General features: G+C 45.4%; 2 protein-coding genes across 4 annotated transcripts in view; both read left to right on the plus strand.

The window, feature by feature from the left end:
• Positions 1 to 4,082: 4,082 nt before the first annotated feature.
• LOC147022588 (choline/ethanolamine transporter flvcr2a-like) lies at positions 4,083 to 32,280 on the plus strand. 2 transcript variants are annotated; one of them, XM_085887305.1, is made up of 12 exons: positions 4,083 to 4,159; positions 14,401 to 14,586; positions 16,334 to 17,107; positions 19,453 to 19,594; positions 22,369 to 22,512; positions 22,849 to 22,916; positions 25,872 to 25,975; positions 26,187 to 26,297; positions 27,175 to 27,296; positions 30,880 to 30,991; positions 31,225 to 31,283; positions 32,189 to 32,280. In XM_085887305.1, the coding sequence occupies exons 3-11, from the start codon at positions 16,400 to 16,402 to the stop codon at positions 31,238 to 31,240; spliced, it is 1,527 nt and encodes a 508-aa protein (XP_085743431.1). In that variant the 5' UTR covers positions 4,083 to 4,159; positions 14,401 to 14,586; positions 16,334 to 16,399; the 3' UTR covers positions 31,241 to 31,283; positions 32,189 to 32,280. The 2 variants fall into 2 exon arrangements, 1 of the variants encoding a protein (XP_085743431.1); XR_015059799.1 differs by lacking the exons at positions 27,175 to 27,296; positions 32,189 to 32,280.
• Positions 32,281 to 54,517: 22,237 nt separating this feature from the next.
• The window catches only part of LOC147022589 (sorting nexin-15-like), a 59,770-nt gene continuing 42,198 nt past the window's right edge, over positions 54,518 to 72,089 (plus strand). The window contains exons 1-2 of one of the 2 annotated variants that reach the window (XM_085887307.1): positions 54,518 to 54,834; positions 71,395 to 71,430. In XM_085887307.1, the coding sequence (XP_085743433.1) occupies positions 54,736 to 54,834; positions 71,395 to 71,430 (135 nt within the window). In that variant the 5' untranslated portion in view covers positions 54,518 to 54,735. The remainder of the gene's footprint in view (positions 54,835 to 71,394; positions 71,431 to 72,089) is intronic. The other variant, XM_085887306.1, reaches the window with a different exon arrangement.

A 72,089-nucleotide genomic window follows, 5' to 3' on the forward strand; every position in this document is an offset into this window, starting at 1 on the left:
ACTCTGACCAAGGATCTGAGATGGAGACTTAATTCCTTTGGTACCAGGTCTCTTCGGAGAATCCTTGGCTATCGCTGGTCGGATTTTGTGTCCAACGAGCGGTTGCTGAGAGAGACTCGGATGAGATTTGTTACCTGCATAGTCCGTGAGCGTCAGTTGCGGCTGTATGGACATGTGGCTCGTTTTCCTGACTCTGATCCTGCTCACCAGATTCTCTCAGCGAGGGAGTCTCATGAGTGGAGGAGGCCAGTGGGTCGACCACGTGCCTCATGGTTGCAACAGGTTGACCATCATCTCAAGGAGATGGGGATGGGCCTGGCATCTGCCTGGGGGATGGCCAGACGGAGGCCCCTGGAGTACCGGCGGAAAGTGGACGCAGCGACGTGCTGTTCTGGCACATGCTCCCATACCTGACCTGACACGTATGCACGTATACAGGCAAAGCAATGGAAACACGTATGCACGTATGTACAGCCAAAGGAATCATGCACGGGACGGGGACAAAGACACGAGCAAGGTGAAAGCACTACGACCGTCTATCAGCAATTATCTAGTCACTTAACAGTTTTTACTTACAGGACACGGCGCCACCAACATTCATTCAAAAGAAAGGAAAAGGCCACCCTCAAAGACGAGGGCGCCAGACAGGGTCCGTAGACCTTTATGGCGTGGAGCCTGGTTGACCGAATGGACCCCACAAGACCGTTGCAGGTTACCTGCACCCTTGTGGTGCAATGGTGGGCGAGCTCTCTCCGGCGCTCTCCTCCCGGGTGCGCAGGCTGCGCGGCAGAGCTGCAAAGCGGCGCCTCCCCTCCTTCGCGCCTCGACCCGGACCACCGCACACAACACCCACGACTTGGCGCGCCCAAGGAGAAGGCACCACCTCGACGAAACCACCAATGCACACGAAGAAGACCACCAGTGAACCACCACGAAGACAACCACCAACCCGAAGACGACAACAAGCCCGAAGACAACAAAAAGCAAGCCCAGCCCCCAACTGGTGTCCTGCGCACCCTTATATCCCCCAGTTCCAACGCCTCGCTCCTCCCCGTTTATCGCTCCGCCCCCCTTCCAGCTCCTGTGGGAAGCTTCCAGAAAAGGGGCGTGCCCTCTCGCCCCCCTCCCCGCTCGCCTCGCGGGGGCCGAGAGAATCATTTCTTGGCACAGGTCCAGGGAGATTCATTCCCCCAAAATGAGGCCCCTCCTTCACATGACCTTTGACCCCTGGCTGGAATCGCACTTCCCCCACACCAAAGCGCGGGAAAACAGGCGGGAATAACAAAGCGGGAGAATCAGGCGGGAAAATCCGCGCACCATCGGAACTCCCCTGGTTTCCTTCGCTTCGTAGAGACGGTTTACATGAGCGGAGAGGGTTGTGGTTTGGTGTGTGGAGAAGGGGATCGGCAGTTGGTGTAGCAGGGAAGGTGGTTAGGTGATCGTGGATGTTGTGGTTTGAGGCGATTGTGGTTGTTGTGGTTTGAGGCGATCGTGGTTGGTGTTGATCGTGGTTGTTGTGGTTTAAGGCGATCGTGGTTGGTGTTGATCGTGGTTGTTGTGGTTGGTGGTTGAAGTGTGGTTGTGGTTTGAGGCAATCGTGGTTGTTGTGGTTTGAGGTGATTGTGGTTGTTGTGGTTTGAGGCGATCGTGGTAGGTGTTGATCATGGTTATTGTGGTTGGTGGTTGAAATGTGGTTGGTCCAAAATAACGATAGTAAAGAAAAACGGCTATCTCAAAGGATCACAGCCCTGTGACACGAATAATACCCATTAAACAACGGTGGGGAAATCTAACTGAACACGGACTTATCGGCACAACTAACGAAGGACCTTTATGGTGTTCTGCGAATTTCCACAGCCGTAACAATAAATATAAACAGATGTTTGGTATGACAGAACTTTAATATGGATACAAACAAACACGACATAGTAGTGACCGAAGCTTTTCTTGCTGCACTCCTCAGGGTAAAAACCGCAGCAAGTGAAGAAGGAAGTGAAGGCGTGTGCTTTATACGCAGGTCTCAATAAGGTCGACGCTGATTGGTTCAACCGTAATGACGTCATGGTTAATCCGAACGCCCATTGGTCGGCTCATCATCTTCACCTCGAGCTCCCATTGGCTGGAGCAGAGTTCGTCGATGATTGACGTTTGCAACCACATCCTGGAGAGAGGGGGGATGGGTTTCCCCTAAGGTCCATTCACCATTTGTTCCCGTACTTCTCTTGATCTTTCCATGCTGAAAGAGACACAGAGATCGAACAAATTTATTTTTGACAAATTCCTGATGATAACCATGTGGGTTGGAAGGTTTGACCTCGTGTCATCCGATGGTCCACAATAAGTAACCACGCGAATGTGGGATTTCATCTCTACTCATCCACCTCCACTGATTCACCATCACTCATTCATCAACACTCCTCCACCTCCACTCATTCATCTATACTCCTCCACCTCCACTCATTCACCATCACTCATTCATCAACATTCCTCCACCTCCACTCATTCACCATCACTCATTCATCAACATTCCTCCACCTCCACTCATTTACCCTCACTCATTCACCTTCACTCCTCCACCTTCCACTCATTTATCCTCACTCATCCACCTCCACTCATTTACCCTCACTCACCCACCTCCACTCATTTACACTCACTCACTCACCTCCACTCATTTATCCTCACTCATCCACCTCCACTCATTTACCCTCACTCACCCACCTCCACTCATTTACACTCACTCACCCACCTCCACTCATTTATCCTCACTCATCCACCTCCACTCATTTACCCTCACTCACCCACCTCCACTCATTTACCCTCACTCACCCACCTCCACTCATTTACCCTCACTCATCCACCTCCACTCATTTACCCTCATTCATCCACCTCCACTCATTTACCCTCACGCACCTTCACTCATTTACCCTCACTCACCCACCTCCACTCATTTACCCTCACTCACCCACCTCCACTCATTTACACTCACTCACCCACCTCCACTCATTTATCCTCACTCATCCACCTCCACTCATTTACCCTCACTCACCCACCTCCACTCATTTACACTCACTCACCCACCTCCACTCCTTTATCCTCAGTCATCCACCTCCACTCATTTACCCTCACTCACCCACCTCCACTCATTTACCCTCACTCACCCACCTCCACTCATTTACCCTCACTCATCCACCTCCACTCATTTACCCTCACTCACCCACCTTCACTCATTTACCCTCACTCACCCACCTCCACTCATTTACCCTCACTTATCCACCTCCACTCATTTATCCTCACTCATTTATTCTCACTCACCCACCTCCACTCATTTACCCTCACTCATCCACCTCCACTCATTTAACCTCATTAATCCACATCCATTCATTTAACCTCATTAATCCACATCCACTCATTTAACCTCATTAATCCACATCCACTCATCCACCGTCACTCGATCATCACTCCCTATGACGCTGCAAGGAGACGTTTGTTAAATAAACAACTTGTCGAAAATATCTAAAACAAATGGCTAACCTTGTTGAAGTCCGTTTAACCTCGATTGTGGGATGGATGTATGGATGGATGGATGTATATATGGATGGATGGATGGATGGATGGATGGATGGATGGATGTATGGATGGATGTATCGATGGATGGATGGATGGATGTATGGATTGATGTATGGATGGATGGATGTATGTATCGATGGATGGATGGATGGATGGATGTATGGATGGATGGATGGTTGGTTGGATGTATGTATGGATGGATGTATGGATGTATGTATGGATGTATGGATGGATGGATGGTTGGTTGGATGTATGGATGGATGTATGTATGGATGTATGTATGGATGTATGGATGAATGGATGGTTGAATGAATGGATGGTGTTACCCTCCTTAATAACGACAGGGGGCGAGCATGGTTCGGAATCGGCGCAGTGGACAAGGAAGGCCGCGATGTCGGCATCATGGTTCGTTCCTGGATCACATTATCTACACCATCTGTTTTAAGGAGGATCATGTCCACGAGGAATCGCTTTATTCAAGGCGAGAGAGGGAGAGGGAGGGAGGGAGAGGGAGGGAGAGAGGGAGAGCATGATCATGATTCACATGACCTCCAACGATGATCGGTCCGACTGCAGGTGCGGATCATGGAAGGTAAGTTCCACCTGTGCACAAATGGATGTGCTTCATGTATAATATTACCCAGCACAGTTTTAATGCCATACACAACGAGCTATAATCGTCAACAACGTTCCACATTATTATTATTATTATTATTATTATTGTACCCTAATTCGAATTATTAAAATAAAATGTAGTGTTTTCTTTCTTTATAAACCCACGTGACCCCTTTGGAGATCAGGTGACTATGTATCTATCACATGCAGGTGGTGTACTCACTCACATCCAGCCATGGTAGTCTACATGTTTTTCTGTTATTATTATGTTTTAACCCTTATGTAAATTAATTAAACACACAATAACATACACACATACACATAGACACTCACACTCACACTCACATACACACAACCTTTCCAGTATAATTTTATCTTCCATTATCAAAGAAAACTCAATTTTTCACTGAAAACCTTTTATTTCATTGAAAGAAATTCAAAATCATCAAAAAAGGAAACTTAGTGTTTTTAAGGACGTTATAATGTTACAGGGCCGGGTATCGGTGGTGAGCACGACCGCGAGAGGGAGCAGTAGAGTCGGCTCCACCGAACACACCGGAATTTAGGTCGTGACCCTCGGATAAGTCTGAAAGGCACTGGTCCCTTACAGGACCATGAATCGACAATAATTCGACCGCGTGGGGTATGGTTAATTGCCAAACTTCAATATACCTAATTACCCACACAGCAAAGCTACCGGGGAATTCACACCCTCAACGGACCTCTAGCGGAACGAGCCGTTACCGTACCCAAACCGTGTGTAAACCGAGCGGATGGTTACTGAGGCCCGTCGGTCCAAATGAACAATTTATTGCCTCGCTATTCCTCAACACGCACTGTGCTAAGCCAATAAAATAAATGACAGGGAACGAGCTGGGACATTCAACAATAGGGAAATTTATTTACAATAATCGGGGGACGAGGGGAGCACGTAAGGGCAGAGTTATCCGAATAAAGAAGGGAATCAAATGTAGAAGTAATTCCTTAAACAATTCTACTTAGAGACGGGGCCCACGGACACACACACGCACACACAAATACCCCAGAAGGAGATGGACCTCAAGGTCTTTATTGTCCCTTCAGCTCAGGAGGGAAGACGAGCTGAGGGAAGAGAACATGGCTGGCTACCTGGCTGCGTTTGCGCGGCTGGACGACTGCACCTTTCCGGAGCACCAGGCACCAAAGAACGGACCAGGGCAGCGAAACCCAGAGGAGGCGAGACGAGGTGATCTCCCATGATGAGATGGTCGACCGCTTGTTGTAATGCGCCAGACGAGACGCCTCGGATGCACGGGATGCAGTCAGCCACAGACCCAGACAGAAGAGTGCTCCAGCAGATGGGACGCAATCCTAAATCTTTTTCCGTCCTTTTTGGGGCGTGGTCCGTTCCCCTGTCCCTGTTCCCATTTGGTGGATGGCGTGTCGCGGGTCCGCCTTCTTGAAAATGACCGCCACAGCTTTGGTCCGCGCGTCACCCATTGGGCGGAAAATGACACATACCCTTATTTGGGGTGAAGCCAGAACAAAGCGCTCCGTGCCCATATTTGGGGCCAAGCCAGAGCGAAATGCTTCGTGACCATATTTGCTGCGAAATCCACACCGCCTGGGGCATGGAATTCCACCCACGCCCGCATGCCGGCGAGCGCATGAAGAGTGTGGACAATGCCGCGAGCAGAGGGTTGTTGTTGTTGGGGTAAAAATCCTATCTATAAAATAACTTCGCAGCGCACGTACACTTAATTTCCATTAGACATAGGGGGAAGGGAGCTATCTATCCACATTTATTTAACGAAATAACTGAGCTATGGGGACCTGAATGTTGACTGCTCATGGCTGCCAGATTCGTAACAATAACACCTGTAAGAGAAGGTGGTGTAACAGACTCCACAGCAATGGCGGTAAACTTCCGGGATTGGTTTTTTTTTCTGATGAGTCCACCCTCTGACATCCCTCACACTGACAAGCCGCAGCTTCTTCCCTCTCTGCAGATCTGGGTAAAATCACAAATTGGTCCAAAGTGTGGAACATGTCTTTCAATCCTGACAAATCTCACACTCTCACTATGTCTCTTCGAAAGGACCATCTGGACCCCCCCTCCCCCCATGTACTTTCTCAACAATCCTCTGAATTAAGTCGTTTCTTTCAAGCTTCTGGGTCTCACTATCTGCCAGGATCTTTCCTGTGAAAGCCACATTTCCAACCTGGCCTCCAAAGCCAGTCGCCGACCAGAAATCCTCCGACGTGCAAAGTTCTTACTTGGCACACCTGAGCTCCTAACCACATACAGCCTGATGGAGTACTGCTCTCGCCTCTGGGCTGGTGCTCCTGCCTCTCACCTTTCTCGGCTTCACGCTGTGGAAACCAAGGCATTTCGGATCGTTGGCATCTCCCGCGATGAGGCTGAGTCTTTGGGCCTCTCACTCAATCACCGCAGGCAGGTCGGTGGTCTTTCTGTCTTCTACTGACTCCTCTCCGGCCTCACCCCCCATGCTCTGTCTGTGATATGTCCCCTCCCTCACCCCCCCCATATTTCCGCAGGGCACTCAAAGTTTGCCAATAACCTCTTTTTCTGCTAAAACTACCAAAATCAAGAATCACTGCTCACCTTCACTCTTTCATTTCTCTTTTTTCCCGCCTTTGGAACAAACTCCCACACTCTCTTTAATCCCACTCTTCCATCTTGTTTACCCCGTGTACCCCACTCCGTCCCACTTTCTTCCACAGATCCCCTAATGTCTCTATTCCTCATTGTTTTGTGCTTCCCTCTCCCATCCCTCTTGTCTCCTGCTCCCCTTGTTGTACATTTTTGTTTTTTTTTGAGGTCAACTCCAACCTGACTGCTGCCATCTTTTCATCAGTGGAACTTAACACGGCAATGAAACAAATCAAACTCGGAATAGCCCCCGGTCTCGATGGTATTCCAATCAAAGTCTGGCGACTTCCGGAGTTCAGGAAAATTTTGTTGAAATTCTGCGACGAAACGCACCTTGGAAAGCGTCCTCCAGAATGGGGTAAAACAGGTACAGTATCATACCAATACCCAAGAAAGGAAATTTAACACTTCCTGAAAACTACCGTGGAATAAGTTTAACTCGAATGGCAGGAGAAATCTACAATCGTCTCCTTCACAGAATTTGCCCTGAATTCGAAAAGATCCTACACCCAAATCAAACTGGTTTCAGACCTTTTCGATCCACATCTTCTCAGATCCTTGCTCTCAGGCGCATCGTTGAGGAAGTCCACAATCACCGAAAACAGTCCGTTATCGTCTTCCTCGACTTCAGGAGAGACTTTGACTCCATTGACGGGAATAAACTTCCAAATTCTCCACCCAGATGGAATCTGGGGTGATTGTGAAGGCGAAACAAATTACATATCAAGATACCTCTGCAGTGGTGTGAACTCCTGAAGGAGAGACTGCACCTTTTTGAATCGACAACGGAGTTCTTCAAGGTAACCCGTTCGCTCCTTACCTGTTGACCATTGCCTTGGACGATGCCCTAAGAACTGTGATTGAAGACTGGGATGGTTCAACTCTCTCCCGGCATCGAAGTAGCAGACATCCTGCGCAGCATATTTCTGACCTCGACTTTGCTGATGACATAGCACTCCTCTCAAACACGTTAAGTGAAGCTGAACTCCTACTTCACAAAGTTGAAACTGCTGCTCGCTGTGCTTGGTCTATTGGGCTTGCACGTCAATCCTTCTGCTGAGTGTGCTCTACTTACTGTGGCCGGAAGTCCCAGAGAGAGAGAGAGAGAGAGAGAGAGAGAGAGAGAGAGAGAGAGAGAGAGAGAGAGAGAGAGAGAGAGAGAGAGAGAGAGAGAGAGAGAGAGAGAGAGAGAGAGAGAGAGAGAGAGAGAGAGAGAGAGAGAGAGAGAGAGAGAGAATGACTTTAAATACCTCGGCTCCTCTACTAGCATGCAGCGTGACCGATAATACAGAAAAGCTCAGGCTCGGGAAGCAGTTCACGTCCTCCAGAAAGTTTTGAGATCCCCAGTTCACAGACCGAGTAAGCTAACGGTCTTCAAAACTCCAGTTGAGTCGCTCTTTCTCTGCGGTTGCAAATGCGGGACCTAGTGTGACCACTCCTTGGCTTTTTTCACAAGATGTTGGCTATTCGTTGTTCACCTTGGCATCTTGATTTTCTATAGGTTTTCTATTATCATCGCTTTTCCGAAACCTTGTGAATTCTTGGCTTTTTTTCATTGGCTCACCTTGGCATTTATGAAAATGAGGAGTGGTCACGCTGGTCGGGACCTTGACACAAACATTGTAGAAATCCCTGGATGGTACCGACATCCGATTGCTTCGTAAAGTGCTGAACGTTTCTTGGCAAGACCATATCACTAACAGGGATCTCTGTGGTTCTTTGCCTCGCATCTCTGCGATTGTGAAGGAATGCTTCCTTCGCCTTGCTGGTCATGCGACGCGACATGAAGAACTTACAAAGAAAGTTTGGAGGCCTGAGGAACCCTGGAGAAGGGGGTGTCCACTCACAACCCTTTCAGACATCATCGAGAAGGACACCAGCTTGAGCTGTCTTCTTTTAGGCAATTCTCTGTCTCATTGAGAATCCTGGAGAAAAACTTCATCACGTGACAAGAATAAGTGGATGCCAAAAAAAACCAAGTATGTGTATGTGTCTTGCTGTATGTATGTATCATGTTTGTATATCATCCATATCTATATCTATATATATATATATATATATATATATATATATATATATATATATATATATATATATATACTTTATATATATCTTGTATCATAGATGTATCATGATATGTTTGTATGTATCATGTATTTATCATGTCTGTATATATATATATATATATATATATATATATATATATATATATATATATATATATATATATATATATATGTATGTTTGTGTGTATCATGTATGTCCGTAATTCGTTTCTATTCATAATACAAACCAGGCTTATTGGCAGAACAAAATATGGATTCTCCCTCAAGCCGCTCGAAAGGGTTATTGTTTATTTTTATTGCTTATTTTTCTCCTTTTTTTATTGTTTATTTTATTGTCTACCAAACAACCGATATTGTTTATTTTTGTTTGTGGTTGTGGCTTCTTGTGAGCCCAGGTGCTCATTACCCCGAACCATTCCAAAGTGTACTCAGTCGTACGAGTGAAGAATGAAGAGCTCGGCCTGCTCATGAAGGCTGGTGTCCATTTGCATCAGGAGCCAGGGATAACTATGGATGAAATTCACACGAAGTTAAGTGAGGTATGTTAACCACCATGGGAACCAAGGAGATGCTGACGTTTCGGGGGTTAATCCTTCGTTGAAGCAAAATAGAGAGAAGTGTTAACTCCCGAAACGTCAGATTCTCCTTTTTCCCCACGGCAGTTAACATACCTCACTCAAAGTCCTGTTGATTTCATCCAGTGGTCTACCTGTCCTCCGAATCAGATTGACACCAGTCTTCACCTGCAAGACTCTTCATTCTGTATAATGACCATTAATAAGTACCTTAAGTAATTGGTGGGAAAAGGGGCATCTGTTGGACACTGTGAGCGTGGGGAGGTGACCGTGTCACTACTGCTCCCCGACCCCCATCTTTCTTAAAATCATGCACTCACTTATGATCCACAATAATCGTCTACGTGCACCACAACAACAAAGGATGATGTTTTCCAGTCTCAGGAAGAAACAAAACAAGTCGTCCAGTGATTCTGGCACATCAATTGAAATGGAAACGTGTTGTCATACATTCGTGCTTCCACAATGACTACATGCGTATGTTTCCATTGTCTTTGTCTGTCCTGTATTGATGTACATAACACCACCCCAGCTTACTTCGGAGAGGGTGAACAGGTACATGCCACCTGGCTATAACCTCTGTAGGTATAGGGTGTCAGAAGGTACAATGGTCTTTTTGTCTTCTACCATCTCCTCTCCAGCATTGCCCCCCTCCCTGTTCTGTCCGTGACCTGTCCCCCCCCCCCCCATATTTCCACAGGGCACTCAAGGTCTTCCAAAAACCCCCTTCTGGTGATGCTGTCAAAATCAAGAATCACTGCTCACCTTCACTCTCTCATTCCTCTTTTTTTCCCCACCTTTGGAACAAACTCCCACACTCTCTTCAATCCCACTCTTCCCTCCAGGTCTTCAAAACAGCTGTTCACCACCATCTCATATCTTCCCCCATCCAAAATCTTGATCTTTTCTACCCCCGTTAACCCACCACAAACCCACCTCCTTCATATTTCCTGTTTTCCTTCCTGAAAGTCCCTGTAGTACCATCTCGTTTACCCCGTGTACCCCGCCCATCCCTCTCTCTTCCACAGATACCCTATTGTCTCTGTTCCCCACTATTTTATGCTTCCCTTTCCCACCCTCTTGTCTCCTGCCTTGCTATATGTTTCTGTGTATTAGCTCTTACACTCCCCTCGACTTGGTATCCAAAAAAAAATCAAATTACTAAATTAGTCACATCCAGGGTCCAATGTGTCCTTCATTGTTTCAATTTTTGCTTTGAGGGACACGTCCTGACACAATGAAGCAGAAGTAGAACACATACCTTGGAGCTGTCCAGCATGGGTTCAATACCCGACCATATAAGCTGTCGATTCGGTTTCACAGGCGGAACATTGCATCGCAAAGCACACCGTCCATCGAATGGACGTTAAGCCGGGTATCCTGTCTGCGAGCATTCATCGGTGGACATGACAGATCCCTCGGTATGCTTTATTGAAGGTTAGGCAATTATCGCTGAGCAGCATGAACAAATTCCAAATCCCTGCCAAATCAGCTTCAGTCGAACGTCAGGTCTGGTTAGCCGGTTCCTGAAAGACCACAATATGGAGGGAGTAATTGAGGCGGCGAAATATGGAGTACTTGTAGTCATTTTGAGGGACAAGCAATGTTTTTCCATAATGGGGTTTGAGAAGTTTCTTCACCAGGGACTTCAGTCCGACCGACGGCTCTGTTTTGAGATCATCACCGAATCACAGTTAAATGCTTCCAGTTGCAGTTCGTTTGTTATTGTATCCACCGGTACCTGTTTCAAATGACCTGTGAGGTTATTCCATTGAATCACTCCAGTCACTTGAGAAGGTTATTGATGTGAAGTCGATTGTGTTATTTTTTTTTTCCAAAATCTCCATTTCACTTTCGATTTCCTTGTATTTCATGGTGTTGGTTCTTTCTTCTCCATTTACATTTACATCAGAGTGAAGATAAGCAATTGTCGGGCTGATGAGACACAGACAGAGAGACACACACACGCACAATTTGAATTTTGAACCCCATTTATTTAAATCAAGGACACAGTATAATCCATATTTGCAAGGAATTTTGGAGTAGAGAGGAAAAAACAAACAAAAAAGAAGACATTTTCAAGAAGAAAGGAAAAGAAGAAAAAAAAATCACAGTTTTAAAGGGATTATAAAGTAATTATCAGTTTTTAATTATCTACAGAACACAAAACATGACAGACACACCACTTTCTCTCAAAAAGTTTAACATATTTCTTTATTCAAGAAAAAAAAAATCAAATTCTATCCTGAGTCGTGTTGAGACATATCCTTTGAAAATAGAAATAACATCAGAGCCATAACCGTTACCTCTTTTAATTTCTGAGTTTTATATACTCTCGGACTCTGCTATTCGCAGGGGATACGTTCCTGGAAAATGTCTCAAATGTTAAATCCGCGAATGTCGGGGCATTGTTTCAACGGGGAAAAAGGGGATAGGTTCCTGGCGCTTCGTTATTCAATAAGGGAAAATAAAAAAATACAGTGAAAAACTGCGAAAACGCGAAAAAAAAAAAACGCGAAAACGCAAAAAACCTGCGAAGGTGCGAAGTACAGGTCCACAAATGTAGAAGAAGGTTGCAATTTATCAACCGCGATATGCGGGGTTCACAAATAGCCAATCCGCGAATAGCGGGGTCCGACAGCATTGCATATTTTGCAACAGCAACCAGAAGATTGGGAACACCACCCACATCTCTAAATATTTGTCGAGAAGACACCAAATATAAACATGTGTAAATTAAAGGAAAAAGACAATTGGTGAAAAAGATGTTCAAATGGAAGAGAAAGAGAAGTTGGTCAACTACACTGTGTACGTAAGCATGAAACAAGCCGTCCTACTGATCACAGAAAGGACAAGTTACCGGCAATGGACTGTTAAGACGGTGAACAAAAATACTGGAAGTTACCGGCTCATCGTGCTAACCTCCACTGTGGATCTGCTCATACGCAATGTATAGGTAACGTATACATATGAGGCCAAAGTGGAGTACAGGGAGAACCTGGCCCTAACCGCTTTGACCACATAGCTATTCGTGTTGAGAGAGACAGACGGAGAGAGACAAAGAGAAAAACAAAACAGGATGTCAGGTGAAAAGGAGTTCATGTCACATTGAGGGTTTGCTCGTGTCTTGGCCGAAACCCATAGACCGCCAGATTGGCCTGGGACATCTCGACCGTTTGAGACGGTGATCATTTGTGAGCATCATTTTCTGCGTCCAAAGCTGATTTTTCACGCCACGGCAAAAGACGAAGTGGAAGAAGCACCTTTTCTCGACGTCCTTTGTTTTCAGGTTGAGACTGCACGGTGGAGTCGAGTCCGAGGATAGCTTCCCTCTCCAACGCACCGGTCGATTTGAAATTGGAAATCGAATCCACATTGAGGGACATCAAGCCTTTCGGTGACCTGGTGGACGACGAAGTGTCACCGGTTAATGGAAGATTCAATTAATATTCAGGATGCGTGCAGATCTAAGCAATGCGACGTGTTCCACGACCATCACGACGCGGAACCCGTCGGTGCAATTAGTCCAACTCCAAACGCAATCATCTCGAGAAATCCAATTTTTGTGACACAATCATTCGTAAAGCCAACGAGCTTACATATAATGTTATAATAATGTCTTTACGACCATTAATCTAAATACAAACATCACCCGGTCATGTGCACTGAGCATGGCAATACTTACTATACGGATTAAAGTTTTTGGCAATTTTCTCCTGAACTCATTTTAACATGATTGTACATTTATGAGATTAAGTTGATGTTTTGTTTTGAAATGAGTTCGCTAAGTACGAGTAGACGAAGGTCTGGAGAAGTTGTTCTTCCCATAATGTTACGAGAATGGGAATTCTTATGGATCCAACAATGGTATTCTTGATGACTGGCTCGCAGTTGAAGGAGAAATGATGTCACGCTTCGGAAACTCGTGATTATAATTGTTGATACAAAATCGTTTAGTGTATTTAGTCATAGCGACTTGAATGTGGGATGCAGGGAGCACGTAATTGGCAACAATCGATGCAAACCAGCAGGATCATCTTGATGGAGCGGTGCATGGACGCGAGGGACGAGTTAGACCTTTCTTGAAGGACACCGGGCAGGTGGAGGCATGCACGAGGAAGGCTGAGCATTGTGACTGTCTGGGTGGTTCTTCGGAGATGAAGGGCTGCTCACGGGACGGAAGGAGCAACGGGAACGAGATTTTGGAATCGGACATCCGCGGTAATTGCTCTCGTTCTACAATACCGTGCTGGCCATCACCCTCACAACCCCCTACTCTCTCTGTCTTCAGCTGGAGAGATGTTCCATGAGTTCGTCGTTGTTCTGCTGGTGTCCTGCTCACAACAACCGAGAGCTGTTGTTTGTCAAGGTGCTGATGTTGAGGCTGGCGGATGGACCGACGTTTTGAGCAGATGGACCGACGTGACGCACATACTTTGTTCACGGCCCACCGCATCGGCAAGATTTTTGTGATCTTGGTGGTGGTTGTCCTCATTGCCATTAAAAGCTCTGACGATTCTCCATTATGAGTGTGGACCTCTCCTTGGCGAACATTACGATGCCTGGTTGCTTCTGGGAGGGGTGCTTGGTGTATAAGACTGCTTCAGTTGCGCTAAACTTCCAGATTTTTTTTTTTATATATTTAAAATTATCCTCAAAATCATCATTTTATTAAAATTGAATTATATACTTAAACATTGCGTGGGGTACCGGGTTCTCAGAACTCCCCAGTCATTGCTGCGTTCATTTTTATCCCAAACATGTCTCCGATCGATTGATATACAGGTGGACGGACATGCGCACGCACACACACATACATACATACATACACCTGTGCCACATTTTGCTGACATAGGACCATTTTATGATGTTTGTGGAAATTATTTTTCGCACCTTGCCCCCCCCCCCCCTCTACATACAATAGGGAAAGGAAAAGCAAGATGTGTGCCAAGTGACAAGATGTCCCAACTCACAAGTCAGATGTAAATAGGGATCAAATGAAGATATTTGGGCGTTTCCATTGAACATAAATAAATAAATCTTCCACATTTTATAATTGGACATGTCTTCGACAAGCTCGGCATGCTTCTTCAAGTGAACCGAGGATCAAGTGAGTCACATATTTGGGAAATGTCACCCGTGAGCATGTGTGAGCATGTGTGAGTGTTCAATTCTTTTCCACAGCTATTGTTACCTTTGTTGAGAGGACACCGAGTTGACTGTGCTGGCAAGATTGTCGAGAGATACGTACACTTGCCTTTGAGTCGTCCATAGCCTGGGTTTGAATCCCGACCCAACTATAAACTGCCATCCTGGTGTTTCACAGGCAGGGTGATTCATCGATGTGTGTTGCTCTAATCTCAATGGGGCACTGCATCAGCGGCATTGCTGCACCCCTGCATGATCTGATGCGCACCCACAGCCAAGTGCTGTGTACGACGAATACGACGACATCAAGCTGGCTGTTTAATCTGCCAGCACTCATTGTTACTGCAGACAAATTTATACATCCCTTCTTTGGATTTAGACTGGGAAGGGAATGGCAAACGACCAAGCATACAGGGATATACAAGGAAATCCAACACAGGTGGAGGCCATTCAGCTCATCATGCATGCACGAACACCACACTAATCCATCCACACAAGATCCAAGGAAGAAAGTGCAAAAAAAAGTTTTTAATTAATGAAATAATTTTTTTTTTTTGTAGTTTTTGTATTTTTCTTTTTCCCTTTTCTTCCCCTCAGGGGAGAGGGCATGGGATTGGTTTAAAACACACATCAACCACACAACACCCCTTGACAAGACCCCCACCAACAGCTCTCCATACACATGTACACAACCACCCATCAATGCTCAAGCTACCTATAAGTCCTATCAACATCCCCATACCCCTCTATCTCCATAACTTCCAGGTACCTATCTAATTCCAATTTAAACTTATCTCCTGTTTCTGCTGTCACTACCATTCCAGGGAGACCATTCCATGCATTAACTACTCTTTGAGTGAAAGTCCCCGACCTGACTACCGTCTTAACTCTCCTCTTATTTACTCTCAGGCTATGGCCCCTGGTTTTACCACTGTCTACTCTGTTGAATAATTCATCTTCACTTATTTTATCTCTACCTTTCATTATCTTAAACATCTCCATCATATCTCCTCGTAACCGCCTCCTTTCTCGTGTATAAAGCCCCGTCTCCTTCAGCCGCTCCTCATAGCTGAGTCTTCCTAGGCCCGGAATCAATCCAGTAGTCCTGCGCTGAAACCCTCTCTATGGCATCTGTGTCCTTCCTGAATTGTGGTGACCAGAACTGCACACAATATTCTAGATGTGGCCCTCACTAAATTCCTGTACAATGTTAACACCACCTCTTGATTTATAACTGATCCCCCTCCGAATACAACCTAAACCCCTATTTGCTCCACCTATAGCTGCCTAGCACTGTGCTGCCTGTTTACCTCCCATATCTATTACCACCCCCAGATCCAAGCATACACCTTGGTCATGCTAATTGGCAGCAGCGTTTGTTCTACTGAAGATTGTGTTATTTTGATTTTCGTTTACCTTGGTTTCACACTCATGGAGCCGTTTATACATACATCACATGAAGGACAAGGAAATGGGGGTGATGCCACTGTACTTTGGTGTAGGTTACATTAAAATTTGTACAAAATTGGACACATCAACACTGGCAATTCGTTTACAGAGTTAGTCCATCTGTCGTCACAGACTGGGAGAGATATAATTATTTATTTTCCCCTTGCTCGGATTTTATATCCCGTTAATATTTAGGAACAGCATTTTTGTTGAAGTTGGTGAAAACCGAAACAAATCGCTCTTGTTCTGTGTCTACCCAGCAGAGTCGTATGTCGGAACTACTTGAGGTTCGTCGTGTCGCTACTTTACCCAGATGCCCAAAGTAGATGAGTACCGTGGATATGGACGCCATTTTTGAAGAAGTCGAGCTCATGCAAAGGCCTCACAAGGATAAAGATGGCGGATTGGAGGAACAAAGAAGAGAATGCATAATTGATGAAGAAAGAAAATTTGTTCCAGACGACCTATGTAGACTTCAGGAGGAGTCGGCAATTGAGATTCATCCAAGAGTAACCGTATCACGGTCTTTCGGAGATGGAAGCCTTGATGGTGATGATCAGCAACATGTTGAGACGAACACCAGCCATCCATTGCCCACAAAGCTGTATCGTCGTCGGTGGCTCATTGTACTTATCTTTTGCTTGTACTCGCTCGTCAACGCGTTCCAGTGGATCGAGTACAGCAGCATCAGTAACATCATCCGCGAATACTACCAAACCAAGCACGTGGCCGTGGACTGGCTCTCCATGGTGATCATGGTTGTATACGTTCCGTTTATCTTCCCCGTCACGTGGCTGCTTGATAAGATGGGTCTTCGAGTCATCGCACTGTTGGCGGCCTCGCTCGATTGCCTCGGAGCCTGGCTCAAGACCGCGAGCGTTCGGCGCAACCTGTTCGGCGTCACGGCCCTGGGTCAGTTTGTTTGCGCTGTGGCCAATGTTTTCATCTTGGGGATGCCATCACGTGTCGCTGGACTCTGGTTTGGTCCAAAAGAAGTGTCCACCGCTTGTTCAATCTGCGTGTTTGGGAACCAGGTATGCAGGACAACATGGCAATCTCACCCACGACACCTCTTGCATACTCTTTATGTATATATATATATTAATTTTTTTGTTGGGGGGGGGGACTTCCTGTTGAAGTAAGTACAGCACATTTTTACTCTTCTCTCCAAAGCAGTCATGCCATTGTGGTGGATGCTGTTTAGGTTGTATTGTTATCACAGTTGTTTATATTTAAACATTTAGCTTATTGCACTTGCATTGGGACATTGGATTGTATGGAGACACGGAATGGTTTGGAATTGCAAAAGGGGTTAGACAGGGATCCATTCTCTCCCCTGAATTGTTCAATCTGTACAGTGAGCACATCGTGAGGAATCAAACTTGGATGACATTGAGATTGGAGGACGACAGATCAACAACTTAAGGTGTGCTCATGAAACCACTCTGTTGGCTGAAAGTAAAGAGGCCTTGATGAAACTGCTGTGGACAATGAATAAGGAAAGTGAACTTTACTTTATTTAAACTTCAAAAAAATTAAAATCTTAGAAGATCGAGCTGTTCGGATTGGTCGTCGGTCATGTGGAAACGGTGGGAAGTTTCATTATCCTGGGTTCTCAGATTGGAGTGATTGGAGGATGACGGTTAGCATTGTGGAGAACAGGAATGTCAGGATTCTCCATGATCTGAATATATTCAAATCTTAGAATGCAATCGCCTTGAAGAAACTGTGACGTCGGTGTATCATTTGGTGTTTTTCAACTTCATGATCCATCACATAAACCTGGGATGAACTGGTAAAGTGCTGGCTGATCACAATCTCAGTACGAGTAGTGAAGTAGGGGAAAACTCCTCACTAACTAACGATCCAGGAGGTATCGAATCAGCGAGGAGACTGTGGCCATCATCCAAGAAGCATTTGAAAGTTTTTTTTTTCACGCAAGTCATTGTGATGGTGACGCATCTGGTGAACAAAAGATTCCACGGTCAACAATGAACTAAATTGTCAAAGTGAGATTGAATGAACGTGCTTACAAGATTCAGACGGTTCGAGTGGTACAGGAAGAGGCGGTACCATGCGGTGATTGGATTTGTGTCAACAGTTCAAATCAAAAATGCCCAATTCCCCTGGGTTTCTTGACCAGTCGACATTCCACATCAGTGGTAAAGTCAAACTGCCACAATTACTGCATTTTGGCGGTGGAAACATCTCGGGCAGTTTGTAATCATGAAAGAGATTCACAAAAAAAAATGAATGTCTGCTGTGCTCTCAGGAAGTCCGCATCACTGGTCCTTTCTTTTCTGAAGAAGCAACGGGCAATGGTGAACGGTCACTTTGCAATGTTCCAAAATTTCTTTATTCCTGAACTACGACAATGAAATCTTTCAGGAGCATCTTCTGCCACTATCCTTCAAATGTACGATGGTTCTTGATCGACGTCTTCCCAGACTAGTGGATCGGTAGACGTGGACCATTTGCTTGGCCTCCTCTTTTGCTCGACCTCTCCCCCATTGGGCTACTTTTGAAAGGGCTTTGTTAAAACTGTTGTTTACTCATCAAAATCACATTCTTTGCAAGATATTAGGGTTGGGGTCACAAATGCTTTAAGACAACTGTTCACCACCATCTCAAATCATCCCCAATGAAAAACCGTGATATTTTCTACCACCGTTTAACGTCCCCCTATTCCCATCCCCAAGCCCTCCGAAATTTCCAGGTTTTTTTTCTTCTTGACAGTTTTTTTTTTTTGTCCTTAAACTCTGCCGTTGGTGTTTCCACCCACTCTCTCTCTCTACTGTTCCTTTTGTCCTGTTACCCCCTGGTCTGTTCAGTGTCGTAGCTCTTCCACGAGCAATTGATTGAAATATTCAGCAACAAGTGGAAAACGTTTTCAACAAGTTGCGAAATCTGATTGATTGATTTATTACGAACAATGGTGGTCCATGTTGAAACCTAGAGATTTGAACTGTATTTTGTAAAAGCTTTAAATCCTTAAGTTCCTTTACAAGTAACCAACGCAGAAGGAGGCCATTAGGCCCATCAAAGTCTGCACTAGTATTAGATACCAACTTCTGGTTATTTATCCTTTCAACTACTAAGCATCAAGCAAGGAAGCAGCACATACCATTTTTAAAGCGTTTGGTATGATTTGTTCAGGATTCCAACCTCTAACCCCCCCCCCTCCCCCAACCAGACTCACAACACAGCGGATGCACCGGTCTGGTATTTATGAAATATGTTTTCATATGACATATCCCATTCAAAGTTACTAAAGTCTTGAGTTGCACACAGACTTTATAAACACCACGCATGTATTCTTGACATATAATGCCTCCATATCTCAGTGTTCACTCAATGTTGTCTATTCTGTGCGGAACAGCTTGGCATCGCCCTGGGCTTCCTGGTGCCTCCGTTGGTTGTGCCCAATTCTGGGGACATGAACCAAGTCGGCGAGCGCCTGTCCATGCTTTTCTACGCGGTTGCGGCTATAACGTCGGTCCTCTTCATTCTTGTCTTTCTTTGTGAGTGATGCTCTTACTTCAACTCGCTGGTCCTTGTGAACACGGCGTAACCTTTCCATGTCATGCATGGCCTGATACCAACTGATGTCGTCTAACCCTGATGTATTTCTGCTGCTTTCGTTGAATGAGTCGACTTGCTGTTTATTTGCTTTGATTATGACGCGTCGTGTGAAAAGTTTTCATCCGAACCTGAAATAGAGGTTAGTTATTTGTTTTATTTATTTATTTATTTTTAGTCCAGTGTCAAGGCTTGTGGAGGAACTAGAACACAGAACTGATCAGGATGTAATGGAACAAAAAGAACAGCAGAAAGAGGGGAGAAGGGTATCGGCAGGGTTGAGGGACAAAATAGAGGGAGACGCATAAATATGGAATGAGGGCCAGCAGAGGACGCAGAAAGTCAACAAGATGGGACTGCTGGAAATTCTCAATGACAGAAGTGGAAGGATGTCATGGCAGAGGGTGGAATAATCAGCAAAGAGACAGAGGGGATTTTCCAGAGAGTCAGAGAGATCATTGATGAAAATCAGGAATAGGACTGGGCCCAGAACACAGCCTTGGAGCACTCCAGCCTCGACAGGGAGAGCAGATGAAAGGATTCCGTTGAGAGCCGCACGTCAGCTACGAGAGTGGAGGAAGTTAGTAAGCCATGTGTGGAGTTGATCTTGGATCCCATAGGCAAAGAGTTTGGAAGGCAAGGCAGGATGTGTCTGTATTGAATGCTCGAGATATGTACAGAGAGACGGCCCTGATTCCATGTCTGATATTTGGGGGCCTCCATTCATTGTTGGGATGTCCAAGGTGAAGTGGCCTGCTCGGAATCCGAACTGGTGGTCTGAGATGAGGCCATTTGAGAAAAGGACGGATTTGATGTTGACTGTGATGATGTATTCCATGACCTTACTGATGATTGGAAGTAAACTGATAGGTCTGTAGTTGAGTAGTTGAGGGGATCAGTTTTTGCACCTTTTTTTTATGTGGTGCAGTGATGTTGGTGGATTTCCGAGCAGATGCAAGATGACCGAGCGAGCAGGATTTACAAGATCAACAGAACAGGTTTTAGGACACGTGCGTTGATGTCGTCTTATCCGGTTGCAGAGTCGAGGGTTGAAAGAATCTTCCCCATTTTCTCAAGTGAAAAAAGACACAAGGTACCTGTGACGTCATCTTTATGACGTCATTCTTCTCTTTGCCCGCAGTGAGCAGATTCAGGAGGAATTTCCTCTTCCCCACATGCCAACGCACAACATCAACACTTCATGTGCACGGAACATCTGATTGAGTTTCAGTCATTCATCTGAGATAGTAACCATTTGAGATTTTGTCATCAAATGTTCAACAAACCTTAATTATGAGATTTTAGATATTTTTTTTTAATCTGTTGTTTTTTTTATTTATTTATCAAGTTTAGTTCAAGTGCAAAGGGGACGCGGACGGGCTTTGAATTGTGAGACCGTTTCTAGTTTCCATTGGTTTTACACCACTCCAGTTCTGTCGTCCGGTCGCTGGCCTTGCAGTCTTGTGTGTCGAAATTGAAGACATGATGAGGGGATATATAAATAAATACTATCTAGTAGATAGTAGAGTATTAAAATAGTACACGGCATCAATAAATATTGTAGCATCACTATCATTACTATTGTAGTTGTATATTTCATGCAGTATTCTGGGATGGCCTCGAGGTGTGCACACTCACCTCTGAGCCGACTAGTCTGGGTACGAATCCCGACCCAGCAACAAACTGTCATCCTGGTGTCTCGCAGGCACGGCGAGGTATCGATCGATGTGTGCCGTCCCTCGCGTGGACGTTAAAAGGGCGTCCCTGCCGGCATTAGTTTGTCGAAGTTAAAGATTCCACGGTGTCCTTCGTGAAGAGTAGGCGAGTTCTCAGCGGCACAATGAACAAACAACAAATTCCTGTCCGAACCAGCAGAGGGCACTGCATTGGTGGCACAACAGCGCTTTCAGCCAATATTGCTCCTTACAGTCTTCTGCTTCATACCAAAGAAGAAGAAAAGGATGATACAGTTTTTTTTGAAAATCTACTGGGGAGGAGGAAATTCCTCCTTAAAGAAATGCCCATCTGAATGCAGTGAGAAAGGTGACGCAATTGTCGTGACGTCGCTGGTACCCAGAGTGCCCCAGGAAGTGACATCACTTCCCACAAGCTCAGTGGCTGCGTTTGTCTCGTGTGTTTGTCTGTGCGTCCATGTGTGGCAGTTTCACCATGACCATGAGCCTTATATCCTGTTTTAGAAAGAATCTCCATTAAAGAGGGAAAAGGTTGGCTAAAAGGAAGACCCAAAGAAACAGTAACAGCCAAATATTGCAGGAAAAAATGAAAAGACTTAAGGAATTCCAGGTGTCTTGCGTCCCAAAACGTTTGATCACCTTTGAAATAAACTAAATCCTTTCCATCGATACGTCAAGTGTGGAACTCGTTTGAGAAAGTCAATTCCACCAAAATCTCCAGTTTTGTTTCGTATGCTCAATTCCCCGTTGGCTCGAACAAATCTCCACTGAAAACTGATGGACAGGACCGACCACAAAATCCACACTCCGTCAAACCATCTCAGTTACAACTGTCATTTGAAAGAAGTGCCAGTTTTATGGCCACAATATCCTTTGCATCTGTGTTTACAAGTGACATTCTCAGTTTGTCATTTCATCTGGAAGAGAGGAACCTTATATTCGTTTGAGAATATATAATGATAATGATAATGACGATATAATCATCATTTTGATCCCTTTCGCCTTTTACTCTCATTTCCCAGTTTTTAAAGAGAAACCAGCATTGCCACCCAGTCCAGCCCAGGCGGTCGTGTGGTTCAACACGCCGGACGAGGATTACTCTTACCTACGCTCCATTCGCAGGCTCACAATCAACCCAAACTTCATAATGCTCACCTTTACTTATGGTAAGCGCTCAACCAGGCCACCAACACCACGAACAACGTCCATCCACACAGGAGCGAACACAAGAGGCCCTTCTGCACATCATGCATACAACATATTTTCACCTTAATTTATTAATCCATAATCCATTCATTTCCTCTTCTGGTCACACTCAATTACCCTGTGAATCTTTTTTATTTTTATTTTTCCATTTTCCTTTTGATCGTGGAAATTGATTTAAAGCATGTAACCAGATATTTGGCATTTCCAAGCCACATTGATCTGCAACTCCCACAATACAAGCTGAAGTCAGGCCTGCGGAGCACTGTGCAATCATGAGTGTGTTGTCTTTCCCACAGGTATAATCACTGCTGTGTTCTACTCCATCTCGACACTGCTTAACCGCATGATTGTAGAGCAATACCCGGTACCTCCATTTTCTTTCATTCCAACAATAGAATGTCTTGTACCTTCTTAAGTTTGTGCACACATATAAACATAACCTCGTGATCCCAGCAGTCCATTTGGGTCCACTGCAGGGTGAAGATCTCCCTCCTATAGAGAGGTGTTTGGCATATTCACTCTGTTCGCCAAGCATGTGTTGGGGAGAATGGTACCTGCAAGAGCTCACCTACTCCTCACGAAATATACCACCATGGGATCTTTAATATCCACCAACTAATGTTAGGAACGGGATCCGAGCAGAATGTCCATCCAAGGAAACCCACATTTTATGACGTAATATCCTGCCTGCAAAACGCCAATCTGACGGTTTATAGCCGAGCTAGCTGATAATAATCAAACCCAGACCAGAGAACTCAGAGGCGAGTGCGCTACCTATGTGCTATCAATTTAGAATTGATGTATTGTTGCGGGCCGGGTATCGGCGACGATCACGACCGCTGGATGGAGCTGCAGAGTCGACTCCACCGAACACCCGGAATCTAGATCGTACCTTTTGGAAAACTCCGACAAGTACGGGTCCCTTACCGGACCGTGAATCGTCAATAATTCCACCACGTGGTACAGGGTTATTTGCCAATCTTCAAAATACCTAGAAATCCACGTGGCGAGTTACCGAGTACTCACACCCTCGATGGCACCCGTACGAGTCGAGCCATTAGCGGGCCCGACCCGTGCGCAACCCGAGCGGACGGTTGCCGAGTTCCGTCGGACCGAATGTACATTTACAGCGGCAACAGCCTTTATAATTCACCAACACGTGTCAGGCTAAGCCATTGTAAGAAACACAGCAACGGACTGATACATTTAACAAATGTATTTATTTATAATGGGGCAGGGGAGCACGCAAGAAGGCAGACTTAACCGAATATAGAAGGCAAAGTAATTTATGTACAAGCACTTAGTATATGCAGTTTTACTTAATAGACTGGCACCACAAACATACACACACATACACCCAAGAACCGGTGGCCACAGCCTTTATTGAGGCCTCCACCTCGGAAGGAAAGGCGAGCTGAAGACCAGAGCCTGCCTCAGACCTGTCCACCTTGTGTGGTCTTCGAGCTGGAGGGGTGGCGGGACTCGGACCTTTCGCGTCTGAGTTGAACGCAACAACCACTCGTGTCAGGCGAATGCGATCTCCACTCGTGTCACCCGTTTCTCTCTCCTGGTTCACCGACAGAGACATGGCGCGCGACCCCTGTGGCTCTGGTCGAGGAAGGATCTCTCGAGCTCTTCTCCACCGACAGAGACACGGTGCGCAACCGACGTGTGGTTCTTGTGGAGGAGGATCTCTCTTTGTCCGATCGCACCGCGCCCTTATTCTCCCTTCTCCAGGGGGGGGGGGGAGGGGGCGCCTCCAACCTCCCCGCTCTCCCTCACTGGATGGTTTGGCACGCAGAATCACTCGTCGCCCTGTCATTGGCCAAAACGAGCAGCAAGTCCGTCAATTGGCCCGGGGGCGTGGTGACGTCACGCGGACCGCCTTTCTCACCGCCACGGGGTCTGATTGGCTGAGTGGCGGCCACCTCACTCGTAGCACGCTGATTGGTCGAGGGCCGCCGCCAAGCTCCTCCTTGAACTCCGCCCACCATGGCGTCGTGGCGTCGGCCAGAGTGAGGTGAAGGTGAGGGTGATCCTGGCGTTGTTGGGGTTGATGGTGGTGTAAAAATAAAAGAAAACCCTGACTATCAAAATAACTCACAGCGCGTGAACATTTATTCACCCATTAAACAAGGGACGGGGACCCTAACTAAAGAACACATACTTACCGATATAACTGTTCTATAGGACTTGTATGTTTGTGTGCTCATGGCTTCCAGATTCGCAACTGTATATTATATAAATATATATATATATATACACACACAAAAACAACAATAAATACATATACAAAAACATTTACATATACACACACACACACATACACACACACACACACACACACACACACACACACACACACACACACACACACACACACACACACACACACACACACACACACACACACACACACACACACACACACACACACACACACACACACACACACACATACACACACACACACACACACACACAGTACATTGCCATCAGACTGGGTGGTGTTATGGTAGGAGCATCTGCTCTGAGTTTGGGGGGTCACAGGTTAGAACCCCGGAGAACCCCGGCCCAGTCATATGAAGGACTATGAGTACCGCGGCCGAGGAAAATTAAAATTTTTGCACTCCACACCACCCTGACATACATTTTGCTTAAATAATATGTGGATGGCCACAAAGTCAAACAATAGTGTACTTCAGAAATATGATACATTTTGTTTGCGTGAAGGAATTTTTGTCCATTATGAATTGAGGGTTTCATGGAAGAGCTGTCACACAGAAATTCCACACCTGCACGGAAATAGACTGCAGACAACACAGGACTTGACATTGGACAAACACGGCCATTGACCTCTCGGACGTTACTTCCTTGGAACATACCATGTGCCGGTAGCGCCATCGCATGCTATTGCTTTTTCTTTCCGTCGTCAGCAGGGCAATTTTAGGAAGAAATCTCCACCCCTCTCCCCAAGAGATACCTCTACCCACGGGGTTTGTGTGTGCCCTATCCTCTAAATGCTGAAGCATTAAGCAAGGAAGCAGTACGTACCATTTCAAGTCTTTGGTATGCCTCGGAGAGGGTTCATACCACCGACCTCCCAGACTCAGAGGAGACTCTCTGACCTTCTAGTATGGTGAACTGTGAAACACTTTTAAAACCCGTTTGTTTGTTTACAAAGAAAGAAGGATTTACATGTGTTTCGAGTCTGTTGTGTTTCTGTGATTAAATATTCATAACATTGCAATATTTGATGAAATAAAGCGACAGCATTGGAACAGGCAAACTGTAACTATTCCTGTGCTGCTTGTTTCAGGGTAAAGAGGTGAGTGCTGGGAAAATCGGTCTCACCCTTGTTCTTGTTGGAATGCTTGGATCCATTATCTGTGGCTTTTGGTTGGACCGAACCAAAACCTTCAAGTATGTTTTACGGGTTTTATGCGCAACAATATCAATCGTGGGAACATGTATGATACTTTGCAGCTGGAAATGCAGATGCAGTTACATTACGTGGACCTGATTTGTATTGTTTCAGTTTTAAGTTTGTTCACTCTGAAGTTCTCGTCGTCTCTGACATTGTGCACTCATTTCCCCTAACCCCCTTTACTCCCTCCCCAATCGCCCACAATAGGCAAACGACTTTAGTTATGTACGGCACCTCCTTGCTGTCCATGATCCTGTTCACCTTCACTCTCAGCCTGGGTCACCTGTGGGTCGTTTTCCTGACAGCCGCCTGCCTGGGGTATGTCGTGTGATGTGAACAATCCCATGACGTGTGCATGGGGTAATGCCAATGAAACACAATTATAATCACAATAATTATGACCGAGTAATTAAAGGACCATGAGGGATTTTTCATCTTTGAACATATTATTTATATTAACAAATTGTTCAATGAAACGTCGAGTCTGCAATCGGGTCTATCGTCAAATTACACAAATAATTATGATGCAAGGATACCAGGAGGCCATGTCAACAAACCTCTTCTGTATCCAAACCCATTAACTTGGTAATCTATCCACATGATTAAGCCTGGTGTTGCTTTTAACGATGGAGGTGGTTGGCTTATGGTCTTTGGGTCTCGAGTTTGAGCCCCTGTCATGCGTCCTTACAATACTTATTTCACCAACCTCGGAAGGATGACAGGCTGAGTCAACCCCGCCTGGTGTTAATTCAGCAACCAACGGGGGCTCAAACTCAGGACCCTAAGATCCCAAGCCAGCCACCCCAACCACTAAGCGAATGCCAGGCTTGACTGACCAACCGATTGATCGGGTGGACAGACGGACAGAGGGACGCCGAAATTTGGAACACATTACCTCGATGTACAAAGGATTTACTTCCGATTTCGTCCAGTAGAAGCTGAGAATCGAATGTTCAGTCGCTGTGTTAAAGTTGCAGAAAGAGAAACCATCCCATATACGGGGAGGGGCGCTTCGTGCCTCCCTTGATGAAATGGTTGTGGAAGTCTTAAGGTGCTTTGTCACCTCCACATTCATGAACAAAGTCTCCATTGCATCAGAATCACGGGGGTTGGGGGGAGGTTCTAAGTTCTAGGGTAATCTCATGAAACCAGTGGGAGAGGGGCGGCGGGGGTGACGCTTGCCCAACTTCTCCAGGTTCTTTGTGGCTGGCTACATCCCTGTGGGTTTTGAGTTTGCAGTGGAGTTGACATTTCCCGAGTCCGAGAGCACCTCTTCAGGCATTTTGAATGCTTCAGCTCAGGTCGGTCCAAGATCAGGTCGGTACACTGCAGTGTTCCCACAGGTGCATTCATCCCATGTTAGGAATACCACGCTGTGGGTGATGTTGGTCATCGTGTGTGATGAAAGGCTCCTTTGTCTGTAATACAAGGTGCACCGGTCATTGTATAGAACGATTTAGATTTTGGCATGAAGGTGATTTACTGTAGCTCACAGTACAAAAACGATTTTTGTACAACTTGCATCAACAATATTCTATCATTGTAGAGTTTAACAGTTTTATTCTTCGTGAATTGTATAGATTCACCGCAGTATAAAGAGAGGAGTTGCATGTGAATGGGATAACGCGTCTGACTGTTTGTCACCATGGAAACCTTTGTTCATTGCTGTTTACCAGTCTTCTCCATTTGAGTGACTCACGTTGACACTTTTGGATGCTCGTCCTGCAAGCAGAACCAAAAGGCTTTTTTGTAAACAGACATCAAATCTGTGAAATCGTTTGAGTCCGGACATGTCGTTATATTTGTCAGCCGAGAAACTTTTTGAACACCGCTCGGAGCGACAAGGGCAGGGGGTGCACGATGCGAGAATGTGAACGGGTTGGAGAATGAGGGATAAGAGAGGGACAAAGGAACAGCGAAGGATCTTGCATAGCTCAAACCAGGGGGGCAGTGTGACCTGAATACACAGGAATGTGTATTCATTGTGGAGGTGTGTATTCATTCACAAATGTGGAGGTGGAACACATAAAGAGAGAATGAAAATGAATTTTATTTTCTGATGAGCAGGAGGAATGTGAGGGTAAAAAAGGAATAAAGTGTTGGCTAAGCAATTAGTGTGGTGGCTTGGGATCCTAGGGCCCTGAGTTCAAGCCCCGTTGTCCGCTGAATTAACAACCAGGGGGTTGACTCAGCCTGTCATCCTTCCGAGTTCGGCGGAATGAGTGCCAGTGTACTGGTAATGGGGGCACAGCATCAGCGGCATATCTGCGCCCCTACCCAATGATGCAACCAGCAGCCAAAAGGCTGCACACGGAGGGAAGGGGTATTGATGGATTTATTTAAACTTGAAACCAGAAATCTTTTTTTTTTTCGATGCATTCGCGGTGCAAATTGAGGAAACCTAATTTTCACATGTTCATCAGCAGACGGTACCGGAACTTCGGGAAGGTGGAGCACAGGAGATTACATTCACGTTTTGGTGACGTAGCTTTGTTTCCGTTTATGGTCGTTCACACTGGCACGTGGACATCTGGGTGTGTGAACTGGTTTATTGTGTAGGAGCTGCTGCCCATCCAGGAACGACACTCTGAGATCGCGAGTAGTGCAACCTGGTGAGAAGGAATACTTGGGAAGACCAGACCACTTGTTATCCCCACTCCAGACAGGAATTAGTCATTTGTCCAGGGTGCTGGTGATAACCCGTCTGCTCTACACGAACGACACCGTGGGATCTTTAAGGTCCATCAACTAATGCATCCCGTCAGAATGAAGTCATGTACATAGCAGGAAATCATGACCATTAGGTTCTGCAACATGCAGTGCAGAGGTACCTTACAGTAGATTTAATGATCAGCTTCAGTAATCCACCGACAAGGCCTTCATCCTCAGCTTCATGGAGTACTGCTCTCCTCTCTTTGCAGGCACATCACACCTTATTCAGCTTGAGGCTTTGGAAACCTCACAACTTAGTTAGCTTGAGGCTTTGGAAACCTGACACTTTACTGAGCTTAACACCATGGAAACCTCACAACTTAGTTAGCTTGACACCATGGAAACCTGACATCTTGCTCAGCTTGATGCCATGGGAACCAAGGCCTTCCAGATCGTTGGAATCTCTCGCAATGAAGCCGACTCTATGTGCCTATCACTTTCCCATCGCAGACAGGTCGGTGGTCGCTCTGTCTTTAACCAGCTCCTTTCTAGTCTTGCACCCTCTGCTCTTTCCACGTTTTGCCCCACCCCCCAGGTTTCTGCAGGGCTCATACAGTCCACCAGCAAACCCTTTGGTGAAACTACCAAAATGCAGAATCACTGCTCACCTCCACTCATTCGTCCCTCTGCTTTCCCAATTTCCACAATCTCTGCATTCTCACTCTTCCCTCCAGATGTTCAAGACAGCTGTTAACCTCCATCTCAGATCATCGTAAATCCAAAACCATGATCTACGCTACCTGTGTTAATCCCCCATCCCCCCTACCCAACCCCACTTCTGACAAAAAATTTCAGGTTTTCCTTCCTGAGATTTTGCTTCTGCATCTGCCTTGCCCACCCCGTGTGTCCTCCCATTGACCTCATTCTTCCGCACGTCCCCTGTTTCTCCAACTCTCCCTCTATTTTGTCCCTTAACTGTGCCATTGCAGTGCTTCCAACCCCTCCCCCCATCCCCTCCCACATTCTTCATGCTGTTTTTTTTTCTGTTACATCCTCATCCGTTCTCTGTCCTCGCTCCACCATGAGCCTCGACTTTGCATGAAAAAAAACATAAAAAATACCTATCTCTTGGTTTTATCCCCCAGGCGTTTGCTTCATTGAGATCATTTCCTGCCAAACAACAATTAAGCACTTTTGAGTGGGGACCTTCCACGTGACAATAATAATGACCTTATTGTTTATATTTTCAACCATATATTGTAGCATGTTCAGTCATTTGAGTATTTGTGACAAGTATTTCAACAGAATCATCTTTCATGATGCGAACTGTGCTCCGTTCTGTGAGTATGAAATCATTTAAGGACTTGCCATTATAATTTGGTTAAAAGTGATGCAAGTCATTATGGAGGTCCATTACCCCACGTGCGGAGTGAAAGGCGGGCTTAAGCAATTGGTTCACTATGTCTACCTGTCTGGTGGTCTGTCTGTCTCCGATGCCAGTCTGTGATAGAAGAACTATTTGATTTCAATTGAATGTTATATTGTGAACATGAATCGGAACATGACTCGAATCATGAACCTGCAGTTTCGCAGTACTTTGGCTCTGAATTTGGCAAATTGTACGGAGTCCCATCCTGAGTGTGTGTGTAGGAGTGATGTAATTGTTTCACTCCATCTGCCTGTCTGGCAGTCAAACAAAATTGAAAATCATCGAAACAGGAAACTTATTGTTTTTTTTTTAATGACGTCATAAAGGACACAAACAACAGGCACGAACAACTACTGTGACGTGTTAAATAATGTGGTGTAAAAGATGGTCAATTAATGGCGGTAAACTTCGGGGAAAAAATGTTGTTGTTTTTACTATATCCTTTGAAACGTTTATTTCATTTTAATTTAATTATATACTTGAACACAGGTGAACACAAATTGCCTTGTTTGCTCTTCAAAAAACACCTTCCAGTTTAGTAGGACTTGGCCAAAATACTCCGCTGGTTTACGTCATCTCGACCAATCAAATTTTCCGCTCGTGCTCTCAGCGTCGGAGAATATCGAGATTCAAACAAAATGGCGGCTCATAAGAAATGTAGGTCGTGCTCGGAAACGCAAATCAAGAATTCAAAAGACCCTTCCATGTCCTATTTCTCAAGACTGCGGGGGTGAACCCCCAAATTTTGCATGGAAATAATTCGAGTAAAGCAGAAACGTTTTAATGTCTTTCTCTGGTTTCTCTTTTTCTCCGTGCAAGGTCTTCGGAGTGATTTTCATTCTAGTCCAAGGCCACCTGGTGTCCGATTACAATGCCTTAGCCGGAAACCTTTTTCTGTGCACCTCTCTTCTTCTGGGCTCCATTATGACAGGTGGGACTATTATCGGATGGAATTTTGAAACGGTCGAGATTTCAAACAAGCCGAGCACCCGACCTTTGTATTGTGAAAGATCGTTAACGATGTATGCTGAAATCACATTTCTCTCTCACAATTGGTGGATGTATTACCTCCTCTAACTTAACCGCTGACAAGTCTGTAACCGTGATCATCACATTTTGGTGTTCAGCAGACTGCTTGCTTACAAGTTCAATTTGTTCCTGCAGGTTTTATCAAGTCTGATCTCCGCAGACAAAAGGCGCACGAGGATGCAATGAAGAGACAGGTGAAGTGGAAATTTACTGATTGCCAACACACCTTGAGTCACAATAACAAATTCTCCATGGATTTTTTTTAAATCAGCGCTCTGGCCACAAGGAATACTGAGCGTCAGATGAAAAATGGACTGCCTTGAAGATGCTTCTAGAATTTCCATACTTTACCTGGTGGTGGAGCTATTGTCTGAATTTAAAATTACCTTTTCTCTCATTTTAATGCATTGCTTTAACTCTTCTGATCATCATTCACTAAACTTCCTGTTTCCTGAGTTATTATGTTCAGGAAAAGGTAATTTCAACCATGTTTGGGAACAAGTCTCATGCCATGTTTACCTACCCCATTACAATGTCCACCCTTCCCTTCCTCTCCAGTCTTTCCCATTCTGCTTCTGTCGTTAGCTTCTCCCCTTCTGTTCATGCCGCAAGCCCCTCCCTTCCGCTTATGCCACAAACCCCCTCCTCCTTCCACAAAGTAAGCTGTGCCTTAACTGCGGATGGTGCCCCTGCACCATCAGAATGGTATTCCACAAGATCTCAGCTCGGCACTCCGACGCTGATGTTTGGGCACGTTATTGGGTTTGAAAGAGGGTTCACGATGAAGGGCGAATGCCTAAAACATCCGCATTACTTTGCATCCCAAGGCAGTTAGCATCTTTGTAAACCATCGGTTGATTAAACCTATTGTTTGAATTGTCCACAAAACAGAACTGGGACATCGTCTCGCTTTTCTTCTCTGTGTCCTGCCCACGATTATTATTATTATTATTATTATTATTATTATCATCATCAGTTTGTGAGTTAATGATACGAGTCTCATAGCAGGAGTCTGTAATCACGTGACATGGTCATTGGTAGTCAGGGCGTAAAACTTATAACAATCAGCTGATTACTGAATGTGGCTTTATCTTTTCAGCCCGTGAAAATGGCATCAGATGATACACCAGAAAACGAAGGGAAATGAAGCTTTTTGGTGTTTTTCGGATTGCCAACAGTTACAGGCCTGGTGTACGTACGTGGACAAACCGTGTCCGAACATGTCGGGTCATTGCAAAGATGTTGATTGATTTTATTGAGTGGTTACCTGAGAGCATGTCAGCATAAACAAATATTTTTTCGGACAAACCTTGTGATTGCTCAACCAAAGTAGCATTTTTGGATGTTCTTTGTCATCACATCTTTGTCGTATTAATTATTTATTTATTGTCACCAAACCTTCCAGTAAGGGATCTTTTGCCCGGATGTTTCTTAGTATCCGTTTCACATCCTCCGTGAGCTTGTTTTTAATCACGATACTTTCAAAAGTATACTGCACTCTATTTATTTAAAACCTATTTATAAAACCTATTGTAACTTATTAAAACTTATTTATTTTTGTGCTCATCGTGGAGCTTGTGTACGATTCCCAAGCAGGATAAAGGACATTCGGGGATATCTTTGACCTCTTTCATGAATTATAGGGATGTCCGGAGACCATAGACAAATCAAAATAGTATATGGGATTTGAACCTATTATCGCAGCTTAATGATCTCAGGTGGCCTTGCGAGGATGAAAATGTCAAACAGGCCTTCTCAGACTTTCACTGGCGTGATGTCCACGTATTTCAGTTTTCATGATGTCGTTATTTTGGGATTTCCTGATACTTGATCATTTCAGTTCATTCTGCTCTTTGTACATATATCCGAGGAAGTTACCCATGCCCACATGGGAAAAAAAGCAAATGGCGTCTTCTGTCATTGAGCCGGCAAGCTGGGAGCAACAATTCGCGTTTATTGCCACGTCTGATGTAATTCAAATGCTTTAATGGCGGCGAGGTACTCCAGTTGAAACTGTCCGTTCGCTGTACGGAGCTTTCTGGTGTCTAGGGTCTGTAGTAACAATTTGTATTGGTGTCAAAGCCAATGACCAATTTCAAATTAATAGAGTGATACAAGATTGAGGGTCATGGTAGAGCAAGGTGACTGAGGGTAAAAAGGCAACAAACTGATGGCGGGTAACAGTTGAGCACAAGGGAATGAATGACCAGGAAAGGAGAGAGAGAGAGGAGGTAAGGAAACACTGCAGCCTGCAAGAAAGAGGGTTGTGTTAGGGACGGTTGATTTGGGCAAAAGATTTTGGGTAAGGATGGGGGATGACATGAGATGATGGTGCACTTGCTGCCTTAAGCCCTGAGGGTAGAGTGGGATAGAACAGCCTCTGGAGGTAGTTCTACAGATGGGAGGAGCACGAACAATGGAGCTGAGGTCTGCCTGTATTTTGGAAGTTTAAGCATGAGGAAGTTACTGGAACCCCCCCCCCCCCCCGTGCATCCTGGACTCCTTGGGGCAGGTCAGACGGCTGAGGGAGCTCGATTAAAGGAGAAATCAAGGGACACCATCTTACCTGCAATGCATGAGCAACTAAACTTGTACTTCGGCCTCATTGCAGGAGATTGCAATAATGTCAGGATTTTTATATTCCACGGAATCCATGAGAGGCAGATATAATGCAGGGGGACCTTCCCATCGGGGAGAGCATTGCTAAATTGAGCTACAAAGTCCTTGGAGACTGTGAATATCTCTGATTTTTCAAGGGAAGACTTGGAACGATGGAAGATGCCCAGTCTGTAACTGGCTTTGGAAGTCAGCCTTGCTATATTGTCGGATCAGGAGGTATCATGGCTGAGGGTGAAGCCCATATGGTCAAGAGGCTGAACCTCTTCCACTTGCTCACCATTGGGAACAGATCAGTGGATTCTTTTGATGATCCTTCTGGAGGGATAGGGTGATATTTCCCATGATTGATCAGACCAGCATGTAATAATTTCCAGACTAACACAGAGTGATGCAGCTGCTGTCTGCCTATCAGTGGGATAAAGTACTTTACCCCACATTGTGGAATCATCTGGAAAAGTGAAGATGGAGTTTTTCAGAGCATTCGAGGTCAATTATGTAGACGAGGAACAAGACTGGGCCCGAGACACTGCCTTGGGTCACCACAACCTCCACTGGGAGATGAGAAGAAAAGAGTGGGTCCCATCGAAAGCAGCATTTTTACGACATGAGAGGAGGAAGAGGGATATCCAGGAGTCAACGTGGCCTTGGATGCCACAGGCAGAGAACTTGGCAAATAAAGCAGGGTGTCTGCAGAATATGTTTAATGCCCGAGATATGTTCAGGGAGAGGGTCCTGAACTTTTGTTTGACTTTTAGGGCCTACAACCATTTCTGAGAGAGGAGCAGCAGTACTTACAGAGTTGAGTGACTGGGACAATCCAAACTGATTGTCGGTGAAGAGGTTGTTTGAAAACAGGAAAAACTTGAGATTGGCATCAATGATGGATTCCATGACTTTGCTTATAATTGCAAGTAATCTCACTGGTCTTTAGTTGATAGGCTCTGTTTTTGCACCCTTCTTTTGGATAGTAGTGATGTTCGTGAATAAGAGGGGAGTCAGCCAAAAGAGAAGGCTAGTTTAAATAGGGCAGATAGAGAGGAAGCAAGAACAGCAGAGCAGGATTTGAGAACAAGAGCCCTAATGCCACCTGGGCGCTAATGCCATCAAGGGCACTGATGCCATTTGGACCCAAAGCAAAGTCAAGGCTGGACACAAGTTTCTCTACCTTCTCGGGTGAAGACAGAGAGTCCAGTAAACATTTGGTACAAGGAGGGGGGTGGGGGGGACTCATTCTGACCACCTGTTTCCTTATATGGTCTGTCTCGGTGCCCACAAAGAAGCTTAAGAACAAAGAGAAGGACTGCCCACTCATAATACACAAGCAAAAGGTTCCATACGAAGGATAAAAGGACAAGTGAACAATCCTGTCTGATTCCAGAAGTGTCAGTAAAACCCGTAACAGGTGCCCGTTGACCAAAACTCAAGCCCCTGCAATATGCTTGGTCGAAAAGCATATTAGATTTAAAAAACCATCAGGTATTCATTCGTATGACACCATCCATCCATTAGGACCGTACTCTGTGCAGAGCGTTGTTGCTGCCTAAGCAGTCTCCTTGGCTATTGGATACAATCCTGGATGGGTCGCCACTCGGACACAGGATACCAGCAAGGTGGCACTCATTTTGCCAAGCTCGGAAGGATAACAGGCAGAGTCAACCCCACCTGGTATTTATTCAACAGCCAAGAGGGATTTTAACTTCAATCCTAGAATCCCAAGCCCACCACCCTAACCATTGAGCCAATACCAGACATTATGACACCATGACCCTATAAAAGGCCTTTTCCTGGTCCGAACTGTCAATGTAAAGTGGGAGGCTTCTGTCCTCCACAAATTTGATTGCTTCTCAATTACTTCTTCATCTAAGAAAGTTGAAAATGTCACCCTGATTCCCAAGATGGGATCCAAGGCTGATCTACTAAACTACAGACTGGTCAGCCTTCTTCCCATCGTTAATAAAGTGATGGAATCCACCATTTTTGCTGTCCTCCGGCCTGATCCATTCTCCAACTCTCTCACCTCTGATCAAAACATGGCATGCCATCAAATTCTCTGGGATGTTTAATGAATGATTGTGCTTAATCCTGATTGGCTTCCTCATTGCATTGTGCATCAATACAATTAAGTTATTTCATGCCAATAGGTCAGGTGGGGCGAGGACCAAGTTGAGCAGAAACTTTTCGCATGGTATCCGTGTAGTTCTGAGCATATCCCATTGCACTTGTGTGAAACAAATGTTATAAAAGGTGTCAGGAAGTATTTGTAATGTATTACTTGCTTTTTGATCACATCATTGTATAATTGCAGGAATTCCAGTGCACTTTACCTCCATAGTGACATATTGCAGAATGTATAGGACATTATTAAATGCTTTATAAATAGTTACTTGAACAAGCTTAATCAATGTAAATATTCAAGTGTTTAATGGAGGTTTCTATAGACAGGGTTAGACTGATACGATCAGGCCTGGGTGGGGTTGAGGATCGGGGGGGGGAAGGTGATATCCTGGAGCGCGAGACTTGAAAAAACAGAACTCGATGACCTGGAGGGAGATGGGGGTGGCAGTTCAGGAGGGGGTGTTTCCCACAGAATTTTATTATCCAGAAGTGTATCCTGGAAACATTTGGAGTGCATGGATCCATCCATCCATTGGGACCATACTCTGTACAGAGCGTTGGTGCTGCTAAAGCAGAGTCCTTGGCTATTGGACACAATCCTGGATGGCTCGCCACTCCGACACAGGATACCAGCAAGCTGGCGCTCATTTTGCCGACCTCGGAAGGATGAGAGGCAGAGTCAACCCCACCTGGTGTTAATTCAACAGGTGAGTGGGATCCCAAGCCCACCACTCTAACCATTAAGCCAACACCAGGCATGAGTGCATGGATAAGGGAATTAAATTTGGACATTGAACGTATGACATATGTAGGGGGCAAAGAAAGCACGACCTTGTTGACAATATATCGAACAATGAATGAAAAGATAAGGGACGTGGGGAGGAATGAGGGCAAGGGAAGACACATAAGGTGAACAAGATGGATACAACTACAGATTTGGAGAGAGATGGGCTTGGGGTCTAATGGGGGTAAAAAGGATCATTCTTGTCTATGGGGGGTGATCTGAGATGGTGGTGAACGGCTGTCTTGAAGACCTGGAGGGAAGAATGAGATTGAAGAGAATGTGGAAGTTGGTTTCATAGGTGGGGAAAAGAGGAACAAATGAGTGAAGGTGAGCAGTGGTTCTGTATTTTGGGAGTTTCACCCCAAGGGGGGTTCGTGGTGCACCTCGTGCATCGTGCAGCTCATATTGAAAGCATTCACTTTAAATTTTCAAAGGGGATTCTGAAACCGTCGCCATGTTTCATCGGCTTCATTGTTTTTTTGTTATGGGCCTACATTTTATTTGACTAATCCTTTTATCAGGATGCTCGGTTTGAAAGAGTTCCTCAACATTAGTTTCTTCAGGCAGTTCCTTTGAATACTTTACTTCCTCGACAAGCAGGCCTGTTTGTTCGTGAAGTTATGGGAATACGTTTTTGCAGTTGATTCACAAAACTTCTGTAAACTTGAATAGCACTGAGTCAGGTGCATACCTCTAACCTGGGCTTCCACAGGCGGGGAAAAGGTTATTTGTGAACGTTCGACCCAGGTAGACCCACTGATAGGCCGGATCTGCATCCGGATCTGCACAAAAATCTAATCGGCTTGTTATTGTCACCTACCCAACTCATCCACCAAATTCCGTCTGAATCCGTCCACAACTTTTTGAGATATCCTGCTCACAGACAGACAGACAGACAGACAGGGGTGAAAACATAACCTCTGTCCACCTTTGGTGGTGGAGGGAGTGAATGTTTCAAAAAAACATTTTCCATTTACACAAGAAAGGCCTGAGGGGGAAGGACCCACGGGGTCATGACCTCAAAATCCTGTCTGTTTCAATGTCCAGTCGAACCCGTTGATGGAGGAAAAGTTCCATCACTGTGGAATGTGTTTTTGGGAAGCGAAGTGTTTTTTTATCGTTTATACATCATGTTGTGATTAATGTTCCAACTGTAAGGATGCACTGTGAGGCCAAATTTAAATTTGAATGTTGGGGTTGATAGCTCCTGTACGCAATATAACCTGGTGACTAAGGTATAACCTGGTGACTAAGGTTTGCCTTGCACCAAAAATGAATTACATGATGTTTCCACAACCGCTTCAACATGAGAATAAAGTTATATTTAAATGTTTGTACTCGTTACTTTTACTAGAGGAGAGGGTATTTGGGTCTGTCTGTCTGTCTGTCTGTCTGCACATAATGTCCTAACGTTGGGAACAAACGCCACATGGTGGTAGCCAGTATTACATGTTATCTTTTTTCAATCGAGTACCTTCATAAAGTACATACTATTAGAATGCGAGTACGTCTATACAGAACTGTATGAAGAATATGAGTGAATCGATGAAGTATGTGATGTAAAAATACGTACATCTATAAAATACGTACATCTATAAAATACGTACATCTATGAAATACGTACAATCGGAATGTGAATCTGTTCAATAAAACCGAAAAGGTCTGTTTGTCTACTGTTTGACCATAAACGTTCATCACAATGCATCATTTATACACCACCCAAAATACCCCACCCAAAACTACACAAACAACACAAAATAACCACAAACAACACAAAATACACTATCCAAAACCACATAAACAACACAAAATACACTATCCAAAACCACATAAACAACACAAAATACACTATCCAAAACCACATAAACAACACAAAATACACTATCCAAAACCACATAACACAAAATACACTATCCAAAACCACATAACACAAAATACACTATCCAAAACCACATAACACAAAATACACTATCCAAAACCACATAAACAATACAAAATACACTATCCAAAACCACATGAACAACCCAAACTACACCACCCAAAACCACATAAACAACACAAAATACACTATCCCGAACCACATAAACAACACAAAATACACTTTCCAAAACCACATAAACAACACAAAATACACTATCCAAAACCACATAAACAACCCAAAATACACTATCCAAAACCACATGAACAACCCAAACTACACCACCCAAAACCACATAAACAACACAAAATACACTATCCCGAACCACATAAACAACACAAAATACACTTTCCAAAACCACATAAACACCACAAAATACACTTTCTAAAACCACATAAACAACACAAAATACACTATCCAAAACCACATAAACAACACAAAATACACTATCCAAAACCACATAAACAACCCAAAATACACCACACAAAACCACAGAAACAACACAAAATACACTATCCAAAACCACAGAAACAACACAAAATACACTATCCAAAAACACCCAAACAACACAGAAAGTACACCACACAAAACCACATAAACAACACAAAATACACTATTCAAAGCCACCCAAACAACACAGAAAATACACCACACAAAACCACACAAACAACACAGAAAATACACCACACAAACAACACAGAAAATACACAATAAACAACACAAAATACACCACCCAAAACCACACAAACACAGAAAATACACCACAAACAACACAGAAAATACACCATAAACAACACAAAATACACCACCCAAAACCATGCAAACAACACAAAAAATACACCACACAAACAAAACAGAAAATGCACCATAAACAACAGAAAATACACCACCCAAAATGACAAATAACACCCAAACTGCCAACACCGTGAGTTCCGGGTCACTTCCGGTTCCGGGTTTGGAGCGTCGAGATGTCTCCTTCGGGGCTCTCTGCTGAGTTCTCAAAGTTAAGCTTCCGGTCGTTATTTGTCCTGTTTTAACTGTTCAAGTTTCTCACCTACATGTTACTGTGTGTTCCTAGTTCGGTTTTGTTTCAAAAATCGTGCTATTTTGTGAGTTTTTGTTGACATTCTTACCGGGTGTTTGAGGCCGAGGCCTTGGCCTAGGTTTGAGGCCTACCGGTTCCCCTCGGTGTTTGATCGGTTTTTTTTTGTTTGTTTTTTCTCCCCATTATTTTCAATTTCTATCCTACCCACTTTCCTATCGTCCCCCATTCTCCCAACTAATCTCTTTCTTATCTTAAAAAAAATAAAAAATATATAAAAATGCCAACCTTCTCCCGATTCTTCTTCTTCTTCTTCTTCTTCATCTTCTTCTTCTTCTTCTTCTTCTTCTTCTTCTTCTTCTTCTTCTTCTTCTTCTTCTTCTTCTTCTTCTTCTTCTTCTTCTTCTTCTTCTTCTTCTTCTTCTTCTTCTTCTTCTTCTTCTTCTTCTTCTTCTTCTTCTTCTTCTTCTTCTTCTTCTTCTTCTTCTTCTTCTTCTTCTTCTTCTTCTTCTTCTTCTTCTTCTTCTTCTTCTTCTTCTTCTTCTTCATCTTCTTCATCTCTTTTTCTTCCTCTTATACTTCCTCCTCCTGTTCTTCCTCTATTTTTTCCACTGCACTTCCATGACCGAATCTGTTGAAAACTCTCTCAAACATTAATAATAACAACAACGATCTTATAATGCTTCATCTTCCTCTCTCACACATGTGGTACTCTTTACTGTTTCATAATACACTACTCTTCTGCTATTTTAACAGACTGCTCTCATTTCGACCTCTCCTTCATTCCTTGCCTAAAAAATCCAAATGTTAAAGCGTTTCTTTTCTCCATTCTCTGAATTCGCCTTTATTGCATCCATCAAGAATTGTGTAAAATCGCATCTCTGACCTAAAACTTAAAAAAAACCCCAGTTTGCTATGAATGTTCGCTTTCCATCAACCATTCTTTTTTTCCAACTTCAGTGCCAACTCACTCTCACTCTCAAAGCAACCATCCCACTCTTCTCCCTCCAAGCCTCCCTCTCACCTCTCTGCAAAATTCCCTCCTCACCTTTCTCCCATCTTTCATCCCCCTCACTCATCCTTCTCAATGTTGCCCCCCCTCTCATCCACAAAGCTGCCTCCTTCCACTGCCCTCTCACCTCCATCTCTTCACTCCACCTCCTCAAATCCTCAACTGCCTTCTTCCCCCTCTCTTGTCCCCCCCTCTCCCCCAGCACCACAGAGCCTTTTCTCCTCATTCGGCCCCCTCCCTGAGCTATTCTGCAATCCCCCACACTTTCAACAACCCTCCTCACCTCCCCCCATCGTCCCTTGTCCTACCCTCCACCCCCATCCCCTGCACCCAAAGCCTCCTCCCCGACCTCTTCTTTAAAAGTGTGGACCTCAAATATCCGGGGCCTTCGCTCAAACCTTTCAGATCTTTCCATACAGGTTGCCACTGACAAACCAGACATAATCTGCCTAACAGAAACTTTCCTCTCCCAAGACGTGTCTGACTCCCAAGTATCTCTCCCCGGTTACTCCCTCCTCCGGTATGACAGACCTGAGCCTCGTCCTGGTGGAGGTGTTGCTCTCTTCATCAAAGACTATATTCTTCACTCTACATGCACTGCTCTCACTCCCCCACACCCCCAGGAATACCTCTGGCTACAGCTTCCCCTCCACTCCCACCTCATGTTTATATGTGTACTGTACCGTCCACCAAAGAGTGATGACTCCATCTACACCTCACTATCCGAAAACATGGACCATCTTCTATCTTCTCATCGAAACTCTCTCTTCCTCTTATGTGGTGACTTCAATTGTCATCATGCCAGTTGGCTAGGTGTGGGTACCTTTCTCACCTGTCATGGCACCTCAGCAAAAGCTTTCTGCAACTCATTGGGACTGACTCAATCGGTCAACTTCCCCACCTGGATCTCAACCAATGGTACTCCATCTCTTCTGGATATGATTTTGACAAATTTCCCTGACAATATCTGCTGCTCTTCCTCCGATCCAATCGGTTCTTCTGACCACGTCCTTGTCAAAGTGGGCATCTTTCTGGCCTGTTATCAGAGAACCACTTCACCGCCGTCAAGTCTGGCATTTCACTCAAGCCGGGTCTCCATTTCACTGGCAGGGTCTCCAAGCAGCCATCAAACTTATAGGCTGGTCTGCTATCACTACTTTCTCAAACATCAACTCATCCTGGGAATTCTTTCAAAGAAACTTGCTCTCCCTCATGCACAGATTTATCCCCTCTCATCTTCAGTTGTCCTACCCTTCCTCCCGCCCTTGGTTTACTGAAGCTTGTGGCGAGGCAGTTGTCCTGAAACAACTTGCCTTTGCCTCATGGAAAGCAAATCCAACTGAGGGTAATCTCAGTTCCTTCCATAGAGCTCGGAACAAGTGTGTATCAATCCTCAGGAGAGCCAGAAAACAACATCTTTCTCATCTCAAGTCTGAACTCTCAAACCTCTCTCCCTCCTCAAAATCCTGGTGGCGTTTAATCAAATCTATTTCTGGTGTATGTTCCCCCTCCATCCCCTCCCTTACCTCAAATGGCCGCACTGCTGATACCGCACGTGAAAAAGCTGAATGCCTAAACTCGGTGTTTGCAGCTAAATCTTGTGTCCTAAACCCAAAACTTTCTGTCCCCACCTTACCCAGTCACACCCAACTGTCCCGGGACTCTGTGTCGTTTTCTCCTGACAAGGTGGAGAGCTTGCTTTCAAACCTCGACTCAGATTCTGCAACCGGTCCAGACGGCATCAGCCTACGTGTCCTAAAAACTTGCTCTTCTGCTCTTGCTCACCCTCTCTCTGTTCTATTCACCCTCTCATTTGCTCAATGTCATCTGCCATCTGCTTGGAAATGCGCAAACATCACTGCCGTGCAAAAACAGATCCCTGCAACTACCGACCAATGAGCCTTCTCCCAATCATCAGCAAGGTTATGGAATCCATCATCGCTTCAGACATGAAATCCTTCCTCTTCTCCAATGGCTTGATTTCCGATCATCAATTTGGTTTCAGACCAGGTCACTCTACCCTGGATATCCTGCTTCTGCTCTCCCATCAATGGATGGAGGTCCTCAATGCCAGACAGGAAATCCGAGCCGTATCCCTGGACATATCATGTGCTTTTGACAGTCTGGCACCCTGCCCTGCTCACCAAACTCTCTTCCCATGGTATCCAAGGCCATCTCCACTCGTGGCTCGCAGACTTCCTCTCCTGTCACAGTCAACGTGTGGCCCTAAATGGAGTTCTTTCATCCCCTCTTCCTGTCCAGGCTGGAGTTCCTCAAGGTAGCGTTCTGGGCCCTGTTCTCTTTCTGGTTTTCATCAATGATCTCTCCGACTCTCTGAAAAATCCTCTTTATCTCTTTGCTGATGACTCCACCCTCTGCCTTACAATCTGTCATCACTCAGACCGGCAAGTAGCACCTTCTTCGCTCACTGCAGATCTGGATAAAATCACAAACTCGTCCAACACGTGGAACATGTCTTTCAATCCAGACAAATCTCACACTCTCACAATGTCTCTTTGAAAGGACCGTTTAGAAACCGCCCCACCCCCCCATCCACTTTCTCAACAATCCTCTGGAAGAAGTCCTTTCTTTCAAGCTTCTGGGTCTCACTATCTGCCATGACCTTTCCTGCGAAAGTCACATTTCCAACCTCGCCTCCAAAGCCAGTCGCCGACTGGGAATCCTCCGTTGTGCAAAGTCCTTCCTCGGCTCTCCTGAGCTCCTGACCACTTACAAAGCTTTTGTCTGTAGCCTGATGGAGTACTGCTTTCCCCTCTGGGCTGGTGCTCCTGCCTCCCACCTTTCTCAGCTTCAAGCTGTCGAAACCAGGGCATTTAGGATCATCGGCATCTCCCGCAATGAAGCTGAGTCTTTGGGCCTCTCACTCAATCACCGCAGGTTGGTCGGTGGTCTTTCTCTCTTCTACCGTCTCCTCTCCAGCCTTGCCCCCACTGGTCTCTCTGCGATTTGTCCCCACCACATTTCCACAGGGCGCTCAAGGTCCGCCAACAACCCCCTTCTGGTAAAACTACCAAAACCACGAATCACTGCTCATCTTCACTCTTTCATTCCTCTTTTTCCCTCCTTTGGAATAAACTCCCTCACTCTATTCTTTCCCATTCTTCCCTCCAGGCTTTCAAAACAGCTGTTCACCACCACCTCTTATCATCCCCCATCCAAATCCTCGATCTTTTCCACCTCCGATAATCCACCCAAGCCCACTTCGTTCAATTCCCCTGCTTTCCTTCCTGAAAGTCCCTGTAATGTCCATCTTCTCTTCCCCGTCTCATACCTCTCCCTTCCACAGATCTCCTAATTTGTCTGTTCCCCACTGTTTTGTCCCTCCCACACCCGCCCCTCTTGTCTCATGCCCCCTTGCTGTGCGTTGTGTGTTCGCTCTCATATGAGCCTCCACAAGGTATACAAAAAAAACAAAACACAAATAACACCCAAACTGCCAACAACACCCAAAACCACACAAACAACACAGAAAGTACACCACAAACAACACAGAAAATACACCACCCAAAACCACACAAAATGCACCACCCAAAACCACACAAACAACACAGAAAATACACCACCCAAAACCACACAAACAACACAGAAAATACACAGCAAACAACGCAGAAAGTACACCACAAACGACACAGAAAATACACCGCAAACAACACAGAAAATACACCACAAACAACACAAAATGCACCACCCAAAACCACACAAACAATGCAGAAAATACACCACAAACAACACAAAATGCACCACCCAAAACCACACAAACAACACAGAAAATACACCTCATAAAACCACACAAACAACACAGAAAATACACCACAAACAACACAGAAAATACACCACCCAAAACCACACAAACAACACAAAAAATACACCACAAACAACACAGAAAATACACCACAAACAACACAAAATGAACCACACAAACAACACAGAAAATACACCACATAAAAACCACACAAACAACACAGAAAATACACCACATAAAACCACACAAACAACGCAGAAAATACACCACATAAAACCACACAAACAACACAGAAAATACACCACAAACAACACAGAAAATACACCACATAAAACCACACAAACAACACAGAAAATACACCACAAACAACACAGAAAATACACCACAAACAACACAGAAAATACACCACAACACAGAAAATACACCACAAACAACACAAAATTAACCACACAAACAACACAGAAAATACACCACATAAAACCACACAAACAACACAGAAAATACACCACATAAAACCACACAAACAACTCAGAAAATACACCACAAACAACACAGAAAATACACCACATAAAACCACACAAACAACACAGAAAATACACCACAAACAACACAGAAAATACACCACAAACACAGAAAATACACCACATAAAACCACACAAACAACACAGAAAATACACCACAAACAACACAGAAAATAACCACACAAACAACACAGAAAATACACCACAAAAACCACACAAACAACACAAAAAATACACCACAAACAACACAGAAAATACACCACAAACAACACAGAAAATACACCACAAACAACACAGAAAATACACCACAAACAACACAGAAAATACACCACAAACAACACAGAAAATACACCACCCAAAACCACACAAACAACACAAAAATACACCACAAACAACACAGAAAATACACCACAAACAACACAAAATGAACCACACAAACAACACAGAAAATACACCACATAAAACCACACAAACAACACAGAAAATACACCACAAACAACACAGAAAATACACCACAAACAACACAAAATGAACCACACAAACAACACAGAAAATACACCACAAACAACACAAAATGAACCACACAAACAACACAGAAAATACACCACATAAAACCACACAAACAACACAGAAAATACACCACAAACACAGAAAATACACCACATAAAACCACACAAACAACACAGAAAATACACCACAAACAACACAGAAAATACACCACAAACAACACCAAAATACACCACAAACAACACCAAAATACACCACAAACAACACCGAAAATACACCACAAACCACACAAACAACAGAAAATACACCACATAAAACCACACAAACAACACAGAAAATACACCACAAACAACACAGAAAATACACCACCCAAAACCACACAAACAACACAAAAAATACACCACAAACAACACAGAAAATACACCACATAAACCACACAAACAACACAGAAAATACACCACATAAACCACACAAACAACACAGAAAATACACCACAAACACAGAAAATACACCACATAAAACCACACAAACACAGAAAATACACCACATAAACCACACAAACAACACAGAAAATACACCACAAACACAGAAAATACACCACATAAAACCACACAAACAACACAGAAAATACACCACAAACAACACAGAAAATACACCACAAACAACACAGAAAATACACCACAAACAACACAGAAAATACACCACAAACAACACAGAAAATACACCACAAACAACACCAAAATACACCACAAACAACACCGAAAATACACCACAAACAACACAGAAAATACACCACATAAACCACACAAACAACACAGAAAATACACCACATAAACCACACAAACAACACAGAAAATACACCACAAACACGGAAAATACACCACATAAAACCACACAAACAACACAGAAAATACACCACAAACACAGAAAATACACCACATAAAACCACACAAACAACACAGAAAATACACCACAAACAACACCAAAATACACCACAAACAACACCGAAAATACACCACAAACAACACAGAAAGTACACCACATAAACCCACACAAACAACACCGAAAATACACCACAAACACAGAAAATACACCACATAAAACCACACAAACAACACAGAAAATACACCACCCAAAACCACACAAACAACAGAAAATACACCACAAACAACACAGAAAATACATCACAAACAACACAAAATGCACCACCCAAAATCACACAAACAACACAAAAAATTCACCACCCAAAATCACACAAATAACACCCAAACTGCCAACACCACCCTAAACCACACAAACAAGTCCTGGTAAGGCTCTGCAATCTCTGATTCCTCTTTCTGGTTATCCCACACATGCAAAGCGAAAAGCGGGACATGAACATGAACAAAGTTCGCAAAGCGAATGAAGAGATGGACATGAACCAAAAAATTGGTTCATGTCCATCTAATCCGACCCAGAAACGTCAGTTTATGATCGAAGAACAACAATTCAATCGAATGTTATATTTTGAACATGAATCGGAAAAATAACCCGTAGTTTTGCCGTACTTTGGCTCTGAATCTCGTCCAGATTGTGTATGTACAAAGAGGAGTGAGATTATTATTTTTTTAGATCCTCGTGGAGGATTTCTAAGTCTTACTCACGTTGTTGCTCTTCATCTTCTTATTGTGGACTTTTTTGTTTCACAGCCTACAGTTTTCATCAAAACTTCCTGAAACTTGGCATATATATGTAAAAATTCCCTGCGCAGACAGTAACCATCTCCGATTTTGAAAATTCCTCCTAGAAAAAAAAGTTATGACGTCAAAATATCTCCGCTAATGGAAATCGCCGAAAAAATTATCTCTGAAACTAGGCAAGCTTTTTGAATTCTGTTTGCGGGAATCGAACAGGGCATTAGCAGAGATGAATTACCACACATATGATGCATCACCCTGATGTCATATCAATTTTTATGACGTCATTCCTATTTTTGACATTTTTTGTTTCACAACCCAGAGTTTTCATCGGATCTTCGTGAAACTTGCCATGTATGTGCAGAAAGCCCACGCACAGGTAGTAACCGTCTCCGATTTTGGAAATTTTTCTGAGAAAAAAAGTTGACGTCATAATATCGCCGCTAATGGAAATCGCCTATACTATTATCTCCGAAACTAGGCAAGCTGTTTGAATTTTGTTTGCGGGAATCAAGCCGGGTATTAGCACAGATAATTTATCACAAACCTGATACACCACAATGACGTCATATTCGTTTTTATGACGTCATCATTAAGAGGACGAGGATCTGAGCTCATTTTAGCTTGTTTAGTCCGTCTGGTCATAAAAGAAAATTGAAAATCATTCCAAACAGGAAATGTCCTGTTTTTAAGGATGTCATAAAGGACACAAACAACAAGCATGAAGAACTAATGCAACATGTTAGATAAGGTGGTGAATCATCACGATGCATCAACAACAGTAAACTTTCAGAATTTGTTTTTTCTATATCCTTTAAAATATTAATTTTATTTCAATTGAATTATATATTTGAACACTGCAGAATGCAAATGGCCTTTTTGACACTTTCAAAACCCTTCTGTTTAGCAGTACTTGAACAAAATATTACAGCATTTTACGTCATAATGACCAATCAAATTGGCCACTTGTTGTCCCTGCCCGTGTCGTTGTTTTTCAAGGCAGCGTGGGGAACAGTGTTCCATGAACTCTGTACTTTTAAATGTTTTATCGTTAATCTCCACTGATGTACTAAATATTCAGGATGTCCGATGGGATGGTAAGGAGGTATATGTCCGACACACTCAACACTGAGCTGTCTCGACTGGGTTTGAATCCTGAGTCGATTATAAATTGTCATCCTGGTAGTCTTGCATGTAGGACGAGGCATCAATACGTGTGCCATCCATTGAATGGAGGGTAAGCTACCAATATTGGTTATTGGTGAACTTTAGGCCCCTGGGTGTCTTTTGAGTAGAGTTAGCAAGTTATCACTGGTACGCTGAACAGATGACAAATTCCTGTCACTTTCGGTTGAACGTCAGGTCTCGTGTGCCAAATTGTGAGATTTTGGCCAAAAACATTCCTTGGGTGACTGCACGTGAGTGCAAGAATATTTGCCATGCAGTAGTAGAAGTCTCTTGTATGAGCCCTCTCGTTTAACGACAATAGGAAACATCTCCACTCATGCAGAAGCTTTCCAAAACTTTTTGTTTTTTAGAGTCGAGACTCGTGGAGGAGCTAGGACATAGAACAAAACGAACAGCAGCAGGAGAAAGGGAAACGCACGAGAGAGAGAGAGAGAGAGAGAGACAGAGACAGAGACAGAGACAGAGACAGAGACTGACTTTTGAAGATGAGTGATATGAGGAAGAAAGAGGTCAACTCTTGAGTACACAGAGAGTGGACAAGATGGATACCGACGCAATTTATCAGGAAAGATAAACTGGAAACTTGAAAAGATGTGGGCATCGGAAAGTTAATGGGGGCAGAAAACATCATGGCTTTGGATGGGGGATGATCTGAGATGGAAGTGAACATGTCTTGAAAATTAGATTGAAGAATCAGGGGGGGGAGGGGGGACAGATTATGGAAAGAGCAGAAGGTACAAGATCAGAAGAGAGGCGGCAGAAGACACAGAGAGACCACCGACCTGTCTGGGACGTCAAAGTGAGATCCAAAGTCGCCTGCAAACATATTGACCCCCTCCAAAATGTTCACACTTTGATGCCACATGAGCTTTGGTCTCGTGTTATTTCATGATGCATTCAAATCAAACTTCATATTTCGTCTTCACAAATTATTCCAAAGAGATAAAGTTAAAAATTCAGACAAAATATGAACAAGTTTGATTAACAGAGAAAATCAGATGATTCTCAGTTGCATAAGTATTCAAACTCTTTGCCGAATTAACCCTAAATGACTTCAGGAGTAAATTATTTATTTGAAAGGTTACAAAATAAGTGTAATAGGTTTCACCTGTATGTAATTAGTGCTTTAACTTAAAAATTAAGCTTCCACACTTAACTAAGGAGTTTTAAGGTGCAACTCACTTCAGGTCAGGGGAGATATGGGAGCATGTGCCGGAGCAGCGCGCGCTGCATCTACTTTCCACCAGTACCCCTGGGGCCTCCGTCTGGCCATCCCCAGGCAGATGTCTGGCCCATCCCCATCTCCATCTCCTTAAGATGCTGATCAACCTGCTACGATCACGAGGCATGCTGTTTTCCCATTGGCCTCCCAGTTTGCCCAGTGATAGCCAAGGATTCTCTGAAGAGACCTGATACCAAAGGAGATGTCTCCATCTCAGATCCCAAGTCAGAGTTCAAGTTTCATATCCGTAGAGCAAGACTGGACGGACCAAGGACTAAAGGTATTGTTGTCCTGCGCAGGTACTGACAGCGCCACACCCCATGATCCAGTGAATCCATGACTCTCCATGCCTGACCCCAACGTCAATTGACCACTGGCTCACAACATACGGAGACATGAGTATCACTGCCAAGGTAGGTGAATCTCTCCATGATTTCAACATCCTCACCACAAACAGGTACAGACAAGATAGCAGCATCCAAGATGTCATTGAAAGCCTGGATCTTGAAAGCCGTAATCCCAGCGGCTCCGACTCCTCATTCAGCACCTCGAGGGCCCCCAAAAGGATATCTAGAGTCTCCACAAAGATCACTGCATCATCTGCGAAATCAAGGTCGGAGATCTTGGCATTCCCAAATGATGGACCGCAGCTTGATCTCTGTGACATCCTTCCCAGAATTCAGACAATACAAGCACTGAAAAGTGTGTGTGTGTGTGTGTGTGTGTGTGTGTGTGTGTGCACTACACACCCCTGACGAACTCCAGTAACAGGTTGAAATAAGTCAGAGATGGTATCACCACATCTCACAGCACTCTCAGTACCAGAGTGTAGTTCAGAAATCAGATTTTTTTTTTGTATACATCGTCGAGACTTGAATAAGAGTGAACACACAGAACATACAACAAAGGGAACAGGAGACAAGAAGGGTGGGAGAGGGAAGCACAAAACAGTAGGGAACAGAGACATGAGGAGATCTGTGGAAGGGAGAGGGATGGGGCGAGGTACACGGGGTAAACAAGATGGACATTACAGGGACTTTCAGGAAGGAAAGCAGGGAATTTGAAGGTGGGTTTGGGGTGGATTAATGGGGGAAGAAAAGATCATGGTTTTGGATAGGGGAAGATACGAGATGGTGGTGAACAGCTGTTTTGAAGATCTGGAGGGAGGAGTGGGGGAGTTTGCTCCAGAGGTGAGAAAAAAAATAGGAGTGAAGGACCTTAAATGCCCTGCAGGAATATAGGGGGGGGGGACAAAGTACAGACAGAGCAGGGGGTGGGGGTGGGCAAGGCCAGAGAGGAGACGGTGGAAGACAGAAAGACCACCGACCTGCCTGCGATGGGAGAGTGAGCGACCCAAAGACTCAGCTTCATCACAGGAGATACCAATGATCCTAAATGCCTTGATTACCACAGTGTGAAGCCAGGAAAGGTGGGAGGCAGGAGCACTGGCCCAGAGGGGAGAGCCATGCTCCATTAGGCAGTGGATGAAAGCTTTCTAAGTGGTGAGAATCTCAGGCGTACTAAGGAAGGACTTTGCACAACGGAGGAAGTCTACTCACTGACTGGTTCTGGAGGCCAGCTTGGAAATGTGGCTTTGTCTGGATGGGCCCCTGGCTGGTCTGTTATTAACGGTGGAGAAAGTTTCACTGTGTACTTCGTTCAGGGAAAGGACGAAGGTGAATCAAAATCTCCGCGTTTTGTGTATGTAATAAGTAGACGGGCCCAATGTGACGTCTTTTTGCATTTTTTCGGTATCAGCTGAAAGTCTATCGATTCGACACCTGTATGTCGATTCGACACCTGTATGTCGATTCGACACCTGTATGTCGATTCGACACCTGTATGTCGATTCGACACCTGTTTATCGATTCGACACCTCTATGTCGATTCGACACCTGTATAACAATTCGACACCTGTATATCGATTCGACACCTGTATGTCGATTCGACACCTGTATGTCGATTCGACACCTGTATGTCGATTCGACACCTGTATGTCGATTCGACACCTGTATGTCGATTCGACACCTGTATGTCGATTCGACACCTGTATGTCGATTCGACACCTGTTTGTCGATTCGACACCTGTTTATCGATTCGACACCTCTATGTCGATTCGACACCTGTATGTCGATTCGACACCTGTATGTCGATTCGACACCTGTATGTCGATTCGACACCTGTATGTCGATTCGACACCTGTATGTCGATTCGACACCTCTATGTCGATTCGACACCTGTATGTCGATTCGACACCTCTATGTCGATTCGACACCTGTATGTCGATTCGACACCTCTATGTCGATTCGACACCTGTATGTCGATTCGACACCTGTATGTCGATTCGACACCTGTATAACGATTCGACACCTGTTTGTCGATTCGACACCTGTATGTCGATTCGACACCTGTATAACGATTCGACACCTCTATGTCGATTCGACACCTCGATGTCGATTCGACACCTGTTTATCGATTCGACACCTGTATATCGATTCGACACCTGTATGTCGATTCGACACCTGTATGTCGATTCGACACCTGTATATCGATTCGACACCTGTATGTCGATTCGACACCTGTATAACGATTCGACACCTGTATGTCGATTCGACACCTGTATAACGATTCGACACCTCTATGTCGATTCGATACCTGTATAACGATTCGACACCTCTATGTCGATTCGACACCTGTTTGTCGATTCGACACCTGTATGTCGATTCGACACCTGTATGTCGATTCGACACCTGTATGTCGATTCGACACCTGTATGTCGATTCGACACCTGTTTATCGATTCGACACCTCTATGTCGATTCGACACCTGTATAACAATTCGACACCTGTATATCGATTCGACACCTGTATGTCGATTCGACACCTGTATGTCGATTCGACACCTGTATGTCGATTCGACACCTGTATGTCGATTCGACACCTGTATGTCGATTCGACACCTGTATGTCGATTCGACACCTGTATGTCGATTCGACACCTGTTTGTCGATTCGACACCTGTTTATCGATTCGACACCTCTATGTCGATTCGACACCTGTATGTCGATTCGACACCTGTATGTCGATTCGACACCTGTATGTCGATTCGACACCTGTATGTCGATTCGACACCTGTATGTCGATTCGACACCTCTATGTCGATTCGACACCTGTATGTCGATTCGACACCTCTATGTCGATTCGACACCTGTATGTCGATTCGACACCTGTATGTCGATTCGACACCTCTATGTCGATTCGACACCTGTATGTCGATTCGACACCTGTATGTCGATTCGACACCTGTATGTCGATTCGACACCTGTATGTCGATTCGACACCTGTATAACGATTCGACACCTGTTTGTCGATTCGACACCTGTATGTCGATTCGACACCTGTATAACGATTCGACACCTCTATGTCGATTCGACACCTCGATGTCGATTCGACACCTGTTTATCGATTCGACACCTGTATATCGATTCGACACCTGTATGTCGATTCGACACCTGTATGTCGATTCGACACCTGTATATCGATTCGACACCTGTATGTCGATTCGACACCTGTATAACGATTCGACACCTGTATGTCGATTCGACACCTGTATAACGATTCGACACCTCTATGTCGATTCGATACCTGTATGTCGATTCGACACCTGTTTGTCGATTCGACACCTGTATGTCGATTCGAACATTGATTACAATATCCTGTGGAGTCCAAGTTGTTCGGTGCACCAGAAGCCATTTTCTGAAAGGAATCTTTTTGTTCTTCATCAACAAACTTCGACCTCGTGGATGTCATTGCGTTCCTGTTGTAATCTGCAATGTGAAGGAAGCAGGAGAAACACCACAACGCCAAAGAACGTCGAGAGCAGCGAGTCCATCTAATCCATTCACTCCGGCCACGAACACCACCCCCCACCCCCGTCCACGTCATGACGTCATGTCGTCACCCGCAGCGCGCGTCACGTGGAGTGTTCGACACGCACAATGAGGTGAGACACCACAATCCCCTCTCCCGATGAAAGAAATGTTGACTCACTCAGAGTTTACGTCATGACATCATCTGCAACACACGTGACACAGTGTGTTCGATACCATGTTCAATGACGTTGGACACCACAGTTTCCTGAAATTCTCCTCTCCTTTATTTATTTATTCCGTACAAGTGTTACTCGATGAAGTTCCACTCTTTTGGGGAACGGGAGGAGTTACTGTGGAAACACCAGGAAGCCCAACATCAACAACAACAATAACAACAACAACACGAACTTGTGCGCCTCTTCGTGGTTGCCAGAACACATTTGGAGTCGGACAGTTGTGAAGGGTTCTTCGACGGACAAGCGGAAGCACGGCGACTGAGCGTGCACACACACATAGACACACACATAGACACACACACACATAGACACACACAGACACACAAAGACACACACACATACATAGACATACACACATACATAGACACACATACATAGACATAGACACACACACATAGACACACACACATACATAGATACACACACACATACATAGACTCACACACACATGGACCTACACACACATAGACACACACAGACACACAAAGACACACACACATACATAGACATACACACATAGACACACACACACATAGACACACACATAGACACACACACACATAGACACACACAGACACACATAGACACACACACATACATAGACATACACACATACATAGACACACATACATAGACATAGACACACACACATAGACACACACACATACATAGACATAGACACACACACATAGACACACACATACATAGACATATAAACAGACAGACACACACACACACACACACACATAGACACACACACACACACATAGACACACACACACACATACATAGACACACACACACATACATAGACACACACACACATACATAGACACACACACACATACATAGACACACACACACATACAGAGACACACACACACACACACAGACATAGACACACACACACACGTAGATACACACGCCCACCCGCACACACACACACACACACACGCACACACACACACACACACACACACACACACACATAGACACGCACACGCACACACACACATATATAGACACACACACACACACACACATACATAGACACGCACACGCACACACACACATATATAGACACACACACACACACACACACATATATAGACACACACAGACACAGACACAGACACAGACACAGACACACACGCGCGTTAAGAGAGAGACACCATGCCACGCCGGGGTGTTGACGACACGACACATTTGTACGAGGTTCGCGATGTTCGTCTCCATCCCAAAGGCCACACAGAGTACAAGGTAGTGATGAAGGTGAGTCACGGTGGGCGAGGAGAATGAACGTAAATCAGGTCAGCAAAGGGTGAGTGATTAACGAGGAGTGTGTCGGTGAAGGAATTGTGGGAGTGAGTGATTAACGAGGAGTGTGAAGGAATTATGGGAGTGAGTGATTAACGATGAGTGTGACGGTGAAGGAATTGTGGGAGTGAGTGATTAACGAGGAGTGTGTCGGTGAAGGAATTGTGGGAGTGAGTGATTAAGGAGGAGTGTGACAGTGAAGGAATTGTAGGAGTGAGTGATTAACGAGGAGTGTGACGGTGAAGGAATTGTGGGAGTGAGTGATTTACGAGGGTTGCGACAGTGAAGGAATTGTGGGAGTGAATGATTAACGAGGAGTGTGACGGTGAAGGAATTGTGGGAGTGAGTGATTAACGAGGAGTGTGACGGTGAAGGAATTGTGGGAGTGAGTTATTAACGAGGAGTGTGAAGGTATTGTGGGAGTGAGTGATTAACGAGGAGTGTGTCGGTGAAGGAATTGTGGGAGTGAGTGATTAACGAAGAGTGTGGCGGTGAAGGAATTGTGGGAGTGAGTGATTAACGAGGAGTGTGAAGGAATTGTGGGAGTGAGTGATTAACGATGAGTGTGACGGTGAAGGAATTGTGGGAGTGAGTGATTAACGAGGAGTGTGTCGGTGAAGGAATTGTGGGAGTGAGTGATTAACGAGGAGTGTGAAGGAATTATGGGAGTGAGTGATTAACGATGAGTGTGACGGTGAAGGAATTGTGGGAGTGAGTGATTAACGAGGAGTGTGTCGGTGAAGGAATTGTGGGAGTGAGTGATTAACGAGGAGTGTGAAGGAATTATGGGAGTGAGTGATTAACGATGAGTGTGACGGTGAAGGAATTGTGGGAGTGAGTGATTAACGAGGAGTGTGTCGGTGAAGGAATTGTGGGAGTGAGTGATTAACGAGGAGTGTGTCGGTGAAGGAATTGTAGGAGTGAGTGATTAACGAGGAGTGTGACGGTGAAGGAATTGTGGGAGTGAGTGATTTACGAGGGTTGCGGCAGTGAAGGAATTGTGGGAGTGAATGATTAACGAGGAGTGTGACGGTGAAGGAATTGTGGGAGTGAGTGATTAACGAGGAGTGTGACGGTGAAGGAATTGTGGGAGTGAGTGATTAACGAGGAGTGTGAAGGTATTGTGGGAGTGAGTGATTAACGAGGAGTGTGTCGGTGAAGGAATTGTGGGAGTGAGTGATTAACGAAGAGTGTGGCGGTGAAGGAATTGTGGGAGTGAGTGATTAACGAGGAGTGTGAAGGAATTGTGGGAGTGAGTGATTAACGATGAGTGTGACGGTGAAGGAATTGTGGGAGTGAGTGATTAACGAGGAGTGTGTCGGTGAAGGAATTGTGGGAGTGATTAACGAGGAGTGTGACTGTGAAGGAATTGTTGGAGTGAGTGATTAATGAGGAGTGTGACGGCGAAGGAATTGTGGGAGTGAGTGATTAATGAGGAGTGTGACGGTGAAGGAATTGTGGGAATGAGTGATTAACGAGGAGTGTGACGGTGAAGGAATTGTGGGAGTGAGTGATTAACGAGGAGTGTGACGGCGAAGGAATTGTGGGAGTGAGTGATTAACGAGGAGTGTGGCGGTGAAGGAATTGTGGGAGTGAGTGATTAACGAGGAGTGTGACAAGGAATTTGGGAGTGAGTGATTAACGAGGAGTGTGGCGGTGAAGGAATTGTGGGAGTGAGTGATTAACGAGGAGTGTGACGGTGAAGGAATTGTGGGAGTGAGTGATTAACGAGGAGTGTGACGGTGAAGGAATTGTGGGAGTGAGTGATTAACGAGGAGTGTGACGGCGAAGGAATTGTGGGAGTGAGTGATTAACGAGGAGTGTGACGGCGAAGGAATTGTGGGAGTGAGTGATTAACGAGGATTAGCCGAGGTGCAGCAGGTGCGGGCGGTGGCGACTGTGCAATGGTGGTGGCGGAGGTGCAGCGGGTGCGGGCGGTGGCGACTGTGCAATGGTGGTGGCGGAGGTGCAGCGGGTGCGGGCGGTGGCGACGGTGCAGTAATTGGAATTGCTAGAAATGAGATATGGGAGACAGTTTTTGTGGGTGATGAGATTATTAAATATGTAGATTCTTCATTCTGAAGGAAAGATTGCAGACAGAATTCTGTGTAGTTTAGAAGGAGCGGGAGTTAGGCCTAAGTCACATTTGCTCGACGGCGAGGATACGGCGGCCATACGCCCTCTGAATTGACAGAAACGTGCGGTGGCCTCAGGGTGGCCCTACGCCGTTTGGCTATCTTTTACTGGCCGTAAGGTCGCCGTGGAATTATAACGCGGAGTTAGAACTTTTTTCATTTCTATGTTCGCCGTAGCAATTCGACAAGCCGAAAAAAAAAACTGGTTAAAAAAAAAAATTAACCCATTCGTTACCGTCCGTCTGGCCGCACGTTCGCCTTCGGGCCCCCCTGCGGTTGCCTTGCGGGCACCTTGAGGCTACCTTGCGTCTGCCTTGAAAATTCTATGGCCGCCGCAGGGCCCCCTTAAGGTCACCGTGCGACATCAAATCAAAGACCGTACGGCAACCCCACGTTTTCGGTCTCCACAATTTCTAAGACCTAAGGCCTAAGTCACATTTGCTCTACGGCGAGGATACGGTGGCCGTATGCCCTCTGAATTGACAAAAACGTGCGGTGGCCGCAGAGTTTCTGAGGTGGTCTCAGGGTGGCCCTACGCCGTATGGCTATATTTTACAGGCTGTAAGGTCGCCGTGGAATTATAACACGGAGTTATAACTTTTTTTCATTTCTGCGTTCGCCGTAGCAATTCGACAAGCCGAAAAAAAAAAAATCTTCTTCTCCTTTCGGCTGCTCCCGTTAGGGGTCGCCACAGCAGATCATCCGATCCGCATAGTGATTTGGCACATGATTTACGCCGGATGCCCTTCCTGACGCAACCCTGGTCGCCTCTTACGACACAGGGATATGGTACACCTATTTTAACCGGGGTATACACCGGCCCAGTACACTGGTACTCATTTCGCCGACCTCGGAAGGATGACAGGCTGAGTCAACCCCCTGGTGTATTAATTCAGTGGCCCAACGGGGCTTGAACTCAGGACCTTTTGGATCCCAAGCCGCTGCCCTAACCACTGCGCCAACGACAAGCCGAAAAAAAAAATAACTGGTAAAAAAAAATTAAAACAAATTAACCCATTCGTTACCGTCCGTCTGGCCGCACGTTCGCCTTAGGGCCCCCCTGCGGGCACCTTGCGTCTGCCTTGAAAATTCTATGGCCGCCGCAGGAACGCCCTAAGGTCACCGTGTGACATCAAATAAAAGACCGTATGGCAACCCCACATTTTCGGTCTCCACAATTTATAAATACGCCATGCGGCTCCCCGAAAAATAAAAACATATGTGACTGCTACATTGTGTGACCGTGGAAATACTGCGGCCGCCGTATAATTGCTAGTGGCCATAGATTTTGGAGACCCCACGGCCGCCGTGGCAAATGTGATTTAGGCCTCAATACGCCGTGCAGCTCCCCGAAAAATAAAAACAAATGTGACTGCTACATTGTGTGACCGTGGAAATACTGCGGCCGCCGTATAATTGCTAGTGGCCATAGATTTTGGAGACCCCACGGCCGCCGTGGCAAATGTGACCTAGGCCTTAGGGACATTGGAGGAAGGGTAAACGATATTGTGTTGGGTCACGGCAGGAAGAAGTTGGTTGTGGTCCACCTCGGTGCGAATGATGTCGGGAAAATTTACTCGGAGGTTTTGAAAAACACACAGGATATTGGGAAAGCGGCTGAAAGCAAAAGGGTTGTGAGGTCATGTTTCCTGGGATCCTCCCAAGATTAGGAAACAATATAGAAATTATGAGCAGAGCAATAGACATCAACCAATGGCTGGAAGAATGGTGTCAGGAGGGAGGTTTTCCATTTAAGAAGCAGTGGGAATAATTTAAGGGACAAATGGAGTGTTTCTGGAATGATGGCCGAATATTGAATAGAAAGGGGGCAGCAAGGTTTGCAGTGTGAATTGAGGAATGAGTTCAGGCTTTTTTAGGTCAACGGAGGGTGGGGAAGCTATAAAGGAAGGAACGGATGAAGTAATTGGGATGAGTAAGGCGAGGCAGGAATATCGAAGTTCAGGAAGGGAAAAGTTAAATATATTCCATACCAATGCCAGAAGTTTAAATTAATAATCGGATGGAAGAGCTTTAAGCCAAAGTTGATCGCGAGGAGTATGATATAGTTGCAGTGAGTGAGACATGGTTGAAGGAGCAGAGTAACTGGAGGACAGGATTAGAGACCAGGGTAGTTGAGTAGTGAGATCAGGAACACTATGAAGGAGAAGCAGAAGGTATTTATTAGGTATAAAATAACAGGACTGGAGTGAGATTGATATCACTATCGGAGTAAACGCATGCAAGTGAAGAAAATAACTCAACAAGCCAAAAGAGAGTATGAGAAGGACATGGCTAAATATATTAAACATAACCTTTCCGGTTCTGGGTTTGGAGCATCAACAGGTCTCCTTCAGGGCTCTCTGCTGACGATCTCAAAGTTAAGTTTCCGGTCGATATCTGTCCCATTTTAACTGGTTATTTTCTCACCAACATGTTACTGTGTGTTCCTAGTTCGGTTTTGTTTCAAAAATCATGCTATTTTGTGAGATTTTGTTGCCTTTGTCTTCCCACATGCTCGAGGCCTACCCTTGAGGCTTGAGGCCCAGTGGTTCCCCTCGGTGTACGATCGTGTTTATTTGTTTTTTCTCCCCATTACCTTCAATTTCTATCTTCCCCACTTTCCTAACATCCCCCATCCCTCCCAACTAATCACTCTATTTCTTATCTTAAATCAAAAACAAACAAACAACAACAAAAAAAACGCTACCTTTCTCCTTGCTCACTCACAAGTCTCTCTTCTTCTTCTTCTTCTTCTTCTTCTTCTTCTTCTTCTTCTTCAGCTCCTCCTCTTCTTCTTCCTCCTCTTCTTCTTCTTCTTCCTTGATGTTTTCTACAACACTTCCATGACCTAATCTGTTGAAAACTCTCTCAAACATTAATAATAATAACAAAAACGATCTCTTATAATGCTTCATCTTCCTCTTTCACCTGTGTGGCACTCTTCACTGTTTCATAATGCACAACACTTCTACGATTTAAACAGGTCAGGTCAGGTATGGGAGCATGTGCCAGAACAGCACGTCGCTGCGTCCACTTTCCGCCGGTACTCCAGGGGCCTCCGTCTGGCCATCCCCCAGGCAGATGCCAGACCCATCCCCATCTCCTTGAGATGATGGTCAACCTGTTGCAACCATGAGGCACGTGGTCGACCCACTGGCCTCCTCCACTCATGAGACTCCCTCGCTGAGAGAATCTGGTGAGCAGGATCAGAGTCAGGAAAACGAGCCACATGTCCATACAGCCGCAACTGACGCTCACGGACTATGCAGGTAACAAATCTCATCCGAGTCTCTCTCAGCAACCGCTCGTTGGACACAAAATCCGACCAGCGATAGCCAAGGATTCTCCGAAGAGACCTGGTACCAAAGGAATTAAGTCTCCGTCTCAGATCCTTGGTCAGAGTCCAAGTCTCGCACCCATAGAGCAAGACTGGAAGTACCAAGGACCTGAAGACTCGGACTTTCGTCCTCCCGCACAGGTACCGGCAGCGCCACACCCCATGATCCAGTGAATCCATGACTCCCCAGGCCCGACCCAGACGTCTATTGACCTCTGACTCGCAGCCAGCAGAGACATGAATATCACTGCCAAGGTAAGTGAATCTCTCCACGACCTCAACATCCTCACCATAAACAGACACAGACAGGACAGCAGCATCCAAGATATCACCGAAAGCCTGGATCTTAGTTTTGACCCAAGAAACCCGTAATCCCAACGGCTCCGACGCCTCATTCAGCACCTCGAGGGCCCCCAAGAGGATGTCTAAAGTCTCCGCAAAGATGACTGCATCATCTGCAAAGTCAAGGTCCGAGATCTTGACATTCCCAAATGACGCACCGCAACTTGATCTCTCCGACATCCTCCCTAGAATCCAGTCCATACAAGTGCTGAAAAGTGTGGGGGCAAGTACATATCCCTGACGAACTCCAGTAACAACTGGAAATAAGTCAGAGATGGTACCACCACACTTCACAGCACTCTCAGTACCAGAGTAGAGTTCAGACATCAGATCGATCAGTTTTGGTGGCACCCCACGAAGACCAAGAATCCTCCAGAGGACATCCCGATTCACTGAATCGAACGCTTTACAGAGATCAACATAGGCTGCAAGCAGCCCCTGCCGAAACTCTCGTCTGCGTTCGGTGAGGACACGAAGTGCAAGGATACGGTCAATCGTTGACCTCTTCTGTCAGGTCAGGTTCGATCTGTGACCTGCTACAGGTACCATGTAAACCTGTACTAACCTGTTCCATGGTCGGGTTGTCGGCGACTAAACCGTCTCCCCCACCAGGTTTCTGGTGAGGAGGGTGTTTGGATATGGACACCCAGCAGGATTAAAAACAAAACCTGTCAAAGGGCGGAGGAGCTCCTTGTGAGCCAACGGCCATCCATATCTAGTGCCCAACTGTGTCTGCGGACGTCCTCCTGCAGTTGGGTCACTTCTTATTAGGAGGTTGGTGGCAGGATTTGCACTCCAGCCACCGTAAAACCCTTCATTCCGCAAAACGCAAAAACGCAAAAAAATCTGAAAACCCACTCCGTGGGAGTACCTCCTGTGCAGCTTCCCTTCACAGGGCAGCTCACCGGATGACGGGATTGGGGCAAAGCCTTCGGGACCCCCAATCTTTGATAGGAGGGAAACCACGGGGTAACATCCCTGGGTCAGATTGCGGGAGAGTATGTCGGAGTGGTGCTGAGGTGTCGTCCACCAGACGGCGGTCTCCTTGGGTTAACCTGAGGCGGTCCCTTCGGGTGGGTGCCTGGAATGTCCTATCCCTAAGAGAGGATGATCACCTGTCTCTGTTATCATCTGAGCTCAAGCGTTTGGACATCGGGATTGCAGCTCTCTCTGAGGTTCGGAGACCGGATTGCGGCGAGATAATGGTGGGTGGTTACACCTACTATTGGTCTGGTCGCTCTGATGGTTACCATACCCAAGGAGTTGCTGTAGCTGTGTCCAATAAGCTGAGCCCAATGATAATTGAGGTAACACCGGTCAACGAGCGTATTATGAGATTAAGGATTCGTCACTCCTTAGGTGTCATTTCCCTGGTCTCTGTTTATGCTCCGACTGAGGCGAGTGATCTCACCGTGAAGGATGCATTCTACGCCACACTCGAGTCTGTGGTTGATCAGTGCCCCAGACGAGATACACTTCTAGTCTTGGGGGATTTCAATGCATCGACTGGAACTGATAGGGACGGTTATGAGGTGTGTGTTGGTCCCCATGGGTCAGGAACTATGAACCAGAATGGCACTAAGTTCCTTGACTTTGCAAGAAGTCATGGACTTCGGGTGGCTGGTTCATGGTTTCAGCGCCCACAAGCTCATCGCTGGACTTGGTATTCCAACGCTGGCGGTGTGGCAAAGGAGATTGACCATGTCCTCATTGACGGTTGTTGGAGGATGATCCAGAACTGCAGGGTCTACCGGAGTGCTCAGTTCGTCAATACTGACCACAGGCTTGTTGTAGCAACTCTAAAGCTGCACCTTAAATCCTGGAGAATGGTACCATCCCAGCTGAGACTGGATGTTGCCAAGCTCAGGGATGAGAGAGTAGCTGAGGAGTTTGCGAACAGGCTGAGTGGACACTTGGGGGGTCTGGGCGCTTTGGGGGGTCCTGAAGAGTTGTGGAGCGCCTTCAAGACCACCGTCCTTGATGTTGCCGGTGGATGCCTTGGAACTCACCGCAGGGCAAAGAAGAATTTTGTCTCTCAAGGGACACTGGATACCATTGACCAGAGTCGCAGGGCCAGGCTGAATGGCAGAGCTGAGCTGTTCAGGGAGCTGAGGCGTAAAACTGTACGTGCACTGAGGGTGGACAAGGAGGCCTATGTGCGAGAAATCTGTGAGGGCGTAGAGCATCACCTGTGGACAGGTGATTCTCGTCCCGCTTACAGGGGAATTCGCGCATTACGTTCATCCAAGCCCATCCCTCGGAGCACTACAGTTCGAGCAGAGAGTGGTAGGCTCTTGACAGAGGAGTCTGAAGTGAAGCCCCGCTGGGCCGGTTACTTTGAGCGGTTGTACCAGGCTGATCCCCCAACTGTCGACTTGGACGTCAAGGGTGTTACAATCCCTGTTGCTGACCCTCGAATCAACTGTGGTCCACCTACGCTTGTGGAAACACGGGCTGCGGTGAACCAGTTGAAACGGGGCAAAGCTCCAGGGATCTGTGGCATCCATGCCGAACTTCTCAAGGCTGGTGGAAATGCTGCACTCGTGTCATTGCATGCAGTTTTGTGCTCTGCCTGGAACACAGGCATCATCCCAACTGACTGGAAGAGGGGCCTTGTTGTCCCTCTCTGGAAAGGGAAGGGTGATCGCCAAGACTGCAACAACTACCGAGGGTTGATGCTGCTCTCAGTGCCGGGCAAGGTCTTTGCTCGGATAATTCTCGATAGGGTTCGCCACCATCTGCTTGAGCACCAGCGTCCAGAGCAGTCCAGATTTAAACAGACTGCTCTCAATTCGACCATCCCTTCATACCTTGCCTGAAAAATCCAACTGTTACAGCGTTTCTTCTCTCCATTCTCTGAATTCGCCTTTATTGCATTCCTCAAGAATTGTGTTAAATCGCATCTCTGACCAAAAACTTAAAAAAAAAAAAACCCAGTTTGCAATGAATGTTCACTTTCCATCAACCATATTTTTTTTTCCATTTTCAGTGCCAACGCAACCATCACACTCTTCTCCCTCCAAGCCTCCCTCTCACCTCTCTCAAAAACTCCCCCCTCACCTTTCCCCCACCATTCATCCCCCTCACTTATCCTTCTCAAAGTTGCCCCCCTCTCATCCACAAAGCTGCCTCCTTCCACTGCCCTCTCACCTCCATCTCTTCACTGCACCTCCTCAAATTCTCAACTGCCTTTTTCCCCTCTCTTGTCCTCCCTTTCCCCCAGCACCACAGAGTCTTTTCTCCTCCTCATCCGGCCCCCTCCCCAAGCTATTCTGCAATCCCCCACACTCTTTCAACAACCCTCCTTACCTCCCTCCTCATCCCTTGTCCTACCCCTCTCCCCTCCCACCCTCTGCACCCAAAGCCTCCTCCCCTCCCTCTTCATTAACAGTGTGGACCTCAAATATCCGGGGCCTTCGCTCAAACCTTTCAGATCTTTCCATACAGGTTGCCACTGACAAACCAGACATAATCTGCCGAACAGAAACATTCCTCCCCCATGACGTGTCTGACTCCCAAGTATCTCTCCGTGGTTACTCCCTCCTCCGGTATGACAGAACTGAGCCTCGTCCTGGTTGAGGAGTTGTTCTCTTCATCAAAGACTCTATTCCTCATTCTCCATGCACTGCCCTCATTCCCCCACACCACCAGGAATACCTCTTGCTATGGCTTCCCCTCCACTCCCACCTCATATTTATGTGTGCATTGTGCACTGTACTGTCCACCTAACAGTGATGAGTCCATCTCCACCTCACTCTCCGAAAACATGGACCAACTTCTATCTTCTCATCTAAACTCTCTCTTCCTCATATGTGGCGACTTAAATTGTCATCATGCCAGTTGGCGAGGTGTGGGTACCTCTCTCACCTGCCATGGCACCTCAGCAAAAGCTTTCTGTGACTCATTGGGACTGACTCAATCGGTCAACTTCCCTACCCGGATCTCACCCAATGGTACTCCATCTCTTCTGGATCTGATTTTGACAAATTTTCCTGACAATATCTGCTGCTCTTCCTCCACTCCAAACGGTTCTTCGGACCACGTTCTTGTCAAAGTGGACATCTCTCTGGCTATTATCAGAGAACCACCTCACCGCCTTCGAGTCTGGCATTTCAGTCAAGCCGACTGGCAGGGTCTCCAAGCAGCCATCAAACTTACAGACTGGTCTTCTATCTATCTACTTTCTCCAACATCAACTCATCCTGGGAATTATTTCAAAGAAACTTGCTCTCCCTCATGCACAGATTTATCCCCTCTCGTGTTCAGTTGTCCTACCCTTCCTCCCGCCCTTGGTTCACTGAAGCTTGTGGTGAGGCAGTTGTCCTGAAACAACTTGCCTTTGCCTCATGGAAAACAAATCCAAACTGAGGGTAATCTCAGTTCCTTCAACAAAGCTCGGAACAAGTGTGTATCTACCCTCAGGAGAGCAAGAAAACAACATCTTTCTAATCTCAAGTCTGAACTCTCAAACCTCTCTCCCTCCTCAAAATCCTGGTGGCGTCGAATCAAATCTGTTTCTGGTGTATGTTCCCCCTCCATCCCCCCCTTACCTCAAATGGCCGCACTGCTAATACCGCACGTGAAAAAGCTGAATGCCTAAACTTGGTGTTTGCAGCTAAATCTTGTGTCCAAAACCCATCACTATCTCTACCCACCTTACCCAGTCGCACCCAACTGTCCCTGGACTCTGTGTCCTTTCTCCTGACAAGGTGGAGAGCTTGCTGTCAAACCTCGACTCAGATTCTGCAACCGATCCAGATGGCATCAGCCCACGTGTCCTCAAAGCCTGCTCTTCTGCTCTTGCTCACCCTCTCTCTGTTCTATTCACCCTCTCATTTGCTCAAGGTCATCTGCCATCTGCTTGGAAATCAGCAAACATCCCTGCCCTGCATAAAAAGCTGCAAAAACAGATCCCTGCAACGACAGACCAATCAGACTTCTCCACATCATCAGCAAGGTTATGGAATCCATCATCGCTTCAGACATCAAATCCTTCCTCTTCTCCAATGGCTTGGTTTCCGATCATCAATTTGGTTTCAGACCAGGTCACTCTTCCCTGGATATGCTGCTTCTGCTCTCTCAACAATGGATGGAGGTCCTCAATGCCAGACAGGAAATCCGAGCCGTATCCCTGGACATATCACGTGCTTTTGACACAGTCTTGCACCCTGCCCTACTCACCAAACTCTCTTCCCATGGTATCCAAGGCCATCTCCACTCATGGTTCGCAGACTTCCTCTCCTGTCGCAGTCAACGTGTGGCCCTAAATGGAGTTCTTTCATCCCCTCTTCCTGTCCAGGCTGGAGTTCCTCAAGGTAGCATTCTGGGCCCTGTTCCTTTTCTGGTTTTCATCAATGATCTCTCCGACTCTCTGGAAAATCCTCTATATCTCTTTGCTGATGACTGCACCCTCTGCCGCACCATGTGTCATCCCTCAGATCAGCAAGCAGCAGCTTCTTCACTCACTGCAGATCTGGTCCAACACGTGGAACATGTCTTTCAATCCAGACAAATCTAACACTCTCACTATGTCTCTTCAAAAGGACCGTTTAGAACCCCCCCATCCACTTTCTCAACAATCCTCTGGAAGAAGTCCTTTCTTTCAAGCTTCTGAGTCTCACTGTCTGCCATGACCTTTCCTGGGAAAGCCACATTTCAAACCTCGCCTCAAAAGTGAGTCGCCGACTGGGAATTCTCCGTCGTGCAAAGTCCTTCCTCGGCCCACCTGAGCTCCTGACCACTGACAAAGCTTTTGTCTGCAGCCTGATGGAGTACTGCTCTCCCCTCTGGGCTGGTGCTCCTGCCTCCCACCTTTCTCGGCTTCACGCTGTAGAAACCAAGGCATTTCGGATCATTGGCATCTCCCACAATGAAGCTGAGTCTTTGGGCCTCTCACTCAATCACTGCAGGTTGGTCGGTGGTCTTTCTGTCTTCTACCGTCTCCTCTCCACCTCGCCCCCCTCCTGCTCTCTCTCTGCAATTTGTCCCCACCACAGGGCGCTCAAGGTCCGCCAACAATCCCGTTCTGGTAAAACTACCAAAATCACGAATCGCTGCTCACCTTCACTCTTTCATTCCTCTTTTTCCCCGCCTTTTAAGTCCCTGTAATGTCCATCTTCTATTCCCCATGTTCCCCGTCCCATCCCTCTCCCTTCAACAGATCTCCTAATGTCTCTGTTCCCCACTGTTTTCTCCTACCCACTCCCTCCCCTCTTGTCTTATGCCCCCCTTGCTGTGCGTTGTCCGTTAGCTCTCTCACGAGCCTCGGCAAGGTATCCAAAAAAAAAGGCTTTCTTTAAGTTTTTCAGGGGAAAATAACAGGTTAGGACCAGTGTGGGCCCATTGAGGAATATCACCGGGAGAGTGGTTTGTGATAAAAGTGAGATGGCAGGCTTATTAAACAGGTATTTTTCTTCAACTTTTACACAATAACATTCAGGAGAATTACCAACAGCTGAGAGTATCTATCGAGGAGGTGAGGAAGGGCTTTCGCAGAAGATCCGAGTTGGAGTGGAGGAAGTAAAGGAACAGCTAGGTAATCTAAGAGTGGATAAGGCTCCGTTCCAGATAATATACACCCGAGAGTATTGATGGAGGTGGCTGAGCAGGTAAGTGAGATGTTAACTGATATTTTCAATCGTTCACCGGAGTCAGGACAGGTACCGGAGGATTGGAGAGTAGCAAATGTAACATCATTGTTTAATAAAGGATCCAGTGAAGAATTGGGAAACTCTCGACCTGTTAGTTCGACTTCAGTGTTGGGGAAGGTGTTGGAGACATTTAAATGAATACAAACTAATTAAAGGTAGTCAGCATGGGTTTACCAAAGGTATTTCCTGTTTAACAAATCTTTCAGAGTTTTATGAAGCAGTGTCTGATTGGGTGGATGAGGGAAAGGTAGTAGACATTGTATATCGCGACTTTAAGAAGGTATTTCATAAGGTACCACATCGGGGTATGTTCGCCAAGGTGAGGGCTTGTGGAGTGGCTGGTCAGGTCGATAATTTGATTGCAAACTGGTTTAGTGATAGGAAGTTTTTAGTGATGGCTGTGAGTGGGAGGATGTCTTGCTGGGAGGATGTAAGTAGTGGGGTCCCGCAGGGATCAATACTCGGACCACTACTATTCATTATTTACATCAACGATTTGGATAGTGGGGTAAAGGGTAAGCTTTCCAAATTTGCGGATGACACAAAGCTTGGAGGTGAGGTGGATAGCAGAGCGGGTGGTGATCAGATACAAGAGAGTATTGATACTTGTATTGATTGGGCAAAAGATTGACAGATGTAATTTAACCTGAGTCGGTGTAAGGTGTTGGGGATAGGAAAGAACAATGAAAATCGAGATTACAGGATGTAAGCGGTAATTTTGGAGCGTGTCACACGGGAGAAGGATCTGGGGGTGGTAATAGATATGGGAGGTAAACAGGCAGCGCAGTGCTTGGCAGCTGTAGGGAAAGCAAACAGGGTTTTAGGCTGTGTAAGGAGGGGGATCCTTTATAAATCAAGAGGTGGTGTTAACATTGTACAGGAATCTAGTGAGGGAAACATCTAGAATATTGTGTGCAGTTTTGGTCACCACAACTCAGGAAGGACAGAGATGCCATTGAGAGGGTTCAGCGCAGGGCTACTAGATTGATTCTGGGCCGAGCTCGACTCAGATATGAGGAGCGGCTGAAAGAGACAGGGCTTTATTCACTAGAAAGGAGGCGGTTGCGAGGAGATATGATCGAGATGTTTGAGATAATGAAAGATATCGATAAAATAAGTGAAGATGAATTATTCAACAGAGTAGACAGTGACAGTGACAGAACCAGGGCCATAGCTTGAGAGTAAAAGGAGGAGAGTTAAGACTGTGGTAAGGTCGGGGACTTTCACTCAGAGTAGTTAATGCATGGAATGGTCTCCCTGGAAAGGTTGTGGCAGCAGAAAAAGTAGACAAGTTTAAATTAGAATTAGATCAGTACCTGGAAGTTATGGGGATAGAGGGGTATGGGGATGTTGATAGGACTTTTAGGTAGTTTGAGTATTGATTGTGTACAGAGTGCTGTTGGTGGGAGTCTTGTTAAGGGGGGTTGTGTGGTTGATGTGTGTTTTTAACCAAGCCCATGCCCCCTCTCCGAGGGAGAGAAAAGAGGGGAAAAAAAATATTATAATCATAGAAAAATTACAACAAATATAAAATACAAAAAAACCCATCAAAAACAACAAAAACAAATACAATTTTTTTCTTTTCTTTCATTAATTAAAACTAGCCGAAACCCCGTCACGGACGGATTCCGTTCCATGAGCCCAATATGACAACCAGTGGCGTCTTGTAAGAGCCGGATCCCAGTCGATGTACTCCACGGCCTTACCTAGTGAGGCCTACAAAACGTCCTTGTACACTACTCCTTGTGAAGAAGTCCCCTGATTTGTGCGCGTGTCTACTTTGACGTACAAACACCGTGTCAAAACTTCTCAGGTCACAGTACCGAGAAAAACGTGACGCGACCGCTAGGAGGAGCACAAAATTGGTCCTTCAGTATTAATATATAGATTGGTGATGATGATATTGGGTTGGTGTGGTGTTCGCGCATGCATGATGGGCTGAATGGCTTCCACTTGTGTTCGATTTCCTTGTTGTCCTTGTAATTACCCTGCACTCGAGAAACGAAAATCAGGGTTAAGCAATCAGTAGCTTACGTACGTATGGCGTATGTTGTGTCTGCATTTTGTTAAGAGCGTACATCGAAAACTGTTCAGCGGAGGAAATTCAAACCTTACCACATGTTACATGACCATGTGATATTGCGGTCGCTCTTTTGAGGTCAACATAGGCCAAAAGTTCAACATCGGTCAAACTTCTAAAATTGTATATTTTCATCTGATTGACTTGATATTTGAAGAAAATTTGCAGATCAGGCCACTCAATTGAACCACCAATTATTTTTGAGGCCAACATCAGCAAAAAGGTCAACATAGGCTGAAATTTCCGAAATCCTCAATTTTCATCTGATTCACTTGAAATGTGAACAGGATTTTCATTAAAATGACCATCATGTGTCACGTGGTCTGGCAGCCATATTGGATCGAAGGGAAGATCTTTGAAAAATTTTCGTAGGAGAAACCGCCTAACCGATCAATGCAAAATTTAACTAATTGATCAACTACCCATGGGATATATGGTTTGATAAAGATGACGTCATCAGTCACGTGGTCTGGCAGCCATATTGGACTAAAGTTAAAAAAATATATATATATATATATAAAAACCTCAAAAAAACAAAAACCTTGGCTCACACCAAGTCCTTCTCAAGACTGCATGGGGTAGGCATACCATGCAGTTAATAGACATAATTATGGTGCAACTGATGTTCAAATCGAACATAATTAAGAGACGTAAGTACAAAGTGTAAATTTTTCCAGAGACAGACAGACACGTCGGCAGACATGAATGGCTTTTTCCAGGTGGTATGGATTATGAGTATACCTACATGACGGAGGAATGCTCTGAACATCGGTTGTAGTATTGTTTTGAATCTGAGTACAGCCACAATTTTTTGCTGACACAATGAAGCACCGCTTTTAATCGCTTGCTCCGCTTGCTGAGCGGCTACGTGAGCGGATTGCAAAGCGGTTGATATGGAACGACTGGCTTGGAAAGCGATAGCAAGCCGCTTGCTAACGGAACACAGCCCTGCTTGGGCAGCAGCTTCTGCACTACAAGTACTTTGCATGCTTCATGTGATTGGTCGAGTTATTTGGATACAAAGGGCAGCCAGCACACACACAATACAAAACTCGGATATGCTGATATCAGTATCACTGACACCTGCTCGTCCAACATTTCATTTCAAAATGATGGGTATGAACTGTTGGGCCTTCCCCAAACTGTTGCCACAAAGTTGGAAGCACAGAATCGTCTACAATGTCATTGTATACTGTCGCGTTTAGATTTCCCTTCACTGGACCTAAGGGGCCGAGTCCGAGCCATGAAAAACAGCCCCAGAACATTATTCCTCCTCCACCAAACTTTACAGTTAGCACTATGCATTCGGACAGGTAGCGTTCTCCTGGCATCCGCCAAACCCAGATTCGTTAGTCGGACTGCCAGATGGGAAAGTGTCATTCATCACTCCAGAGCCGAATGGTGGTGAGGTTTGCATTGTGCGTGGTGATCTTAGGCTTGTGTGCAGCTGCTCTGCCATGGAAACTCATTTAATGAAGCTCTCGACGTACAATGTTTGTGCTAACGTTGCTTCCAGAGGTAGTTTGGAACTCGGTAGTGAGTGTTGCAACTGACGACAGATGATTTTTCTGTGCTACGCGCTTCAGCACTCGGCGGTCCCGTTCTGTGAGCTTGTGTGGTCGACCACTTCGTGGCTGAGCTGTTATTGCTCCTGGACATTTCCACTTCACAATAACAGCACTTACAGTTGACTGAGGCAGCTCCAGCTGGGTAGAAATTTGACAAACTGACTTGTTGGAAAGGTGGCATCCGATGACGGTCCCTAATGGTAAACTATGACCCCCAGGTGCCCTGTGCTCATGGCTCCTCTTTTGATAATCTTCTGCCTCATATGATGACTACCAAATTTGGTGTTTTGTTCCACCTTTCATGATTGTGACTAAAGTTTGCACTAAGGAACTTCAATACAAGGTCATGGCCATGTTTGTCTAATGTCAAGTCTTGTGTTTTCCTGATTGTGTTTCTGAACAGGTTTCTTCACAGAAACGTCCAGCGGATGTGCAGGAGGTATGTTTTATCGAATACTATCACATTAACCGTAGGATAACTGCATCAACCCCCCTATAGTGACACACACACACACACAGTTACATTTCTACTGTGATTTAACTTGTATATGCAATTCTGACATGTGAAAACACAGCCCCAAGTGGGCTGACAGCATCTCTTGAGGTTGTAGTCCGAGAATTGAAGCCATGCCAACTCGATCACCTGGAACTGAAAGTTGCAGGGCAAGATTTGGGGAACCCCCCCTGGAAGCCCCACTGATCAGATATCAAAAAATGTAAGACCGAGCGATCCTGCAGACCATCAAGGAGAAAGGCTGTATTGGGTTTCAGAGTAATCAGTTGGTGAATAAGGGATGAGTAAGGATCCGAAGTTTCAGGGGGTGCCCTCCCCTCCCTCCCCGGAGCCCCTATGATCCAAAATCGAAAAATTGTGGCACGAACGATTGTGTGGACCACTGTCTTGTATTCATGTGTCAAGTTTTAGAAAAATCAGCCGCATGATAAGTGATAAGGGAGGAGTAAAAAATAGGGATATGAAGGTTTTGGGATAACCCCCACTGGGAGTCCTCATGATCGAAAAATAGAAGGATGAGTGATTGTGCGGGCTACTGTCTTGTATTCATGTGTCCAATTGGGATCCAAACTTTCGGGGATAAC

This window comes from Eptatretus burgeri, chromosome 7 (assembly GCF_056783735.1).
Source record: "Eptatretus burgeri isolate ZD-2024b chromosome 7, Ebu_testis_v1, whole genome shotgun sequence".
NCBI classification, from domain to species: domain Eukaryota; kingdom Metazoa; phylum Chordata; class Myxini; order Myxiniformes; family Myxinidae; genus Eptatretus; species Eptatretus burgeri.

Excerpts from the sequence above, each read along its gene's own strand:
- LOC147022588 (XM_085887305.1), top strand. The coding sequence starts at position 16,400 with ATGAGTACCGTGGATATGGACGCCATTTTTGAAGAAGTCGAGCTCATG. Across the intron at positions 17,108-19,452 it reads TCTGCGTGTTTGGGAACCAG|CTTGGCATCGCCCTGGGCTT; the intron begins GTATGCAGGACA and ends TGTGCGGAACAG. Across the intron at positions 22,513-22,848 it reads AATGCTCACCTTTACTTATG|GTATAATCACTGCTGTGTTC; the intron begins GTAAGCGCTCAA and ends TCTTTCCCACAG.